At 38.7% G+C, this 70,691-nt stretch overlaps 5 protein-coding genes and 1 non-coding gene across 11 annotated transcripts in view; 2 read left to right on the forward strand and 4 right to left on the reverse strand.

Annotated features, from left to right (window-relative positions):
- Positions 1-11,144: 11,144 nt before the first annotated feature.
- adgrf3b (adhesion G protein-coupled receptor F3b) lies at positions 11,145-40,275 on the forward strand. Of its 4 annotated transcripts, XM_044168313.1 has the most exons (19): positions 11,145-11,295; positions 11,726-11,785; positions 16,489-16,549; positions 16,881-16,893; positions 19,431-19,583; positions 23,235-23,387; positions 23,627-23,688; positions 23,799-23,857; positions 24,743-24,867; positions 28,301-28,531; positions 30,069-30,311; positions 30,438-30,578; positions 30,757-30,959; positions 33,712-33,897; positions 35,926-37,230; positions 38,738-38,779; positions 39,115-39,144; positions 39,230-39,306; positions 39,864-40,275. In XM_044168313.1, the coding sequence occupies exons 3-18, from the start codon at positions 16,496-16,498 to the stop codon at positions 39,296-39,298; spliced, it is 3,069 nt and encodes a 1,022-aa protein (XP_044024248.1). In that variant the 5' UTR covers positions 11,145-11,295; positions 11,726-11,785; positions 16,489-16,495; the 3' UTR covers positions 39,299-39,306; positions 39,864-40,275. The 4 variants fall into 4 exon arrangements, 3 of the variants coding, with proteins under 3 accessions (XP_044024248.1, XP_044024245.1, XP_044024247.1); XR_006374836.1 differs by lacking the exon at positions 39,864-40,275 and having other exon boundaries at positions 38,738-39,144; positions 39,230-39,295; XM_044168310.1 differs by lacking the exon at positions 39,864-40,275 and having other exon boundaries at positions 38,738-39,257.
- Positions 40,276-40,430: 155 nt separating this feature from the next.
- Positions 40,431-50,283, reverse strand: mep1a.2 (meprin A, alpha (PABA peptide hydrolase), tandem duplicate 2). Of its 2 annotated transcripts, none has more exons than XM_044168315.1 (14): positions 50,149-50,283; positions 50,014-50,038; positions 49,883-49,936; positions 49,749-49,786; positions 49,591-49,666; positions 49,388-49,505; positions 49,010-49,185; positions 47,496-47,717; positions 46,665-46,811; positions 45,343-45,558; positions 44,715-45,161; positions 43,194-43,367; positions 42,785-42,952; positions 40,431-40,971 (listed from the first exon to the last, which is right to left on the reverse strand). In XM_044168315.1, the coding sequence occupies exons 1-14, from the start codon at positions 50,263-50,265 to the stop codon at positions 40,919-40,921; spliced, it is 2,031 nt and encodes a 676-aa protein (XP_044024250.1). In that variant the 5' UTR covers positions 50,266-50,283; the 3' UTR covers positions 40,431-40,918. The 2 variants fall into 2 exon arrangements, with proteins under 2 accessions (XP_044024250.1, XP_044024249.1); XM_044168314.1 differs by having other exon boundaries at positions 42,748-42,952.
- Positions 50,284-51,646: 1,363 nt separating this feature from the next.
- Positions 51,647-57,936, reverse strand: mep1a.1 (meprin A, alpha (PABA peptide hydrolase), tandem duplicate 1). Its single transcript, XM_044168316.1, has 14 exons — positions 57,815-57,936; positions 57,701-57,725; positions 57,567-57,611; positions 57,374-57,414; positions 57,068-57,143; positions 56,682-56,799; positions 55,358-55,533; positions 54,931-55,152; positions 54,627-54,773; positions 54,292-54,507; positions 53,165-53,629; positions 52,154-52,327; positions 51,989-52,073; positions 51,647-51,900 (listed from the first exon to the last, which is right to left on the reverse strand). Exons 1-13 carry the CDS (start codon positions 57,872-57,874, stop codon positions 52,024-52,026), a joined length of 1,815 nt encoding a protein of 604 aa, XP_044024251.1. The 5' UTR covers positions 57,875-57,936; the 3' UTR covers positions 51,647-51,900; positions 51,989-52,023.
- A 1,584-nt stretch (positions 57,937-59,520) lies between these two features.
- Positions 59,521-59,602, forward strand: trnas-gcu. The gene has a single exon. It is a non-coding gene; the product is annotated as a tRNA-Ser (tRNA).
- Positions 59,603-59,751: 149 nt separating this feature from the next.
- On the reverse strand, positions 59,752-61,427 carry LOC122862724 (protein FAM177A1). 2 transcript variants are annotated; one of them, XM_044168320.1, is made up of 5 exons: positions 61,185-61,427; positions 60,761-60,922; positions 60,620-60,674; positions 60,413-60,507; positions 59,752-60,221 (listed from the first exon to the last, which is right to left on the reverse strand). In XM_044168320.1, exons 1-5 carry the CDS (start codon positions 61,203-61,205, stop codon positions 60,009-60,011), a joined length of 546 nt encoding a protein of 181 aa, XP_044024255.1. In that variant the 5' UTR covers positions 61,206-61,427; the 3' UTR covers positions 59,752-60,008. The 2 variants fall into 2 exon arrangements, with proteins under 2 accessions (XP_044024255.1, XP_044024254.1); XM_044168319.1 differs by having other exon boundaries at positions 60,761-60,940; positions 61,185-61,425.
- A 760-nt stretch (positions 61,428-62,187) lies between these two features.
- brox (BRO1 domain and CAAX motif containing) overlaps positions 62,188-70,691 on the reverse strand; it is an 11,754-nt gene continuing 3,250 nt past the window's right edge. Inside the window, exons 7-13 of the mRNA XM_044168318.1 lie at positions 69,982-70,087; positions 69,437-69,526; positions 67,429-67,514; positions 67,187-67,268; positions 65,455-65,605; positions 64,299-64,458; positions 62,188-64,148 (exon numbers count right to left, since the gene is read on the reverse strand). Of these exons, the coding sequence (XP_044024253.1) occupies positions 64,065-64,148; positions 64,299-64,458; positions 65,455-65,605; positions 67,187-67,268; positions 67,429-67,514; positions 69,437-69,526; positions 69,982-70,087 (759 nt within the window). The 3' untranslated portion in view covers positions 62,188-64,064. The remainder of the gene's footprint in view (positions 64,149-64,298; positions 64,459-65,454; positions 65,606-67,186; positions 67,269-67,428; positions 67,515-69,436; positions 69,527-69,981; positions 70,088-70,691) is intronic.

The following is a 70,691-nucleotide window of genomic DNA, read 5'->3' on the forward strand; positions in this document are numbered from 1 at the left end:
GTCACTTAATTTGACCAAAAGCCGTGTACTGGATTAGAATCGCATACCTCACCTTTAACTTTTTGATCCACCATCTCTATGGTAAAAGACTGGATAAGTTTAGGAAACTAAAACTGCTTGGTGAAGGATTGCCTTCATGGTTCAAAGAAAGCAACATTAGTCAAGTTTCCATCCAAATGTAGTGCACATTTTAACTAATTTTAAAATTTCCAGAAAATTGTGCATCAAGATTATCAGATGGTGACCCTAATTCTCCAGTCAGATGCCATTTGACTATTGCAGAAGAAGAGGGCGCAACAAGATGACGTAATTGAAAGAGCGCCAGTCAATCCTCAAACAAAAGAAAAAGATGTGGAATACGTAATGGAAATATGGCATTTCTTTTTTATGTACAGTATGTACTATTGTGAAGAATGTTACAGCCTCCCCATCGCTCCACACATTTTTGCTTTGTTTGTTTTTTTTCTTATCTCTTCTGTGGAGCGGAAGCTTTGCTGAATGTTGGCCATTTTTAAATAATTTTCATATTTTTTGCAATTTATAGGGGTCATACTTTAACAAACTCGTCCTAGACCAGGGCTATTCAATTGGGCCTTTCAGCAGCCTATTTAAAACCTTCTTTTTAGGCTTTGGTAATGTTAAGTCACATGCCTCGTGTCATGATTTATTTGCTTCATCCAAGCATAAAAACTGTGAATATTGGAGTACATGGAGTTAGGTCCCCTACCTCAACATTAAATTAGTCAACATAAACAAACTGTAGAGTTCAATATGATAAAGATTTAATGTAACTTCAAACAAAGTACATCTAAACAGAGTTGGGTTCCGAGAGCAACTGAATGGGCTCCAATGTGCAATTTCCTTATATTCCTTGCTCCTCCTTTTGTGGGCCTTAAAGAAGACCCACCTCTTCTATGCTTAACCTGTCTACTTTTGACACCATTTTTTTTCTTTACCCACAGCAGCTGTTTGTTTGTTTTTTAAATAGCTGCAATTTGCTGCAATTCCCTCTAGATGGAATCCTATCCACATTAATACTCATTTGATTTCTTGTAGCAGTAGATACTTCATAAAATAGCTGTATCAACATTCAACATTGTGTGATTCAATCAGAAAACACATTTCTTGCAGTCAGAAAGTTAATTTATTCAGTCAGAAAGTAACTTATTTATGTAATAAGATTATAAAGAAGTGGGAGCCATCTTGCCATTGTAAGCATCCAAGTGCATCAGTAACTCAGTTACGAATGCAAGGCATCGTGGTGCCCAGTACCAGCAGTGCTCTTTTGAAATCGCTCAGCTTTTTATTTAGGGATTAAGCACCGACAACCAGCGAAGGCCCTATTGGCATGCAAGGAATTCTTATTCTTTATGATTCCATCTTTTTACGAATTAATCACATTTTTGAGGGCCTAAAGTTGCTTGAAAAGTTGTAGAACTTTGCACACTCATCGGGACTGGTGAAAATTTTGATATTTTATGGGATTCAGTAATGGGAGGAGAATTGGGAGGAAATTTTCAGAATTGCCTGTGTTTCACCTACGTGTAACAGTGTAACCTTTTTGTCAAACAGTGTGGCCGTTATCAGGTGACAAATTTTGATGTTTCGCCATGAAACAGGAAATGGTTTGTAACATGACTGTCCAATCTCAACAAAAATTCATATGCAAGATAAGAGTCCCACCCTGAACACGTCTATATGACAATATTCAGTTATTGTCATAGCACCACCTACTGGCAACAGGAAATGGCAGGTTTTACACATTGATTTACTCCAGCCAACAGGTTGAGTATATCCACTTCAAATGTCGTCAGAAATGGACTTAAGACCTTGGTGATGCTTCATTGTAAAGATTGTGAGTTTTCGCCAAACGGCCTTGGCGTGGGGGGCGCAGCTAATTCCGATGCTTCGCCATGACACAGAAAGCTGTTGTAACTTCACTTTAAATTGTCCCAGCAGCCCCAAAGTCCAGGCTTGAACACATCTACATCCCCAAACTGAGTCATAGTCATAGCAGGAAGTCAGCATTCAAAAATTACTAAGCGTGGTCGAAACTCACATGAGAAAACGTTGATTTGTGAATCTTGAATTTGTGTACATCCTGTTCGATCAGTACTGCACATGTGGAACTCTCAACAGAGATGAGAAGGAAGCGAGATGGCTCACTCAATAGCTACTTCCATACACTATATATGTAGTTTATTCTTTTGTCATATATCAGATGTATGCTGGGCCACTCGGAGGTTGCTTCTGGGCCGGATGTGGCTCGCCAATTGCATAGGCCTGTCCTAGACCGTTAATCTGATCAACTTCAAACTTAGTCAACATATATAAAACAGGTTGCAGATGAAAAGTTATCAAAAACGTGAGTTTTTGTCGAACAATGTGGCTGTTAAGGTGCGGTGACTTTCGATGGTTCGCCATGAAAGAGGAACTGGTTGTAACTTTACTGTACATGGTTCCATCTGATCCAAACTTCACATGTATGTTAAGAGTCCCACCCTGAACACATCTATATGACAATATTTAGTTATTGTCATAGCACCACCTACTGGCAACAGTAAGTCAGCCTTCTGTGACAAACATCATCTGATTTACATCGAATTTAAATGGTGTGGTCTTCACATGATATCCAGCAAGCATTATTAGGGTTAGTCTGCCAATTATCTAAAAAGCCCACATCGTTTGCTGGACACCACCTCGACAGCCAGCAGCGGAATGAAGACATGCGGCTAAACATGTCATCACTAGTCACTTTAGTGACCTCCGATTGGCGTAATCGGGAGTCGTTACCACCGACGTGAATAACAATCTTACTGTATTTACCTTAGCCAGCAGTTTTGAATAAGATTCAACATTGCCCACTCTGGCCCCAGGAATACATTTGACTATGGTCGCTGGTGTCGCTAACTTCACGTTTCTCAAAATGGAGCTGCCAATAATCAGAGTTCTCTCCACTCAGCGACACACCCGCTGAGTGGGGAGAACTTGTTAGAAACGTGAACAGGTTGGTGGTGAACCGTGTTCTTCTGCTTAGGGCTATGCTTCCTTCGGACAGTCACCCAGCCTCCCTAGTTTACAGGAGCTACCTCTGGTCGGGCCGCAACGGCAACTAGGGGCTGACTACCTACAGCAGCTAATGATTGAGTTCCCATAGTACGGAACCGCGTTTCCAATTCACTAAACCTTGCCTCCAATGCTACAAATAAACTACATTTATTACATGTACCATTATCACTAAAGGAGGCATAGGAATAGCAAAACATTTGACACACTGAGAGAGAGCAGGAGAGTGAGAGCGAGAAGCCATTGCTAGCTGTTAAATTAAAGAACAGTAGCTAGCAAAAATGAATAGCGTGTAAACTGTGGGATTAGCGAGAAAGTCATTAAAAGAAGGAGAGAGCTATGAGTGCTTGAGCAGAACTAGTGTACGTATAAATGTATAGCAGATAGTTAGTCACTATAATGAAGAATCAAACAAAATTAACTGTGATGAGCTAGAGCAGCAAAAATACGCTACTAGTGAAACACAAACACCGGTGACTGGAAATGAGACAATACGCTTACCGCAGCATCTAAGGCCAATACTGACGTAAAGTCATAACAACCTAGTGGCAAGGCAGGAAGTGACATTTAACTCCTATGTGCAGTGACCAAAACACATCACAATTCAGAGACACGTCGAACTACAATGCACCATGACATGTGTGGAGGTGCGAGGTCCTGATAATCGCTGCTTGCAGCTTTATTTTATTTTGGTTGGTAAAAGTGGTACTGCAGCCTACACTGTAAGAATTATGCAAGTGAAATTCACAAGGGAGGGATAGACTGATGCACACACCTCAAACACCAAAAATGACACATGTCCACGAGCAGGTGGCGCTATAATCAAGGTAAATGCGTTTTGGCCAGTAACTCCCACAGAGTACGTCGCACATTCGAAAACCTTACTTGCACACGTGTAGTTGAGAATCATCCGCCTATAATTTTTTTGCGCTTCATATGAAAAATATGCTAAACCTACTTTTTCAAACTCCTCCTAGGCCATGTGCCCAATCTGCATGAAATTTTGCACTTGGAATCTATGGACCCTCATGATGAAAGTTATTAAAATAATTTTGTGCTGATCTCCACCTGCGACTTGCATCTGTCATAGTCCAGTCACATCTCTCCCCCTATCCTTGTGTGCTCTGTTGTGTTTCTCCTCTCCCTGTGTTTCTTGTCGGTCCCCTGTCTGTCTCTCTGCGTGTGTGTGGGTATGTGTTTATGTGTGTGTGTACTGGCCTGGGCTTGGCGCTCTGGTCTCCCTCTTGCTGCTGATTACCAGCAGACCTGATGCTCATCATCCAATCAAGCCTCACAGTATATCTACCCTGCTACCCTTCAATCATCACCAGATTGTCTCAATGCACCATTGTGGTACTTTCACTACGGCCAAATCCTGACCCAGTCTAGTTTTCTAGTTTGCTCATTTTTCCTGTCTGACCTTGTCTGTCTCTGCCTCAGATCTATTTCCTGCCAGTGATCGCAGCCAGTATGATCAGCCAGAGTCTCTTCGGTCTCCAGTCAAGCTGCCTCCACCTCTCTGTCTGCCGCGGTACTCGAGCCACCTCCAGCACCCTCTACCCACCGCCTTCGCCCTCATTGGAAATCCTGTCATCAGCTCCTCCACCTGCCTCGCCCGCTCTGGAGCTCTCACCTACAAGTGATCTACTGTATCATTTGCAGTAAAGACTGACTGAACTAACATCCAGTTCTCTCTCTCTCTGCGTCCTGCTTTTGAGTCCTTTAGATCGTTAACCCTAACAGCATCACGCTCATGGGACTGCAAGTCCGACTTGCACTGCCTCCGTAGGCCGCACGTTGTGACTTGCACCGGAAGGTTGAAACCCACTAATACCTGCTTACAGGTCTAGTTAGGGGTCCAAGCCCGAATTTTTTTTTTTCCCCGTTGGTAAAAGTGGTACTGCAGCCTACACTGTAAGAGTTATGCAAGGGAAATTAGCAGAGAACACCTCTGCTAAGAAGGACCCCATAAACCCCACCCCCTCCATGTTCGTGGATGGGACATGAGCCAAACTAAAAACTCAAAGTACACGTCAAATAAATTTTTCCCAAAGATGGTGTCTGTCATTTTAGGTAGTTATTATCACGCTGATGTATGTTCATGTTGTAAGTGTTTTTTCAAAGACAAGTTTGGTTTTAATTAGTTATTTGATGCTATAAACGAGGTCATGATTGACAACTGAGACCGGCTCGCAATTGAGTCGGCCAGGTGTATGGGCGGGACCACGATCCAACTCCGATCACTACTGGGCAGACTCTGGCTCCAAATGATGTCTTCATTTTTGTATAGTGGGAGGAAGTGGAGACACGTCGTCCATCTTTATATACAGTCTGTGGTCTGGGTAGAGTCAGCTAACCGCTAATGACCGCTAAGTTAGGTAAGTAGCTAATGGCAGCTAGTAGAGATATCAGCAGTGCGCCCATAAGTGACTTCCTGTGTTAGGCTTAGGGTTAGAGAAACGGTCGGTGTTGCAACAATCCCCTGATAGTAACGTCCAGGTGACAAGGCACAGCTCCTGAATGGAGTTTGAGGGTTGTTTTTTTTTTCTGCCTGCGACTACCCGACTAATGAAAACGTGGTCGACTACGACTTTTAGTATAAATCTTGTAATCCTGCTTGTGGTGATATACGAAATGTTGAGGAAAAGGGCAGATGGGGAGATGAGCAGATAAGCAGCTGAGAGACATGTGGTTATTGCTAGGAGTTTGGCTGTCTTCACACCATTTTTTGGATTATGTTGGGGTCTGGGAGTCGGAACCATGACCAACCCACACAATAGAGGAATCCATATTTCATTAGCATTCTTCTTTTCGCTGCAGGTACTAATACAGTAATTAATAATACTGATCTAAATATTACTGTATACTGTGGTACCTTAAATTATTCTACGGATTCTGAATTTGCCTTTTGTCATTTAAGACCTCTTAGCTGATGCAACTCTGTTTGTCTTTCTTTAAAGGGTATATATTTATATTGGTGTTTGGAATGCTGTTGGACAAAAAGGTGTGTATGTCTCAATATTCAAAATTTTAATCAACTGCTCTGTTAATTAAAGGGAAAATCCACTCAAGTAGGATTCACTTTGTTATTTCTCTAATATTGTATTGCAAATATGTAATATATGGATTTGCTGCTGAACAGCAGACATGATGAATCTCCAGAGAGAATAATGAAACAAATTCTAGGACATTGTTACAGCCACCATTGTGATTTTACTGAGCTATAGAGACATTATCTAAATTCAATATCTCAAACTAATTTTTTTAGTTAACTGGCGTTGAAAAGGACACTGCATTTTAAAAATGTATTATGATGAATTGTATATGATTCAGAAAGTCCAGTTTGAATAATCCATCCAGTTTTTGACGGTTTATCAGACACAAAAGGTTTTATCCTGTCTTGACAATTAGAAGTAAATAGTAGAATTACAGTGTTCATGTTACAAAGTAATCAACCAGAAATGTGTGCTTACACATATACTTCTAACTGCTCACTAAATGCATTAACACGGCATTTAGTACATCCGTTACTAACCTCTACTGACAAAACAGCATGAATTGCAACAATACTGCTACACAAGTCCATCTACTCAAGACAAACAACACCTTTTAGTTGCTTGTCTTAAACATGAGTAATTAATGAAAATAAAAAGGTATTACTGTTTTGTCAGCTAGCATATTAGCTCTTGTCGCTAGCCATCTTTAGCCATCCACCAGTGAGCTACTGTAATGAAAGTAAATTGGTGGTAGTCATGACTTTGAACACTCTCCACCTCTTTGAACTACATAAAATCATACTTGTTGACCCTTTAAAAATAAGTTGAAACAAAATTGTTTTGAGTTTTATAGCAGTGTGCTACTTTTTGAGAATTAATTTTTCAAGCGCGGTCAGAAATAGCAATGGTCTAATAATGAGACCTTGTCCTGTTCTTCCCATTCTGCCGACATTGCGTGAATGTAGTATAAACATCAGCGTGTTAACATCATCATTGTGAGCATGGCACTGGTATGCTAAAGTACAGCTTCACAGAACAGCTAGTATGGCTGTAGACTCGTAGTCTTGTTTTAGTATCCGTTGACATATTGTTTTACCACAGACTGAATCACTTTTTGTTGCTGTTTTTTCAGATGGTTACAGTATGTCATCTAATGCCTCCAGTGCATCTCACTCCTTCACCAGCACTTGATGATCTTTGCAGACAGCTCTAGTCAGTCAGAATGACAACCAACCAAGCAAACCAGCTGTTTCACAAATTTTTTCATCGCAGTTATATCAAGTTAAATGTATCAAGGTTAGATTTGAAGTATAATGTAACATCCAAGAACAGTCAGACTTGTTATTTGGAAAGCCGAACAAAGCATTAATACAGTCATATTTTTAAAGTTGTATTTCGTCAAAGCACTGCTCACAATAACAATAAGTAATACACACCAGAAAAAATATTTATTAGTATCACATAATGTATGTTGGATGTTCAGTATTAATTAAATTGTAGTAATAACTGCTTTTAACTATTTTTCATCAGATCACAGTTGTTTTTATCAAAAGAGTTGTATGTACTTCCTACATAGAGCACAATGAGAGGATACATTTTACATTTTATATCTGATGTCCTGTAAAAGTTAATGCACTTTGCTACATTTGTGTGTGTGTGTGTGTATGTGTGTTGATATTTAAGAGTATTCATCACATCCTTTTCAAACAACAAAATGTCCACAATGTAGATGCAAAATTACTGTAGTTTTGGTTTACTTTGCTAATCAAATCAGTTAGACAAGGCAAGGCTGCCTTACACAGATCAGTGAACTTGTTTACTCAGGGGATGGCATCACAATGACAAATTGACGTGGACAGGACTATCAGTCAAATATATTTCCACAGCCTTTTTCTATTCTTAACCTCCCAAATCTTAACATAGTCCTGTAACACTGTATATAAAGTAATTACTACAGCATATGACCCTGAGACCCAGTCCCTCAACCCAGTTTAACATCAGCAGCTGCTTGTGGCAGTGTGGCAATAATAAATAATAATATTTTGTAAAAAACATAATAAACTAAAAATCCATTAATGTTTGTATTAGAAACATGTTACTTTATATGACAATATTTGCGTGTGTGTGTTTGTGTGTACAACAAATGCTACATGATATTGTGTGTGTATTTTTTGCAGTATCACTGTGTAGCAATAAAACTAAACAGAAGTCAAGGTGCAAAGTTTCTATATCTGCAGTGTGTGCTGTGTAGGGGTGTAGCACAACATTCTGGGCCCTATACATAAGCAGTCTCTGTGTGCCCCCTTCCTCTCCTGATCCATGTCTCTCAAGCACTTTAGTAACATTTTTACAAATAATTAAGCCAACAACTGTACACATGAATCTGTAGTTGTTATTAGGGTAGTCACTAATGAACTGTTCATACCACATTTAAACAAGTAATAACAATCTGTGATATGTGCTTAAGTCTGCACAGTTTCAACCATATTTTCTCATCATACTGTTGCCTACAATTACTGTGATACTGTTAATATGGTTAAATGAGGTTTTCTTGGAGTATTGTGCTTAAGAGAAAGATCAAATCTTGTTTTTTGAGAAATTAAACCAGAATGCACCAGTAACAGTAACACATTGAAAAAAACAACACAAGATGATATATACATTTTAAATTTAATTGTCTTGTTTGAATAGGCCAGACATTAAACTGCAGCCTACTGGTAGGCCTATTTCTAACATAACATATGTTTAACACCATGTAAAACATATCGCCCAGCCCTGATGTGCATTTATTCATTTGGGATAGGGTATTACATTTGCTTTGTTGAGGGCTTCAGAAGGTATTAAAAACATTAAATTTGATTTCAAAAAGTGTGCAGATGCCCTGTTAATGTGCTGTATCTTTTGTTGATCAAAGTTATTTAGCATGTCATTTTCATAGCTTGGGAGTGAAAAACAGAGCAGCACAGTGCAAGTAGCAAAGAAGATCACTGGCATTCAGTACACATGTAAAACAAGTCTTCCACAAAGCTGCAGGCAACATCGACATTTTAGTCACGTCATAGTCACGCCTTCTAGGTTTACCACAGGCTCTGCTAGAATTTTGTGCCTAATTCAAGTTGCATTATGGTATAAAAAAATGTCTTGAATTTGTAATACAGCATATGTATCAGTTCTATAGATTGTGTGTTTGTGATTAATGAAAAATTATTAGTGATTCAAATTAAACCCTTTCAAAAACTAATCTTGTATGTCAGTTCCTGCATTACACAACCTAATACTTGCACTATCCTAAACAAGGTTTGTCGACCTGTAACAGTTGCACTATGCCTTTAAATCTTAGAAAGAGTTTTACGATATGATCAATATACAGGTGTGGTTGAAATATTTCTGAGGCCGCATGAATAGTAGTAAATACTGAAGATGTATTGGCATTTTAATGTTCAAAACTGACATCACATAACAGTAGATAGTGGCAAGTAATATCACATTACACATAATAAGACGGTGTAGTCCCTTATTCGTCCAGGAATGTTCCATCGTAGAAAAGGTTTCAGTCGTAGTCATCTGGACACTGTTTTCAGAATCAAGATGTTTCGGCTCCCGACCTTCTGATTGGTGGATGACCCGCTCTACCACTAAGCTACAGCTGTCCCTAACTATGTGTTAGTTTGCTAACCTAAAGTAAAGAAGGGATCGTAAAAAATAGACAAGATACAGTTGATGATTGCTCTTCTTGCTCTTGACATAGAAGATGAGGAGCCTATTCCAGACTTAAATATACTATCTACAGTCAATTTTACTGCCCTCCAGACACTTTCCTCTGTCTGACCTTGACCTAATGTGTGGCGTGACTTAAGTTGAGACTTTTAAGGATTAGTCTGTTTGACCCTAGGTCACTAAACTGGTCATTGAGCATTACATCTCCGCCATAATTAATAATAATTGTGCAATATTCTGTTTACTCCTCAAGTGCAATATTAGTTTTCCCTTGTTAGTTTTTCTTATTTATTGTTACGGATATACCTCAATTACTCTCGACAGTACATGCACCTCCGCTTTTACTATTATTTATTACATAATTAGTGACATTGTATTTATACTGTACTTCACCATCTACCAGTAAACCCACTTGGTACTCGACACTTAGTTTATCTTATACTTATACCAACATGTTACTTAATTTATTTATTTCTGACCTGTTTATAGTGTATAATATCGTTTTCTCCTGTGTGCACTGACGTAAAGGCGAGCTACTGTAACAAAGAGTTTCCCTACGGGGATCAATAAAGTATTTCTGATTCTGATTCTGATTTTAAATGACCAGGGAAGCCTTGAGAAAATGCAAAGAGCAGAGTTTTCAGGAGATGTTTTAATTTTCCCTCTGGTTTGTTCCCCTAAAGCAGAAAGTTGTTAAAAGCCTAAATGCCTAAATAATACTTAAACATTGCTTCAAAGGTTTTTTGAAGTTAGTTACATGTATGGTTATAGTCTATAGGCTATTATAGTGTAATCATTGTACTTATGCGTAGTTTCTAAAGCTGTATTTCATATTCTAGTTGTGTGCTCAGTCTAATTTCCTTCTCGCATTATTGTAGTTTTGCTGCTGCAACAACCCCACATTGGGCAATACTTTCTTTATGTCCTATCATTCAGATCTTTTACTTAAATAAAAGTAGCAACACCACAATTTAAAAATACACTGTACAAGTTCAATTCCTGCATTCAAAATAATATTGAACTACTTCTTCATAACATCTTATTTTTAGTTAAAAGAGCCAGGAAATAAACAGCTTTGTGATTATCAAGAATCTTCAGCATGAGATTTAATGAGGCCAGCTGACTCAAAGAAAGCAACAACTGAATTGGTTTCATGAAACAGGCTGATATTCTCTGACCTCCTGAAGGAGACTTGATTTGGTAGACAAATGTCCATGGAAATCTGGAAGGCTCTGTGCGTATGCTGACCAGTCCAGCATGGCATGGACGCATGCCATCCATGCAAATGGTCTTTCAACACAAATTCAGGACTTCAGTGTGTCCCGTAACAACCCCCAAACACACACACTACCCTTAACACACACACCCTGTCCAGCCTAACCCACTCTTTCTGACAGATGTGCTCACTTACTTTGACTCAGATAGATGGAGTACAGATGGATTTCTGTTTGCTAATTGCCGCAAAGTTGACAGGTTAATCATCTGCTTTCTGTACAATGCTAAGTGTAAAGCCAAGGTAAGAGCTTTTTATGAATGCTTTTTTATCATTGTGAGAGAGATGAGATCTTTACAGAGGCTAGATCTTACCACGTAGCACTTAACTGTACTATACACAGTATTGTTATTAGTTTATTAGTATTATTAATACTATTAGTGTAAATAGCATCATATATATGAAAACATTTCTTTGGCTTGATATGTTAAATGGTCTAACAACCACCCCCTAACTTCCTCCACAAAGTCATATATCCTCTTAAGGATAAATGACATGTTTACATTTGAGAACTCTGCTTACTATTGCACTAGAAGCCATCAGCCTTTTAAAGTCAAAATGAAATGCTTTACCTGTGTAAAAATGTACGTTATTCCTGCAAAAAGGAGCCGTCTATACTCTTCCATGGGCCAAACAACAGAGAGCTAATACACTATTTTGCGATATCATCAAGGTGAACTGCATGGAGATTTCTCCACTTACATGAATAAGTGACTGGCTGCGAAGAATCACAGTAAGTAAATGGGCAATTTACTCTTACCTTAATGGGGGAAATGGTTCTACACAAATTGTACATAGGGTGTGAAAAGACTTTTCTCTTTCCTAGAAAAACCATACTGAATTGAAGCAGATTTACTGTATATATCTTCAAACATTGAGGTAATGTGTCAAATGATGAATGCTCTTTAGCTTTAAACACCATAAATATATCAATTCTGAGCCTGGTCCTTTACTTTTGTGAAGTTAGTGAAGCTGATAATATTTAGTTTTGGTTGGATGCTGTGTTTACAGTCAATGTACAATTCAAAATAAGAAAACCACACTACATGTTAAAAAAACACCATATCAACACCTTTGACGATCTCAACAAAAATGGACATTGTAAACTTCAAAAATAATTATTATAATTATTATTGGGGTATTTTATAATAATTATTATGGATATGGCTATTGAGTAGGTGTTGCTGTTATTGTGTCCAACCCTTTTAGATTAGTTAACGTGTGCATTTGTGTGTATGTAGGCATTGTAACTGTATGTATGCACACGTCAACGTGCAACTGTATATTCGTGACGCATATATGCACGTCCGTTTATGAATATCTGCATATTTGTGCAAGAAAATGCATGCCTTTTATGTGCTAGCTGTCTGTACTGTTGTTCCACTGTTATATGACCACAGTGTAACAATGGCTAAAAGGAAACCATGTTCTAACTCAACAAGAAAATGAGGTGGGCATGAACTGTACCATCAACAAGCCTTTGACCATACTGGGTATATAACACCAATGATGTGGGCAGGAATGAACAATGCACTGTTACGAGAAGCAGGGAAAACCACCAACTCATTGTTTGTATTCATAGTCCAAATTCAAAGTGATGCAAACAAGTTTAACAAGTTAAAATTTGAGCTCCCCATACTTTGGAAGGCAAAACAGATAGCTGCTGATGAGAGTGTCATGAAAGCATTAGGATAAACATGTTATAATAGTGTATATGCACCACTGTAAAACTCATAGTCAAATATAGACTTGCTCATGTTGAGACAGTTAACACATAAGTCAAATGACAAAGAGATTATTTTAAATAATAATAATAATAAAACTTTATTTATAGAGCACTTATCAAAACAAAGTACAAAGTGCTTCACAACTAAAGAAATACAATACCACAGTGAATGATGAAATAAAAATAAATAAAATACATAAAATACACAAAAGCAATAAAATAAACAGTAAAATTAACAGCCAGTTCAGGTAAAATCAGGATATGCTTTCAGATAAAAATGTGTTTTGAGAAGAGACTTAAACGAAGACACTGACTCAGACAACCTAATTTCTTTGGGTAAGTTGTTCTAGAGCCTCGGGGCCCTGATAGCAAAAGCTCTGTCCCGGACTCAGGAACAGACAGGAGACCCTTGCCCGAAGATCTCAAACTACGTGAAGGTTCATAAGGGGATTACAAGGTCTAAAATATAATCTGGGGCCAGGCCATGAAGAGCCTTAAAAGTAATCAACAAGATCTTAAAATCAATCCTAAAACCAACAGGGAGCCAGTGTAAAGAGGCTAAAACAGGTGTTATGTGGTCGTACTTCTTGGTCCTGGTTGCAGTCGTGTCAAAGTTTTTTGATTAAGACAAGTGAACAGGCTGCTACAATAATAAAAGGCGTGAGGAGATAAAAGCATGTACAACAGTTTCTGCATCACTAAGATTTAAAATAGATCATATTTTTGCAATATTTCTGAGGTTATAAAAACATGATTGGACAAGCTTAGTGATATGTAGCTCAAAACATAAATTGCAAAAGGATGACATGAAGTTATTAATGCTGACACAGAATTTCATATTGGACAGATAAGATGAGAACCAGTCCAAGAAGGAAGAAGCTGCTTAGATACAAGTTTTTCAAGAATCTTCGAAATAAAAGTAAAAATAATTTGTAAAAGGGGCACAATACATAACTTCCAATAAAAACCTAGTTGGGATTTTGTCCAGAGGGCTGGAGGACACTCTCAAAAGAGACATGATGTCTGCGAGTTCAGGCAGAGTAACAGCAGAAAAATTTCTCAAAGAATCCCTGAGCGGGTGATCCACATCTAAAAAGGCAGGATTGGGGGTGATATCAGATCATATTAACTCCACCTTTCCAGCAAAGTGCGAAAGAAACTTCACAATCAACATCACACTCAGCAGGGGCACAAGGAGAGGCAGGGTTAACTAACTGATCCACAGTCTTAAACAGGAATCTGGGGTTGTGCTGATGGGCAGAAATAAGTGCAGAGAAATTACATGTTCTTGCATCCTTCACCATCCTATTATAAAGGCGTAATAACTCTTTCATGGCCACAAAGTGGACCTGGAGACCTGATTTCTTCCATCTGCGTTCTGCTCTTCTGCATTTCTTTTTACAACTTCGGATACTGTCATTTAACCATGGCTGTTTCCTAGTCTTTGAGTTTGGTCTATTTTTCAGAGGAGCTATGAGATCTAAGGTTGAAGAACACAGGTAGTTAAAATAATCAACCAAATCGTTAGTGTTGGAGGGATTGGGAAACACACTGCCAGGAGAATTGAACAGTGTACAGAATTTTGAGGCACTATGCTCATTAAGGACGCGTGTGTACTTAGAGCGGGATAAGACAGTACTAGCAGCCTCTAATTCACAGTTAAAAACAATGCATAGGTGATCAGATACAAACATGTCCCTGATTTCCACAGATGGGGTTTTCAGGTCCAGACTAAAGACTAGGTCTAAGGTGTGGCCACGGGAATGAGTTTGGCCAGACACATGTTGTTGAAAGTTAAAAGAGTTAGTGACATTTAAAAAATCAGCAGCAAGGGCATTAGAGGAGTCATCAACATGAATATTAAAATCACCATAAAGAAGAATTCTATCATAATTTAACACAAGTCTGGATAAAAACTCAGGGAGTTCCAACAAGAAGGACCCAGCTGGTTTAGGGGGGCGATAATTAATAGCAAATATGACCGGGAGGGGGCCAAGTTTAAACATGAGCACTTCAAAGGAGGAAAAATCATTGCAAACTAGGTCACACTTAAAATGCTTCCTATAGACAATAACAAGGACCCCACCTCGACCACAAACCCTAGGGCATCTAAAGCTGTCATAATCCGGAGGGCACAATTCAGCCAGCTGACTGTGATCAACAGGACGTAACCAGGATTCAGTTAAAAACATAAAATCTAAATCAGTAGAAGAGATAAAATCATTTAAAATAAACGTTTTGTTAGAGAGTGATCTTACATTGAGAAGAGCCATCTTAAAAGTCTGTGCTGCTTCAGATTTGAGGTTGAGACTGAAGGTAGGGTTCTGGACCGGATCTTTATTAAGTTATTATTATTGCTGTGTCGGCTGTGTCTGTTTCACACTAAGGACCTATCCGAAATTACCACAGAAATGTTAAAAGTGGCACTAGAGGGATCTGAGCTCCTGATAGCAGCACTATGATCAGTCCACAAGGGGGAGGTAGTGACAGCACAGGGTGCGTGGCTGTTTTTGGTGGGCAGAGAAGAGGAAGAGCGAGGGGAAACAGGTGATGTAAATAGTCAACTTCGTGAGGAGGACAGCACAGCGTGCTGCAGGTTAACCGCCAGCATGCGACTACCTGACTTGTTTGGGTGAAGAACATCTTGTGCAAACAGGGAAGAACGATCCCAGAATAAGTTAAAGTTGTGAATAAAACCAACATCAGAACCAGATATATTCCTCAGGAGTTGGCAAAGATCAAAACAGAGCTAGAAGGAGACTGAATGTTGAACTTAAATTTGTTTGGTGACTAGAAACACGACTTCAAATCAATGCTAATGTTGCTCCGTGTCTGCTGGATGTGTAAAAGGCAACTGTTTGCTAACACGTTCACCATAACAACTTTATAAGGTGATAAGTCAATGTTGTGTTTACACCTTGTTGCAAATTGAAACATTATTAGTACAACTGGAAAATTTGGTCTGATGAAGGCATTAGAAGAAAGGTTAGGGGGTCACCAAAAATATTAGGAATCATCTTCATCTTCAATTTTTGATGGGTCTAGTGATGTGTTAATGTTTCACCTGTCATTGTCTTTTCTGTATTAAACCTCTGCCCTGTCTGTCAAAAGCTTGGAATCAGCAGCATTCAATGCTTTTGTTGACTTTAGTGCAGAGGACAGTTCAATTGTTTTTACATTTGCTTAGTAGGTGCTAGCTTAATGGCTGCTCTTTGCTTCCATGAATATAAAGTGCATGAACACCATTTCATTTTTTAGCGGTGTATTAAAGCATTTTTACATGCATTTACCCTCCACTACACCCCTGTTTGTGATGCACCACAGTGTTGGTCAAATCATCTTCTGAGGACCCTGAATATCTTAAATATCAAATTCCACGATAATCTGGAAAGTAGTTGTAGAGATATCTCCCTCAAGGCCAAAACCAAAAAATAGTTGATTTAATTAGTCCATTGATGACATACATGTGAATCTGATATAGCTTTGCTTCAGTTATTCAAATTTAAAACCGATCAGTTAACTGATAATTAGACTGCAGACTTTTAAACACTGGAATAGTGTAAATTCAAATGCTGCCAATTTTGGGTGCTGTCATCTGCATATGTGAGAACATTTTGTAACATGACAAGTAAGTGTATGTATATACAGTATATATATGAGCATGTATGTATGTCTCCTTGTTCCTTAATTGGTGTGTGTTTTCCCACCAGAATAACAATGTGTTCCAGGGTGTTTATGTTTCTGATTGGAGCTATGTACATCAACTATCAGGTAAAGATGCTTCTCAGTCTAATGTGTTATATATCTTTAGATCTTAGGATTGTAGCCAAGTGAATCTTGTTTAAATTTCTACTATTTCTAATTTCTAATTTTATTTTTATATTCTAATATTCTATTTTAATGCACACAATTTAGAGTGTTACATGTATATAAACTGTTTTATTCACTGACAAAAATTAAAATGACAAAACTAAATTTTGTATGTACATCCATGTTTATTTGGCATGCTAAAAAGATTTATATATTTTAATTTGACATAAGACTGAATTACACCCATGATAGAAAGACTAATTCTGTTGTTTACCTGTTCTTGCCATTGCAGGTCCTTGCATCAGGTGAGTCGCTTAGCACAAAAACAATCACTATCGACAGTGATATAACCTACGTAACACTCATATCACATTCTAGTTTTCCACTTTTTAATACAATTGAAAGTAATGAAATAGAGAGACAGTATTGCTTCTGCTGGGTACGGCAACATGACTTGGACAAACCAAATGCAGAACTGCAGTACACGTAATACTAGAACCAGTAGGCTAGTAATAATAATGGCAATTTGTTTAGTTATGATTATGATTACATGTGCTAATGACTGAGATGCGCATGCATTGGCGGCTGTGTCTACCTACAAGAGGCTGTCATAAATTGACTTTTTATTCGATTTTAATGATACTACTTTTAGATCTTGGTCGTTTTTAACAATATCTTTTAACAGAATCACGTGTTTCTGAGTTTAAGCTGTTATGTTCACCTCCCCATCCGAAGCACAACCCAGCTTGTTTTTAGCATTGGGAGCTAGCTTGTCCAGGAGGACTGCTGATACTGTCAAGTCACTACTACTGGAGGCAGAAGCAAAATCTCTACAGTAGACCACTTGTAGGACGAACAGCTACTCGACTCACTTGTAGTCCTGGGTCCCACTACCAATGCTACAGTAGGCTAAGAACTACACTCCACTGTGCCATGTGTTGAGCCTCCTCCTCCAGCCAAAGCTGCATGGATTTGGTTGGGAGCAAAACCAAAGATTGCTCCAGTTAATTTCACTCCATGGTCCTTGGAACACTATCCGCAAGGGCAAACACTGTGCGGCGGGCTCCTCTTGTGCTACTCTGCCCTACCATACCCAGGTGTTCAACAGGTTTAGCATTCTGGATGAGCAAGAATTTCCATCTCTGGACACACGCTCCTCTCGCATCCTCCCTGCCTCTGACTAGCTGCCTGTCACATCTCTTCTGGTCTGTCTTGGTCTTGTGCAACATGTAAAGAGGGCCACCCACAACCATGGGAATACATTAGATTTGGTTATCATAAGGGGTATCGAAATAGGATGTTCCCATCTCTGACCATTTCTGTTTCTTGTTTTTTTTATGCTACTATGTCTGCATCACAACAGTGTCATGAGTCTGTTGTTGTTACTCCATTGAATGCTTGCTTAGTTGATGATTCAGTGCATGATTTTAATAAGTTGAGGTCTTCTTTTTAAACAGCAGTTCCTCCAAGATTTAAAAAAACACAAGTAGCCCACAAATCACCTTGGAAATCTGCTATTTGCCAGCTAAAAATAAATTGTCACCTCAGTTCTCAAATGTCAGGAATTTTCTTTATGCTCTTTTTACCTGTCTCACTGACATTAACATTTGAATGAGTAAAAAGTTTCTAAAAATAAATATGGAGAAAACAGAAATTCTACTCACTGGTCCAAAAGCAGAAAGGCAGAGACTTGAGTCAGTGCTTGCTAGCCTGTTCAAGCAAATCAAAACACATGTTACTTATCTGGGAGGGGTTTTAGACTCTGATCTTAACTTTATTAGCCATTTTAACAAGGTCACAAAAACACAATTTTTCCATCTGAGGAACATTGCCAAAATTTTATCATTTTTAACTCAGAATGATTTTAAGAAAATTACAGATAATGCTGCAGCCAGGATTTTGACCAATACAAAAAAAAAGAGATCACATTACCTCTCTGCTTGCATCACTACCTGTATCTTTTAGAATTGATTTTAAAGTCCTTTTACTTACTGGAGGAACATTTTGAGCATATTTGAACCCCCCCCCCAAATATATATTATAATTACGGCCCTGGGAAAACTTCCATAAAATACCTCAGAAAACCTCAACAAATTGTGCCAGGATTCAAGCCCTGGGGAGAGAATGCAAAATTGTGAGGTAACGCAAAACATATTCTGAGGGAATGCAAAAGAAGCCCTCGCTGTGACCTTTAGGGGGCTCCGTACTTTACGGTGAATCGTGGCAACAACCGAGAGGAAGACAAAGAATATATACATATATGTATTTCCCCAAGAAATGGAATGGAATCCTACACAACAGACTGCACTGCACTCCTCTGTAATACACACACCCCACATCATAACAACTATTTCAGTTCAAATTCAACCCTAACCTTTTTTGTTATTGCCATTGTATGTACTTAATGCATGTTTTCCCCCATTGCGTCAACCTTGTGAAGTCACCCAATGTATTACGTTATCTCTTGTCTCACCCGTTATGTGTAGTTTCACTAAATACAATTGGGGGGGGGTTCTTTTACTTATTTTTCATTCTTATTTGTTAGTAGCCTGTAAGGGGCTCTTTGACCATATGAATAACTTGCCTATGTTTTCAGCAATGCTCCAACTTTTTGTTTTCTTACGTTTTCATTTCTAGAAAGTGTTTCTTCTCTATATTTGTTTACGTTGTTGAGCATTAATCCTCATTTTCTGTATTTTCTACAGCATAAATCCGTCCCTTACAAGTTTATATTTTATCAACTTCAGTCAAGGTGCTATTGTATGCATTAAATCCCTTTTCAGCTCAACAGACTTGCTAAAAATACAAAAAGATAACATAAAAATATCTCATGTTGTTGTAGAAGATGTCTACATTGCTGAGCTGATGGTGGAGAGTAATGTCACACTGGAAGCCCAGACCATACTGTCAGTTTTGAATACAACTGACCTCCAAGTGACCAGTACCAGTGGAGTTTCCCACACAGTGGCCCTCTTACACAGTGAACTGATAGCAGGTAACGTGCTGGAGCACTTTCTTCTTTCTTTGGTTATTATACCAAACAGCTCTTCTTTAATACAATGAGGGGGAAATGGATGGAGGTAGAGTGCATGCAACACAACTCATTATGCACTGCACAGTTATTGTAATGTGAACCAAATCCATATTTAAGCAATAAAAAGACACAGTGCATATTCCATATCTTAGAGTTTTGAAAAGCCAGGAATCTTGGATAATAAATTATTGCTATTGATCAGCATGCCTATCAAGCCTATGTTGTAAAATTAAGGTTGAAATGAAATACGCTTCCACAAACTTTCATCTTCGAGTAGGACGCAGATTTAGGAATTCTAGGTAACCAGCCCAGTCTCATGCCCAGGGCGTCAAATACTGATGTTTTGTCACACCCCTCAGGGTTCTATACAAATGCACAAGGTACCCTTTAGCGTTTATATGAGATGCACAGGGTGGCCACAAAGCCTTAAGGAAGTCAGGTGACGTAGTATAGTGCCCTCAGACTCCTCTGAGTCCACTGCTACCCCCTCCTCCATCTTCCTTGTAGAGTCCTACTCCCCCCTCATCTGACTCTCAGGCTAACGGCCCTCTCCAAACTGACGACTCCCCCCGTCCCCCGCCTGTAACCACCTGTGTGCCTGACTGCTGACCAGGTGAGAGGACAGCTGATAAAACTCCACTCAAACAAGGCTGCAGGCCCCGATGGCGTTTGCCCCGGGGTGCTAAAAGCCTGTGCCCCCCAGCTATGTGGAGTCCTTCACCATGTCTTCAACCTAAGCCTGAGTCTTCAAAGAGTCCCTGTTCTGTGGAAGACATCTTGCCTTGTTCCTGTGCTGAAGATGCCGCGTCCCAGTGGCTCCAAGGACTACAGACCAGTGGCACTGACCTCCCACATAATGAAGACCCTGGAGAAACTGGTGCTGGAACAGCTGCGGCCCATGGTCAGACCCCTTCTGGACCCCCTTCAGTTCGCCTACCAGCCCCGACTGGGAGTTGAGGATGCCATCATCTTCCTGCTGAACCGCATCCACACCCATTTGGACAAGCCGGTGAGCACAGTGAGGATCATGTTTTTTGACTTCTCCAGTGATTTCAACACCATCCGGCCAGCCCCGCTGGGTGAGAAGCTGGCAGCAATGCAGGTGGATGCCCCCCTCGTGTCCTGGATTGTTGACTACCTGACTGGCAGACCACAACATGTGCGTCTGCAGCACTGTGTGTCGGACAGCGTAGTCAGCAACACTGGGGCCCCTTAGGGGACTGTCCTCTCTCCCTTCCTCTTCACTATCTACACCACAGACTTCAGCTACCACACAGAGTCCTGCCATCTTCAGAAGTCTTCTGATGACTCTGCTGTGGTGGGATGTATCAGCTGTGGTGATGAGACTGAGTACAGGGCTGTGGTGGATAACTTTGTCTCATGGTGTGAGCAGAACCATCTGCAGCTCAATATAGATATCAAGCTGCATGACAGGCCTCTAGGGAATTGTAGTTTTTAGGAATTTTTTATTTTTTTGGATTGGATTGGAAGTTGTAAATACTGAATTGAGAGTAACCTGGGGAGTTTAAAGGGAAGGTAAAAACATTTATGTCATCAGATTTTAAATATCTAATTCTAAAGGAGTGAACATCAGTTTTAACCATATTTATTTATTATCCTGTGCAATTAATTATATCTATATTTAATAATATAGTAATGAAATTAAAGTAAATTAAATTGACATTTTAAAATCTATTTACATAATCTATAAACGTAATAGTTTTGAAATGGGATATAAACTTGAAATGAAACATTGACTGTACAAAGGAAATTTGGACTGTGCTATGGACGAAGAAAAAATTAAATATCCTCAGTCACATATTCTTGGTAAAATATAATGAAATGAGCAACTTCACATTTTACAATCACAGGCTATAAAACTCCTTTTCTTAACAGAGATAGTGGCATTTTGATACAGGTTACGGCCAACCAGCAGCAATTTGAAATGGAATGAAGCCCACTGACGGCAGACAGCCCAAAACACAAGTTTAACATACCAAGTCCGCCCACAATGCCCTACGTACACGTAGCAACGATCTGATACCTGAGAGAATCTGCGTAATACCTAATAAAACTAAGGATCATATACATTCACTGAACGAAGATTATGTAAATAAAATGTTCCTTTTTTCGCTAGAAATGTTATCAAAATGCATTTTAATGCAGAAACTATTTTAAAACACTGCATGTGCATAAAAGGAATGTCCGCCATTTTGATTTTGACAAAAGAAACTTGGCAGTCACGCAACATGGATGCAGGCCAATAGAAATTAATTGGACAAAATTTTTTTTTTCAGAACTGAAGAAGAAATAATCTAAATTGATAGCCGTAACATTAACCTACCTTAGTGTTGAATTATCAAGGACGCATTTTTTTGTTGAGAAATGATGATATCATTGAAAGAAAACCTTAACATGGGAATTAACAGTGAGGAAAATACTTCTGGGCGGCGGGTCCTTGGGTCTCCAGTGGGACTGATGCTCACAGCGTCTTATAGCACCGTGGTCAGGATAATATTGGAGTGAATGGACGGCCGGAGTAGTTCTGAGCATCTAATATTGGCATGGATGGTTTTACATTGGAGTTAATTGAAAGCCTGGTGCATCTCATGCAGATGATAAAGGGTACCTTGTGCATCTGTATGAGATGCCAAGGAGCGTGAAAAAACGTTGGTATTTGATGACCTGGGAATGAGAACGGGTTGGCCAAACACATGCTGGGGGAAGGATAGCCAGTAGGTTTTTGGCTAACACCTAACACCGAAGTAAAACAAAGATCAAAGAGTGAAAGTACACATATAGTTGTTTACTTTCCCTTTTTTTATTAGATGTAGATTAGACTCTTTTTGAGGTATGTAAAACCAACACTGGTGATACAGGATAACTGGTCACACTAAGCTAGTTACCACCTGGCTCTGTTAACTAGAGGTTTACCAATCTAACTATGAGTTCATGCATAGAACTCAAGACCCCAAAGCCAAAGGTAACCCCAAAGTTGCTGGCTAACCCAATAATCCTGCTTTGTAAAACAGGCCCAGGTTTCTGTTGCCAGGTTTAGTTGTTCTTTGCTGTAGTTTCTGGTTTGGTAACACTTTCCTGTTAGACACTCAGCACTTTGCATTTATTTATTTTTGAGAAATTAGCAATAGCTGTTTGTATGAGGATACAGTGCTGAAATACAACATTTTCTCTCCAATTCATGGTCTTTCAGATAGTTTTCTTCTTTTACTATTATCAAAGTTCATGATGATAGTTTGTGTAAAACTATTAAGGGTTTAGTGAGCGAACCAAACGATAGTTCTCCATGAAAGATGTCGACTTTGAGATTTCTGAATTTGTGTTTTTTCTGTGCTCTTCATACTGGTTGGAAGTGGGTGGGGCTCAGTTAGAAAAATGTGGTGTCATATATTTCAATGCTCCAATCGGAGTTTGGCAAACAATTTATTCAAAATGTGCAGTAAGTTGTGGGGTTATTTGTTTATTTTGCCACGTAACTGTCTATCAAATGTGCTCAAACCACACCCACCCATTGATTGTTGAATATTTAGTCATTATATTTAATGTTATAGAGAAAGGCAAGTTTTCAGGGATTTGATGTGCTTCTCTTACTAGAGTGCCTGATTGTTGGAGATAAATCCACTTGCAACTGCTCTGAAGGGTACATTTGGAGCAACGAAGTGTGCTACAATTACAGCTGTTGCCGTGAAACTACTTGCACACAAAATGTGTCCAACATCACACCACTCTGCGTTGCCATAGTTAAAGGTAACAGTCCTGATGCGTGACCAATTTTCCTCCTTTTTTTGTAGCATTTGTAATAGTATTTCCTGTTGATGATTCAATGTATTTTGTAATTTAGTGCATAGAGTCATCCTTATCTGAAAGTGTTCCTGCATACTACTGTGTTGTTAGATTTTATTCCCGTTCTTGACTTTTTCCATATGGATAAATATGCTTGTTGATATCAGAACTGAAACTAATGACAATGTTTGCAATCAACACAGTTCACATCAATGGAACAGTTATACTGAGTGCATCCACTTGGGATTCCATCAAAACTACCCAGGTACATCTCTCTCTCATCACAAATTTATACTTATATATTCCTAAAGATGTTTGCCACTGTATACATAAGTCAAATAAATCAAAAAAATTTCATGCTCTTTCTTTTCACAGCTTGTAACTGCCTTTGAAGGACTGAATGGCTTTACGTACTTGAATGTAACCGGTCAGAGGTATTGTACTTTGCAAAGATATGAATTTATTAATTTGACACGTTAATTCTTTTTTATCAAAGAAGAGCACTGACTGAAATGAATGGTGTGATTCCCTTATGCAGGGATGCTCTGCTTGAGAGGCTCAGTTCAGGGCAAAGAGAGTGCATTTGTCTTTGCTTGATAAGTGTATTTACCTTCTACTCTTATTTAGCAGTGACCAAAAGTTTACTGAATTCACATTTCTAGGCCTCTTGTCAAATCCTGTAAAAACAAGACCTTGGAAATGGACAATGCACAAATATGGTCACATCTTTGTGTGTTCAGACAGAATGCCAAGTGAATTTTAATGGTGACGTACTTGCATATTCATATCCAGTTTTTCCAGCCCAGAAAATGTTACATTCTTGTGCCACTCTGAAGTTGTAGGGAGGTGATTGGGTGGACAGTGGGTGCATCCTACATGTTGTCAGCCTTTAAACACTTTGGTTAATTTCCCTGAAAACCAATTTCTTAACCTGTTCCTTCCTATGAGCAATGGGTTCTTATATGAACTATATTTACTCGTACCCATGCCTAATTAGTAGTATATAAGATATAAGAGACCCAGTGATCCAGCAACACTTGGCATGTACCATCATTTGACATCAGATAAAGGGACTGGTGAAACCAGTGCTTGCAAATAATGTTCACTATATTCACTATAATAAAAACACTTCTTTCTCAAATAAGCAAATTAAAAAATATATACATTCAAAAACTGATCAGGAAACTAAGATTTGACAGTTGTCACACCTTGGTTGTAAGCATTTCAATTGCAAATCTCATATTACTTTTATCACAAATACAGATAATTTCTGTCTCACTAATCAATGATCTTTCATTGATCCTTTCCAAATCTTAAAGGCAAGGCAACAGCATTGCTGACTTTGAGGCAGCAGTCAGCGTCAAATTTGCCACTTCTAAACTTCAAGGCATAGTGACCTACCTGGAAAAAGATCTTCTAGCTGTGCTTTTGGTCGACACTGTAGGTCAGTAAAAAAGTGTTAATGTTTATTGTCATTTATTTTACAGCTATTTCTTAGCTGTTGTACTGCATGCTCAATAGACTACTATCTGCTGTATTTTTGTTCTGCACTCTGAGTATATAATATGGCCATGATGCATCAAAATTAGGACCCATTATTTTTGGTTTTTAATGTTTTAAAATCCAGGAATCTATCTGTTTCTTTTGAATATTAGAAACAGCAATGAATCACAAATATTTGTGTAATATCATTAAAAACACCACTGCCAACATAGTTAGAGGGACAAGTGCATCTGGTGCATAATCAGCAGTTAATTTGTATTTTCTCCCCATTTGTGTCTTCACTTACTATTTCTCGATCTGTCCTCAGTGCAAGAAAGTCTGGTTTCACTGTAAGCTGCAGTGAACAGCATCTTCTTGCAAGTGGCTACAAGTGGATGTGTGGGGATATAACATTTCAAACTGATCAGCTCCTTATAATAAATTGGGGTATTTTTTCAGGCAACAACCAAAAATGATGAGCCTCTAACACATTTTTATGCGCTCAAGAAACCAGGTTACTTCAGTGACCAGTTTACGCATATAATCGGAAGAAACATTTACACACAGTGCACTGCAGATTTATGTAATTATCTCTCTTTTCATCCAGCTGCTCTGCTATCACAGTGCAACTTTCCCTATCTGCAGTCTTTGTCCTGCACATTCATATGTGTAAAAGGTCGATTAGAAACCTGGTTACATGTATACATGAACAAGAAATCGCCATGCTCCAGTAGAAATCTTCCTGGGGGAAATCAGCTTTCTCTAATTTCCTTCCCCAATTATGGAAAAGGAATCAGCTTGCAGGATAAAGCACTCAGGTTACAACTGTAACCCAGTTACTTAAGTGCATTAAAACGAACTGATTGTCTTTGGAACAGAAATTTGTAATCCTGGATGTTTAGAGTAACTAAGTAGCTTCATCCCAAGCCTTATTCAGTCAGAAAAGTATGAGGGATTGCCATGTTGGATAATGACATTTATCTGGTAACACTCATTGACTTCTTGCTTATTCACATGATATTGTGTTTGCACGCCCCCTGGCATGTCGGAAAATATTGCAACAGACGTGTTGAGCTCCCGTCTCCAAAGCGTGAAATTCACTTTCATACTTTTCATTCAAATAGATCACTGTATTTATTGGCAATTGACTGAAAATGTATTTTATTGATGCATTTAATTTGTTTCTGACGGCATAACTAGTTTTTCATGTTTGTAGTTAGTGAGAGGGAGAGATAGAAGGAGAAAAGCAAGGGAGGGAGACAGCCTGTTAAACCTCTGTTCAGCCTCCTCCGGCTCTCTGTGATTACTGTCACTCTGTTTTAATGCAGCCAAATTCACAGTACTGCCGATATAATCATTATTTTATGATCATCATCAGACAAAATAAACAAAAATGCAGGTTAATAACAGAAACTGTGCTGTTAGAGCAGCTATATTGAGATGCAAAATGTGTGATGAGAGGTTAACATCAAAAGATTGTTATATTCAAGTACAGCAAAAAGGATCTATAGCACATCTAAATGACCTGCAAATGTGTATTTATGCTGTAAAACACTATAACACACTACATATGTCTCTGGCACCATGGCCTTGGACCTCATGCGCCGGGTCAGCTGTAAAATCACCTCTACACACTCCTCTGACAGACTTGTAGTCATGGCATGGGAGTCCAAGAGCAGCCCAAGGCATGGCATCTGCTGGCTCAGCTGAAGAGCGCTTTTGCTGGGGTTGATGGCGAAGCCCAGCTGCAAATATGTTGGATGACCAATGCTGTGTGGGCTTCCCCCTCCTGCCTGGACTGCGAGAATCAGCCAATTGTCAATGTAGTTCAGGATTCTCACGTCTTTCTCCCTGAGCGGTGCCAGCGCTGTTTCCACACATTTGGGGAATGTGTGTGGGGCCAGTATCCAAAAGAGAGGCGGCAGCACTGATGGCTCTTTGTCCCCACCGCAAGGCGCAGGTACTTCCTGTGGTGCAGCAGAATGGGGACGTGGAAGTACGTATCAGTCAGGTCTATGGATGTCATCCATTCACCTGGCTGGATACACTCCATAAGCTGTCAGCATGCAAAAAAGCCTCTATACAATGTAGCCGATTAGGATGCACATGACCCCCGATTTCTTGGGCACCTGGAATACGGGGGAGAAGAAGCCCATCCACACCTCAGAGTGGGGGACTGCCAATATGGCACCTATTTCCTCCTCCAAGGCTGCCCTCTCAGCGGGGATGGAGAGAGAGGCCTGAAATATGGGGGGGATTCAGGGGATTCCCACCCGACAAGAAAGTGCTCACTCTAGCAGGCTTTGGGCTAGTTCAACTGGAACACAGCCCGGCTGCAGTAATGTTCAGGTCGCCATTTTGTGTCTGGGCTGGTATTGCCTACTCACCTCTGACATAACAAGCTTACAAATTGAGGTGGCAGAACCGAAATGGTGGCAGCTAGCAGAGCTGGATGCACTAACAGTGTGAGCAGTGCTAACAGTGCCAAAAGAGCTAGCAGTGCTAACAGGGGTTGGCGGCTCAACTCTGGGCCACTTACTCACCGGGACAAAAGTAAAAACCTGGGAGTTATAGATACCTTGACTGCTGTGGAGCGAGCAATCTAGGGAACTAGTGTTGCTAGCTAGTGCTTAAACAGATAGCAGGTCATGATGTAGCTAGAGCCTGTTAACTAGTGACGCAGTCTGAGCGGTACTAACCTACAGTTAGCATAAGTGTGCTATGCCCTCAGGGGACCGCAACACAAGGCCTCTGCTACGGATGTTCTTCGCCGTCGTAAGAAGACGTTACCATGGCTAGTAGCCACTGCCGCGTGCCCCTTATCAGCATCAGGAAGACCGGAGGGAGCAGGCAGGCCGAAACAGGTAACGAGAAACTTGATAGGACTCCTAGTGGATCTCAGCGAGAGCGGATGGAGACAATGTTTTGCTGAGTGCTCTGACTGTATAGCTCAGTAGAAAAGGGAGACGAGCAATGCATGCACTGGGGCTTTATAGGTTTAGGGTGCTACCCCCTGATTAGGCGGTGAGTGCAAAGATTTTTTCTCAGGTGCCAAGTCGTAGCCTCGTATGGGTAAACCAATAGTGAAGCCTGTTAGAGGGCAGGGCGCATATGAAATAGAACCATGAGTTAAATTGTTATTGGTCAAAGTAGTCAGGAAACACCTAAATCATTACCAATCTTCCACCGAGATGCGTGAGTAAGCATCATAGCAATCTAACCAGAAGGCATTGAGGTATCTTGCTCTGAACCAAAGCCTTAGATAGACAGATGTCTGTACTGTCACTGTAGTGACTCACAAACCACTGGAGTGACACTGAAAGGCTATACCTCCTACTCCTAGCCTAGTCATAATTACTGTATTGCTGTGTATTTATATTGCTTTCTTCAAACAGGAATGGTCACCATAGAGCCCCTGGATAATACAGTGTACTACCTGTCCTCTCCACAAATTAAATGCACATTCGAGGAGGCGATGGACAGCTCTGGTTGGAACATGAGTAGGAAGTATGAACGCTTTGAGCTCAACAAAGGCAGTGTAGTGGAACTAGACCAAAACTGTTCCACAAAGGAATATAAGTCTTGTGTTGCAATTACACTACAGAACGTGACAGGCATCTGGGAAGGCAAGTACAAATGTTTCACAATGATTCTTGCTTAAATCATTGTTCATCATCATCATTCTTAAAAAAGTCTAACTAAAATTAAAATTAATTTTATTTGATAGCGCCCACTACATTAGTGTTCTCCAGGGAGCGTGAATTTTAGGTTCTGAATGACAATTACGGTATTGGGTATGTGATTGGTGCAATAACTCTGCTGCCAGGCACAAAAAATAGTTGTTAGCCATTGCTTAGTCCCATCTGTGAAGTGAATACTTCCTACGGTACTCCACAACTCATTACTGTGTATTGCAATTTAAATCACAGAGTAACTACTATTAACTACTCATTGCTGTGTGTTTTGACAGACATCACCACTATTGGACCCATGAGAGACACAGCTAACGCTAGTTAGACCCCCTCCTATCTATAACACTAACAAACCCAAAACTGAGTGTGCAGGAGGTGCAGATGACTCATTAGTTGTTGAAATAATATGAATGAAAAGTAACATCAGTGAAACTCAGTGCTAACATTAGCAAGCTAGGCTAACTAGCTTTCACTTTCTGAGTGGAATACAAACTTAACAGCACAATGAGTCCTCCCAAATGTTGAATGTTATACGGACGGCTTAAATCCCTAAGGGTACATAACCGTCTTGTATCAACATTTATAGGATACTGTATATACGATTAAGATGTTTTCCAGTCAGCAGTGGTGAAAAGTTACTTACTAGTAAGTTACTAGTCTCATCCATATGTTTATGTAGTATTAGCATGCTAGTCTGTCAGCTGTGACTTTATATCGGCGCTGTGACATCTTTCAGAGCACACAAACATCGTAAACACACCTCTCACCTGCCCAGCACGGTGCTGTTAACTAGAAACACCGCAGCTACACCTTATTTTTATACATGTGTATATGGGCTACACACAGCAAACACATTACGAACGTGACACATCAGAAAAAAACAAAAAAAGCAAACTTGTCTACTGGCAATGTGGGTTTACCCGCGTTTAAAAAAACCTGCATATATGCGCTAATTTTGATGTAAAAAGGGTATTACAAGTACTACAATTACTGCACTTCAATTAAAGATACTTGTACTTTACTTGTGTATTTCCATTTGATGCTACTTTCTACTCTGCTACATTTCAAAGGGAAATATTGCACTTTTTACTCCACTACATTTATTTGACAGTTATAGTTACTTTTCACATTAAGATTTTACATAAGACAATTAGTGATAAGCTTATAAAACACAATTCATTGTTCAAAATTTTTAAAAAGTTTTTTTAAATGAATAAAGATTTGTTCAGCAGACCTTCTCTTATTACTTCTTCTGCCCCATTAGTCATGTCACAACCCCTCAGATTTATCTTGTGACCCTTTAGGTTGGGAACCACTGAACTAAAATAGCGAACTGTATATTAAGTAATTATAACTAGTTATAGTTAATATAGTTGAGCAGCTACAACAGTAAAATGTCTGCATACATATTGATGCACAAGTAGTCAAAATCGAGTAATATCATTTTTATTTATCTACATGTTCCCTGCAGGCACATACGAATGTGGATTCACTAGTGGGTCAGTCAGGCACACAGCCAAGACACAATTGAATGTGGCACTCCTGCCTGATGTGATCGACTTGAAGATCAACCCTCTTACTGCGGACTGTTCGATAATGCCGATCCCTAAAAGTGTTGACATTAGCATCACTGCCACCATCTTAGCCAGCACAGAGAGCTTTGAAGTTACATGGAGCTACATGGGTGAACTAAAAAGTAAACTAGATAACACATGTAAGAGAAACCTACAGTATCTCACAAATCTAGCTGTCCAATTTAAATTCACACTATTCCTGCAAAATGCATGTAAAATCCACAAACCTTCCCCTAAAACTAATATTCATTTTTTTTTCTTTACAGCTGTTGGAGATTACCTGGTCTATTCTTTCAGAGCTTCTATCAGTTGCCAGAAAACCATCAATAGACAATATGTTAATGTCACTTTTAAAAACACGAAGGAACAAGTAAAAAGTGCACAAGTGGATATCCCAGTACTTTATGGTAATTGAGTCTCAGAAAAAAATAATTATTTTGGTTTAACCTGTCTTATTTTCAACTTAGTCTATGGTACAGTATGATATTCTAACTTTCTCAGAAAACTGTATTACATTGTTTCTAATTACATTTATTTGCATTGTCTCTTCCATCAACTAATATTTTTCTTATATTTTTCTTCAAGAGGGTGCAAAATTTTGCAGTGAGGAGTCACAAAATGGCGAGTTTTGGCCAAAAACCCCAGCTGGAGACACAGTGATTAATCGAACATGTACAGAGGGCAGGACTGGCTATAAGTCACGTACTTGTGAAGTCAATACCGCCTGGCAGCTGGTGTACTCCTACTGCATCAACGAAGAGTTGAACAAAGTTTTAAATGCTGCAGATGTGAGTGTGGCATTACAGCTCATGACCAGAGATGGGCACAAATACATCAAAAAATATCTTGTTACAAATTACAAATACTTGGTCGTCAAATGTATCAAAATAAAATACAAAATACTGGTATGAGAAAATGTATTTAATTAAAATACAAGTCATTTGTAATTTGAAAATATAAAAACACATTCTATACAATCTGATGTTATCACATTTTAGGGATTTAGTAGCCTCAATATGGGTCTGACCTTTAAACCCCCTACACTGAAAAGATGAGCTCTGCTACAGTAATTTCTCACATCATAGATTAGGGATGCGCGATAATATTGGCACGTCATCGTTATTGAGGCTTTAAAATGAAATATCGCATCGGCCCAAAATGAACATTTCTGCATATGACAGGCCGATAAAATGCCACTTTAATTATGCACACGTGACGCAAGTATGTCTGCGGTGTGGAGGTTTTTTAAAGTGTCCGAAACGGATAACAAATTTGCTATTTGCAATGATTGCTCAGCGTCGTTTATGTGAGGAGGAGCCAAAATGCATTCCTTTAACACTACAAATTTAATTGCCCATCTCAAGAGCCGTCATCCCGATCATTACGACAAATTTGTATAGAACAAAGAGAAACAAGCACCAGTGGAAAAAAACCTGTCAGCAGTAGTTTTCTTATTTTGCCCAGTGAATGTGTATATTTTAAAAAGCATTGAATTTTATGTCTGCATTTGTCAGTAGCCCATCACGATAAGAGTAGGCATAATAATATGTTAATTCCGCTTCTGTTAAATATGTGCATATATCGGCATCTGCAATCAGCCAAAATTAGTTGGAAAATATGGGCATATTGGATATCGGCAAAAATCCAATATTGTGCATCCCTATCATAGATTTGAAGGGGCCAATATCGTGGCGGTGGGAGGCTACGAATTCAGGGGTGCATGCTGAGGTGGTTTCTAGCTAGTATTTGCCCATTCTAGAACACGTTTTTGCTAATTGCTCTTTTCTTTTGTTGTATTTTAGTGTCATTCAGTAAGCTTACCTTAGCATGCAATATCTGATCATATTTTGATTACATACCTTTATCTTAGGGGAAATTTGCAACAAATACCAAAGCAGCTTCTTTCCTTAAGCTACTGGTCACAAGGAACACAAATGAAATACGGTAGTTCACAATGAGCGCGTTGAGGGACCCGGCAGGACATGCCACGTGATTCACTTGCATTTTGCCAAAGACTGTGATTAAGCTTAGTGTTGCACAGTCTTTTTTGAGAATAAAATGACATGAATTAATGTATTTCAAATACAAAAATACAAGCTCTTAAAGTATTTTGTTACATTGAAATACTGCCCATCTCTGCTCATGACCTAAGAATTATAAGGTTCTATCTGTTCTAAGTTTTTAACAGTTTAACAGTTTATTTTGACTTGTATGCATTAATGCATTAATGGCCCTAACATTTGACAAGAGAATAGGTCAGTCAGTTCTCTATAACGTTCTACTAACTGCAGATGGCCTATCAGTGCTTGAAGTTTTGTCTCTTTACTGTGTCACCTCACTGCTCTGAGACTGGTGTTAAATTAGCTTACAAGATCATTAAGATGTTACTCAAAATTGATGGTTTTATGAAAACATTATGAATGATGCTAATGTTGAGAGTATTTTTGTATCTTATTTGAACTTGGTGAATAGTGGATTTTTACCATTAAGTACCATGCTCATGTTTGTTAGCAAGATTTAATATTAGTAACTCATGTTACTATGACTACTTCAGAGATTACTGCAATGGAGGCCAACATTTTAATATGTAGGAATCTGAGAAAAAATCCGGTTTTCTGGCTAGGTAATTGCTGAATATTTTAGTGATCTGATGCTAACTACCATGCCCCTTACTGGGTTTGTGCATGTTTATAACTTGTGTACTGCAGCAGACACAGTGATGACAATTACTGTATTCAGAGCTCAGACTCAGGCAGTGATGACATGATCTTGTCCAGGCAAAAAGTAGAAGTACATTTGGGGGCAGAAAAGACATGAGTTAGCAAATTAGCAGAGAAACATTTTTAAATGTTTTTTCATTGTTTTCATTTGCATTGATAGTAACACTTTATGAACTGTATTATTAGTTCAAATCTGCCAGTGGAAGTCTTTGATGTGACCAAATTTAAAACATGTAGCTAAATTGTTCATAGTATATCCAGAAGGGTTGACTAAGTCAACTTGCAACTAAGTCCCTTGACTAAGCCCTTCTGGATGTAGCAAAGTCTGTGCCCAAATACAGTATCTTATTGTAACTCCCTTCAGTACTTAATACATTGACTTTGTGTATTGAAACAAAGTGAGATCAAACTGTCTACTTTTTCCAACAAAATCACTGATTTGTGTAAAGCCTTAGCAGATAGAATCTTATAATTCCAAGAGAAAAATTAGTTCTCAGAATTACAAGGTTCTGTTTGTCCACATGAGCTTGAAACTCCCATTAAAATTCTAATACGACTTTAGAATTATATATATTTAGAGTGTCTTTAGGATACCAGTTATTTTGAACAACAAATTAGAACTTTATTGTATGCCAGTTTTGCTGCTGGGATGTGAAAACTTGATCTCCAGTATCTCAAAACCACTCAGATCACAGATGGAACCTTATAATTCCAAGGTCACAACTGTTTGGACCCCATCAACATTTTGTGTGGGGATGTAATATGTCATGTTTGTGCTTTTGTACACTGTTACATGGAGATACTGTTTTTTTGTTTCTAGAACTTCCTGAAGGGACTAGGGGCTACTCAGGCTGTGGCCATGGATATATTTGAAGGACTTAAAAACAGCTCTACACTCGATTCTGATTCCAGCGATACTATGGCTGACATTATCGCTTCTATCAACATTCTTGGTGTGATGGCCATTGCATCGAATACTATTGTCTTGCAAGAGGATGTCTTTCCTGTAAGGCCCTGTTGATTATTATTACCTTTACTGTAATACTTTACTGTAATACATGTGGAGTTTTGAGCTTGAAGGTTCATTCTTGACCGTTCGTTTTAAAACAAAAGGTCCCATGTAGGCTACTTGTTTTTTCAGAAGCTTTTAACAAAATCTTGTGGCCTTCCTCAGCGGATGGTGTTGCTCAGTTGTCACTGAGAGGGTTTAGTTGTTATCATGTGACCTCAGTATGTGATAACAGGTGGTTGTATGTTGTTCATACATTCATGTTCACATGTGAACAGGAAGAGGATGGTAAGCTGCCGTTCCTAGACACCTGTGTTCATGTTAAGGCTGACAGGAGCATAAAGACCACAGTGTTTTTTCTCAAGGTAGCTCTTGAGCTTTACTTGGCACCTTTACTTGATAGCTTTTCCCTGCAGATAAGGCATACAGATGTGGGACACCTAGCTTCCCTGAAAAGTCATAAGCCAAGTAGCTTTTGCTGTACAGTGTGATTTTAGTTATTTTGGTCGGCTCAGGTTCAATCATCTCAAACTGTGTTGAGGGCTGAGATGTATCAGCATTTCATCAAAGTCTCTTGAAACATTATTAAAAATGTATAGTAACAAAAATGGAAGTAAATCTTGTGGCACCCTTGGCCTGTGTTTAAGCCAACCCAGGATGCCACAGTACCACTTTGGGTACTACTCACACAGCCCTATATCTTATTTTAGACTCTAACCACCGCTTACAGCAGAAAATATCAGTTCTGACGACCCTTCTACCCTGAGCACAACATCATGGCTGGGGTCAGCATAAGCTGTCTGTAAACACCAGATCAAAACTAGTCATTGCACACACCATATGACCACCTGTTTCCCAAATATCCATACTTAGGTCACTTCATAACAACTAAATTATCTCCATGACAAGGCCCCAAAATTGGGAAAAGCATCAAAAACAATAAGTCATTTTTTGGTTGAAATGTGCAGTTTTACTTCCATAGATTGCGTTTTAAATGTGTGCTTACAAATTAATACAGGTGGAGTTCTTACAAAGGTCTATGTCCTCTAAAGCTATACATAGTTTTCACATATAGCTCTTCTATGGGCTGAGAAAATTCAGCATATAAGGCTTCAAGATTTGTCTTGATTTTGGATGATTTTTTTTACCAGATGTGAATTTGCTCCGACTAGTATCTCTCAGCTACCTTCAGTCCCATTGAGCTAGCTTTTCCAAAATCTACCACCTGGAGGTGATTCTGAGTTCTGGCAACTAAATGTACTGGAGGGCTTTAAGCAAGGCCTTAACCCAATGATAAAATTAAGGATTTCCAAATCTTTTTTTTTTTTTTTTTACCCAGATCCCAATCCACGTCCTTTAACATTGACACATTTGACACACTGAGCAGCTGTAGCGTACCAATCTGACACACCTTATTTTTCACAAGCTACTAGATACAAATACTGATGGTCCTGATTTAAAACTAAGTTTACATTTTGCATATGACATGAAGGAAAGCTTAATTGGGAAGTTCCAACTCCTAAAATTGACGTGACACATACCGTTAGAGAGAATCACAGAGTATCACTCTGTTGGATTTGTTAGAACTACAGAAACATTCAGTCCACTCCCGGTTGTGAGAGTTCTTCCCTCTCAAGCAATCTTTCACTGAGTACAGTACATAAATAGTCGGAGCTTAGCAAATCTGTACATTTTGGCAACCTCAGAGTCACTCGCACTGATGCGCCCAAATACTTTTTCACATTCACACACTAATGTTTTCATTTGCATATGCAGTGAAATGATGGAACTGTAGGCTGTGGTATAGGAGAGCAGCACTGTAACACTAGCAGGCTGATGTGGACAAAACACAGCAAAGTAAAGAAAGGACTTGATTATGATCTGCTTTATTTTAGCTGACACCAATCCATTAAATTATGACTGGATTTGCACGGATATGAATGCTTAGGATCGGCTTGGAATATCCCTAGATAAAATTTTTTTGATTACCTGTTGATTTATTTATTTTTTATTCTTCTGTTTCAGAATTTTATTACCGCAGCAAGCAGTATGTTGAACAAGACCTGGGATGGGGTCAACCAGTCTACTGTTCACAACATGTCATCAAATTACCTTCACTCTGTGGAGGGTCTGGTGAAGAATATCAAGGTCAACAACTGCAATGGAATGAACAGTCAAAACTTAGAGTTCAAATTTTGCTCAAGTAATGACTGCAATGTGTCGGTGTTTGACATTGGCGTGAATCTGAACAAAACCACTGGAATAATGAAAACTATTGCTGTGAAAAATCTAATGAATAAATTAAGAAACAGCTTCGGCAAAACAGTGCCTACCAGCCTCTTAGTATCGGCCACACTAGAGGACAACAGTGATTCATCTTTAAAAATTATGCTTGACTTCCCCACGGAGCAACTGAAGCCCACTAAACCTTTCTGCGTCTTTTGGAACATCACAAAGATGGATTGGTCAGATGCAGGATGCATTGTCAAAACTAGTGATAGCAACCATACACTCTGTGAGTGCAACCACCTGACTTCATTCTCTGTCCTCATGGCCAAGCATGATATATCTACTGAAGTCCTAGATATAATTACCAATGTGGGCCTGGGTGTGTCCATCTGCTCCTTGCTGATCTTCCTCATCATTGAGTCTCTAGTGTGGTCAGCAGTGGTCAAGAGCAACCTTTCACATTTCCGTCACACAGCTCTGGTGAACATTGCCATGTTCCTCTTGCTTGCTGATTGCAGTTTCTTCGCTTCCACCTCTCGTGAGACTCTTAGTGATACCTGGTGCCTAGTTCTGACCATATGCAAACACCTGTTTTTCTTAGCCATGTTCAGCTGGATGCTGTGCATGAGTGTCATGCTCGTCCACCAGCTCATCTTTGTCTTCAGCCCGCTGAGGAAAAGAGTCTTCATGTTCCTCTCCAGCATCGTAGGCTATGTTTGCCCAATCCTAATAGTGGGATCCAGCTATGTATATTGCAAATACACCAACAAGCCCTACCATGATCCAAAAATATGCTGGTTAGTTTATGAAAAACTCTTGGAGGGGTCCATGCATGCTTTCCTCCTTCCTGTGGGAACTGTTATTTTGACAAATCTCTTTTCCATGGTGGTCGTCATCATTACTCTGTTGAAGTCCTCGGTCCCTGACAGCAGCAAGGCAGATGACAAGGAGACAGCAAAAAGCATCCTTAAAGTGGTGGTTTTTCTAACGCCTGTCTTTGGAGTAACATGGGTTTTTGGCTTTGCTTTGCTCTTATTGAAAAAGGATGATCCCATGTTTACTTTTGCTAACTACACTTTCACCATCCTCAATTCCTTTCAGGTAATTTGAAAATGAAAAAAATCTGGGGGTGTGGAGTTACAGTAGAAAGAAGTGAGCTTACCAGACCTCTGTAGCCCGCTCCTCTGCTTGAGGCTAGCGGCTCGAGCCTACATTAGCCGCTACTAGCGTTTAAGCATCCAACCGAAGTGTCTGTGTTCGAGTTACATTGTGGATCGTTTTGACAAGGAAAAAGAATGCATGGAATAAAAAAGACGATATCTCTGATTATGCTGCATCGATTTTTATCTTTTCTAAAACTGTCAATTGTGAGTCTGCCATTGTTATAGAGTGCAATGCTAAATTACTGGAGTACATTTTTAATGAATGTTATGAAAAGCAGAAACAGAATGCACATTGATTTTGACAAAGAAATTATATTTAATATGGATCGGTCAAATCATAGCCGATACCTCAACAGCTTATTATAGTCAATATTGGCAGATTGGATCGGTGCATCCCTAGTTGATATTGTACGTTTCAGCAAAGACCAAATTATATTCAGTGACAAAAGCTAACTGCTTACAATTTTTAATAGCTCACTGCCAAACTACTAGAATTTGTAATGGGTGATCCAACAATACCGATGTACATATAATTGCCATGCATGGATAAGGGAAAGGTATGGTTAGGCAACTAACACTTAAAGTAAGGGAACAATATGGTTAAATATATATTTGGTAGTGATGTTAGGTTCTGGAATGATCCCATTCTTTTCAACCCATCTTTGGTATGAATGAGAGGAACCGAGACGTACTTGGTGAGAGCCGTTCTTTTTATCGTTGTGCCCAAATTTCCCTGCCTGCCCTAAATCCACTCCCCTTTACATGAGAAGTGTACGAGTAACGTTACCACTCTAGTCACAAACTGTCTGCGAAACACAGCGCGATAGTGGGTCCACTTGATTACTATACCGGCGTACGCTGGTGTCGCATCAGCAGTAAATTCAAAGTAGTAAATTCACTGACAAAGCAGAGGGATATGGCATCAACTTGTGTAATGTTTACAATGCAGATCGTTGACATTAGGTCTGGCAACATGAGTAATTTAGTGCTGCTAAACCTAGTCCACACATGCAAAATTAAATTATATTGGTGGGATGTCTAAGTTTGAATCTGATCCAAATCTTAACCTATCATTATCTTAGTGATTATTTCACAGATAAATCTAGTAACCCCCACCCTCTAAAAAAAGGGGGAAAAAGAAGGATAAGCTGCTCTCGGAAAGGAATGGAACCATAAGATCCCTTCAAAGACCTGTAATTCCCATCACTAAAATGTGGGCCACCATTGTTGAAGGCACATATTTAGATACCAATCCCGACCCCAATCTCCACACCCTTACTGTAGTCTTTATTGCCCTGTATGAACATCAGATTACTTTGTGGTGCAAAATGTTGTCATTGGATACAAACAGCTAATACAGATTGAATATGAATGAAATTCAGACGAGAAATATTTGCATAAAAACACAGTTTGAAACCTGTTACACATCATCTCTTCTCTTGCAGGGCCTTCTCCTTTTGCTAACAGGGTTTTTTGCAGAGCAAAAGGTAGGTTTATCATTTTATCAATGGGCAGATATCCATCATGCTCTGTCAGTGTCAATGTGTTCACTGATTTACTGCAACTCTCTCAAATGTCCAGTTGTCATAAGCAGGAAAATACTTTGAAACAGCTAAAATGACTAAATCAAGCAGAATAATACACCAAGACTGCAACACTGCGTTAATGCCTTAGGAGGCATGGGTTTGATGCCTGGGGGGCCAACAAAAAAATTACACTAGGGCCCAAAAATGTCACCAATAATTATGTTGTTTAGTATTTACAGCACCAATTGTCCAATTTATGCAATATTTAAGCAATGTCTTTGTGTTATTATTTTCAGGTTCGGGAGGAACTGTTAAAGCTCATAATGGTAAGTTTACCAATAAGGTCTATCCAGAATTACACCATAAAATGATGAAAACATGCATCATAGCTCTGTTTGATTCTACCCTCAGGCAAAATCAAAAGGAAAAAGTAAGAGCATGAAGAATATGACTTCAGTCACATACACAAAAGACAAATGAAGACTGAGGTTAGTCTGATATTATTTCATTAATAGTCTCCTTTTTACTTGTTTCCATACATTTGCTGCATCTTCAATTTCCATTTCAATAAGCATTACATTTCAGCCTGTAAAGCTACTGGTTGTGCTTGGGTTGCTGCACCAGCATCTCTACAGAACACTGCTGACCTGCTGTCTTGAAACCTGATTACCCTCTGCGTTGATCAAAACAGAGCTTTAAGTATTTAGGTTAACCAAAGTAGGTACTCTCCTTTTAAATGTTAGATTGATGAATCTATCTAATCTAAACAATAAAACAACCAAACAAAATAAATCTCCAAACTGTACACTGCTGCCAGTATGATGCATGTCATACAGTTTGTCACACAAGGGTCAGTGGCAAATGCTGCCGCAGTAACCATATCAACCAGCGTCTTAACAGGTTATGCCAAGTTACATGAAATGGGTCTGTCAGTTTAAATTGCATCTAATCAGTTTTGCGCCCCATGTAAGCAGAAAATATATTTTGTGAGTTTATGAATCCACTCTATAAATGTTCTAAAAACTTGCTCATCTCTACATTTCAGATTGTGAAGATGGAAAAAGCAACTCACATGTATGCAACTCCACTTGCAGCCAACAAGAGAACACGTCTTAGATTTTGATTTGTGTTAGATTAGAGTTACATAGACAGTTACAAATGTATCTACACCTTTGTAACTGTCTAGGAACTATAAGGTTGTCCTAAAACCAGGTTAATTGTTAACTAAATCTTATTAAATAGAACACTGATGTTTTGATAATATGTATTGATTTAATAGAATTAACCATTATTAGTAGAAGTGCTAGCAATGACTGTCACCATCCTCAGCTGAGGCTGACAAAGATTTCACATTGAATCAAATCCTGTTCCAGGAAGTAATATGTTAATCTAGTTAATACTTACATTTGGACACTAATGTTTTTCTTAAGAGTAAAGCAGATACAGATTTTGTTTGATTTGCATTGTAAGTGCCAACACAATACTGAACTGTCACTGTATAGCTTTAAGGAGAGGCTTTAGATCCATACTGACCACTATATTTGATGTTGTGCATTCTCTACACCCAGATTGTAAGTGCTGACTGTATATAGAACAAAATAGAAATTTTGCCTTGGTTTGATAATTTTATTTAAAAGGAAAGTCTGTAAATGTACACTATTTGACATGAACCATAGCCTGTATACTATGTGTGCCTAACCACTATGTATCTAAATTATATATATATATATGAAATATGGAATAAATAAAAACAAGGAATATATTTTTTTGTTCATTACACTGTCCATGATTGAGAAATTTCAATCCAAACTATACATTTTTCATCACAGAATTAATTTACCAGACTACACGTTTTTTTATATGCAAGACAAGCTAAGGACACACAAAACTACTGATAATACCCTCCTGAAAAATGTTGTTAGTTTGAGGGACAGGAATAATTTTTGCTGTGATTTCACTGCTGAATGAATGCAGAGGACATATTATTCCTCTGAAATGTGTTTCACTGAGCTCTCCTGATGACAGTGAAAATGGCCAGCGTCAGAACTACCGTCCCCGCGGCACCACCAACCAGCGCTCCCAGAATGCTTCTGTCTATGTTCAGTTCCTCGCACCTCTTACCAGTGTAGTAGGTAGTCTGGCTTGATGCACACCTGAAAAAAAGACATTTTTTATTATTATAATACATTATTTCCTGAAGCATTAGTAATTGCTTTAAACTGTACTGTCCAAACAAATACACATGCTAAACTTTTGGTTCTTTTTGGCCACTGAATTAGCCCTGTGTCACCTGGCTAGCAAGACTAACTTGAGCAGTGGGCAGCGATTTGTATATACCAAACACCGTATTCAATTTAGATAAATAGGGTGTATACATTAGAAAATATAGTAAACCCTACTCTGTAACAGAGACACAGATGGGATTTTTGTTGGGAATAAAATAGGTTGGTTCACATGAAATCTTGCTTTGTGAGACTTTAGAGGAATAGTTTGACAATTTGGGAAATGCGATTGTTTGCTTTCTTTTCGAAGACTGGATTAGAAGATCGACACCACTCTCATGTCTGTGCATTAAGTATAATACTAAGATGGTAAGCAATTGGCTTAGCTTAGCATAGCATAGCATAAAGACTTACTGTAAAGCAGGGGGAAACAGCTAGCCAGGCTCAAAAGTTTAAAAATCCACCTACCAGCACCCCTAAAGCTCACAGATTAACATGTTGCATCTCTTGAGTTACATGCTGTAACTAATCTTGATACACAAGTTTATCTTCCACCCAACACTCCCATGCATCAACCTCATGATGATGACAAGACTCCAAGAGTCACTGCTTCTAGCTTTTGTTACTAAGAAATAGCTGATGCATGTAACTACCCATAAAACCAATGCCACTAATTGCCAAAGTCATGCTGAGGAATTGTATTAATTACTGAGCTTTAAATGTGCTGGTAGGCATATTTTTTAACTTTGGAGAGAACCAAGCTAACAGTTTTCCTTTGCTTCCAGTCTTGCTAAACTAAGCTAATTGACTCCTGGCTCAAGCTCCATACTTACACAGAGTGATATTGATCTTCACACTTAACTCTTTAAACACTTGTGGGTGCAAGCCTGATGTAGGTGCTTAGCATTAGTCTAGCATTAGTCTGTAGGGCCGGGTCAGTACTCAATACCTTTAAGATATCGAATGAAATAACTCCAAGTGCCAAGTAGTAACAAAATGTCTCCAGTCAAACGATACCTGCATTTGATCCTTTTTGAAGCCAGATCTAAAAAAAAAAAAGACTCTTTGTAAGGCAGGCTGGACCCGGACCCAGCTCCAGACCAGTGTGTAGAGTGCTGGTGGAGTGTGCCAGTGCGTGGCAGCCCGCCATGCAGATACCCGACCCGACACTCTGGCAGCAAAGTGAGGTCTGGAGGAGAAGTGACTGAGAGAGGAGCAGCAAACAGACTGGGCAGGAAGGACTGCTATAGCCGAGAGATCGGTGTGTTTAACTTCAGCTCACAATCCGCTGCATCAGCATCACCGCTGGCTTTGTTTGTTTGGTTTTTTGCTGTTGGTTTGTATAACAGACTCATCCAGAGCTACACATGGCCTAATACAACCTCTCTGCTCGACTCAAACTGTCAAGTCCGTCAGAATTAAAATTTCCAAATACTCAACACTCTGATAAACAAGGCTAGTCTGTTGTGCTGGCTCTCTAACACTTATCTTGTGTACACATATTAAAGAATACTTTCAAAATGTATTAATGTAAAAACAATTTGCATGGGAAGGATCTAAATTTATATCTTTTGGAATGAGGAGTGGCCAAAATATCCCCAATTCTCAAAAAATTCCAAATTCACACAATTCAAAAAATGTAATGTGTATTTGGTAATGCAAATACACATGTCCTGTATATCCACCTCTGCAAACACAAACACACACCTGCATGAGGCTTTCCCTTCACTCTCCACACACACACCTCCATTAAAACAAGGGTTGGGATGACAGGGGTTGGCTGCACGTGCTTCTCTGTGTTTTGGAGCCTCCAGTCTCATTTCCACCTTGCTGACTGGCTTCTCATCTGTGATGTCATTACTTGGTGCAGCCGGTTTGACAGGCACCTCAGTCTTGATCAGGTGGGTCAAATCTAATGAAACAATAGGGTAATAAAAATGTTAAATAAATAAAAATGTTAGTTAACGCTAACATGGCAAGATTTTAATATGTAAGAGAAAAGGGAGACAGGGAATCTGAAGTGAACTATAACTAACTATATGAACTATATGAAGTGGTGGTAGAATTTGTGCAGAAAATTAGCTATTGTTTGGCAGACTATGTGTATCAGCACAGTACAGCCAGGTAGAAGAGCTGATATTTCTGATTCTTACCATTGAAGTCAGCAGTAATGATAAGGTCATTGTTCTTGAGGAAGCTCCTCCTGTGCAGATGCTTGTGAGAAATGAATGTGCTCCAGCCAAAGTCTTGACCGCGGTAGCACTGGCAGCTGGCATCCCACACTGTTCCTGAAGTAGCTGTTGGTTTGTTCCAGCGGGCACTAGTGTCTGGGGGGGTATAGTAAAGATAAAAACATGTTATTTCTGAATTCCACATATTTATGGTTGGTTTGGTTAGAACAAGCAAAAAATGAGGGTCTTCAAAAATTATGGATTTTCTATATTAATAAATTACATGGACCAGGACACAAGCAAGAGATTTCAAAGGTGAACCACACAAAATGTAGTACCATATGCATGGCACATGATAGGAGGAGAAGAGGGGATACAATTGGAGATACAATGTGATGGTTTTGTTGGTTAGGAAATTGCTGTACAAGATGTTTAAACCTGTTATAATTAATATTTTTATATTAACAATGGATCAAATGACTAAGTGTATGTAAAAGGGGTGGCTCATAATGAAGAACACATATTCTACTGAGCTTCATTGTATAGCGTCTTTCAGCTCAGTGTTTTGGTTTCATGGGCAGCAATTTTACCATTTTTTTTTTACATTCATCAGGTGACACTCCAACTCCAAATGAATGCTAATGTTGCTCCATGTCTGCTTTATGTATTTATAGTCAACTATTTAACTTAACTTTATAAAGTGACAATATGACAGTGTTACTTTTACAGCTTGTTTCTGCTGCCCCCAAGTGGCTGCAAAATCAGTCAATGCAGATTTAACTAATAATGTTTTGATATAAGAAGAAAAGCACATAAAACAAACTACACTATGGTTAGCAATAACATGTTAGCAAGCAGTTGTTAGCTTACAGTTGACTATTTGCACAGCAATAAGCAATATTTGCAATGAAACAGGGTTCTCTGCGAGCAATATACAGCTGAATCAGGTGCTTCTCAGTTTGAGGACAGAAAGCTAACTAAAATAATAAAGTTCTGGGGAATAGAAAAACGTTCACCCTCTCCTTGAGTTGGAAACATTATCAACTCACTGCTGTGCAGAGAGGCATATTGGATTCACACTCTTAACACAGTGGAGCCCTTTGGCTTAAATGAAGAACTGAATTTGTCATGTTTCCTCTATTTTGTTATACTAGATGGATGCAGCACCAGTACTTTCTGTAATTTTGATCTCTGACAACATGAAATGAGGACTGTAAAAATCCAAGATTTCAGTCCTGGTGATTTGGCGATGGTAATGATGGTAATGGTAAGCGCATTTTAAAACATATCCCCAGTGTTTTGCTTGAAATCACAAGTGTTTTGACACCGGAAAGAAATGTTGCTGAATTTTTTAAACTGTAGTTTATGCAGAATTTTTTGCAGAAATCTCTAAACCTGGGTAAATAAAACCCAAACTATCTGAATGACTATACTGTATACTACTAGCTGTAATTTAGCTAAACCATCCCGCAAGTGTCCTAAATGGCAGTAACGTGGGCCTACCTGTGGTGAAGCTTCTTGTTGAAGACATCCTCAGTTTTACATCGGGGTCCTGGTCCATGGCAGCGATGGTTGCCTGCCTGTTTTTGGCTGGCCACTCCATCACTGCATCATTTTCCCCACTGCAGAGGTGCAAGCTCATGCCAACATAGTCTGGGTAGGCACTCTCTTTTCCATTTGGGTAAACACTGATACCAAATGAGTAGCCCTCTGAGTTGTAGAAGCACTTGCTTTTAACTGGACTACCAAGAGGAATGGTGGCGAGAGCGTTGGTGAAGTTGTGGATTTGCCAGACAGCACTGGGGCAAACGGTCTCAGTTAGAGTGATGTCATCGATCAGGATGGCGCCCGAGGACCTGGATGATCCTATGATGCCTTGGAAGAAATAGCGGAACTTCTCTGTCACCTTAAGAGTCACATGGACTATTTTCCAGGCAGCATCTCCATCCCCTGAAAGACAAAAAGTATTATAGCCTGCTCAATACTACAGGGAGTGTTTTATATTAGTCTCACAATCATGCAATAAACTCACCCACTACATGGATAGAAAAACAGTTGCAGTGACAACATTTTAATATGCATTGATTAATAGACAGTGTATTCTATACTGACATATGAATAAAAAAAATACCTGTAATGGTGTGTATCTTCTTCACATTGCGTACAGTCCCTGTCCCATCATCAGTCCTGATCCATATCACCAGTTTGTCCCCAGCTGCTCCGGTCATCTTGTAGAAGAACTGCAGGCACTGCTCGTCTCTCTTGGGGTAGAGGATACGTGACTCCAGTAAGGCACTGCTACCAGCTGCGCCGGAAGATGTGTCAAACTTCATGAAGTAGCCAGAATCTAAAAAGAGAAGCGGCCATTGGTACATATGTTCTTAACTGAGTTATAGTAATGAATTCAGTATTTATCCAAATGGCTAAAAAGCTAAGAAGCATTTTACATGATAGTGTGGTAAGAAAAGAAACTGATCGAGATTTTAGCCAATATTAAACAAGATATTCATTTATGTAAGTCACTCAGATTTAATCTAATTACCTGCTATTCTGTTACATTATATCTGAATAAATTCAACAACAGGGCATTGAGGCTATATGCTGTTATAAGTAAAAATGAATAATTTAGTGTGCATTTTGTTGCTTTTTTAGAGGGAACACTTTGTCACCTCATGGATTAAATATACACTTTAAAATATTTTCTGTACCGTTGGGCATTCAGATTAAGTTATTAATGATGTTTATTTTAAAATGATCAGCTTTTTTTATGTTTGTCTATTAACCTATTCCTGAGACATTATTTTGACAATTACTGTACTGATATGTATTATCATTTTTGGGGACTGTGTAAAATTATTGGGGTGGGGAACCTTATGTTTGAATTTTCAAAATAGCAAGACTCTCCCCAGGCATATTAATTTGATTTGGACCCTCCCCTTGACTTCAACACCCTTTCAACCCGACTTCAAGCTTAAAATGTTAATGAAACAATAATTTTTAATTTGCCCCAATTGTACATAATATATATAGTATATAGTATATAATATAATTTTAGCATTTGCCAAACCTATGGTAAATATAACAAATTGTGCTGAATATGCATTATATTAGACTCCATATGATACATTTAATTTTACTGTAGTTCTTACAATGCAGAATAAAGACTAGGTGACTGTTGGCTATGCAAAAGGCATGTTTTTGTCATAACTATCTTGATGTAAATATTTTTTTTTTTTTTTACAAAAAACTGAGATTACCCTTCCTTCAGCATCACCCTCCCCTTTTTCATCATCAAATAAATACAAATCTAACAGTCTCCATGTGGAGTTGGAGTGTGTGACACTTTTTTGTCACAATTTATTTGATTACAAGGTGTTTTCTTTGAAGATGTAATTGAGATTTATGTTTAGTACAGTATACCTTTGCATATGATGTATGGAATTTGCTCAGTACCTCTGCAGCGTCCTGCCAGGGTGTGATCTGTATCAGCTGGACTGTTTAGTGTCTGGACCCAGTCTGCGTTGTCCTCCTCGTTCTGAATCATTCCACAGATGTTGATCAGCTCAAAGGAGCACTGGTCCAGGAGAGTGTGTGTGTTGGCTGGAACAGGACAGTTATCAACAGTCAACCTACAAAGCTTAAAGCTCTACAGAGAGAGGAGCACGTGCTTGAATTTGATTGAGGAAAAATGGAGGACCTACAAAGTAGTAGTGGGATTTTTATATAAAAATATCTCTAGTGTGACTCTAAAGCACATGTATTGCCTTATAAAGTGGATATGTCTAATGTGCTAGCAAACAATTTTTTTTTTCATTTTGCACATTCAGTAGACACAGAGCAACATTAGCATGAATTTGGGGTTGTCATTATCATATAATTCAGCTGCTAAATTCACGTTCACCAGCTAGTTGCTAACTTTGTCTGTCTGCCATTTGGTGCTGGGCATGGAGTAGCTAGTAGGTTTATTAGAGTTTGTTTGCTAGCTGGAAATGAGGTTGAGTTGCAGGCCTGAAAACCAAAATAATAATCCAGAATAGACAAAAAAAAAATCAGTAAAGCTGAGGGTACACAGCTAGGTGATAATTCTCTGTGGGTTTGTCACTATAAGCGACACCTTTCACATTATATATATATATATATATATATATATATATATATATATATATATATATATATATATATATATATATCCATTATTGGTCTAAAAGTGCAGCTTCAAGATGAGAAAATCTATGTATTTCAGGTCTAGTGTGCCAGCAGGCAGGCGCGAAAGGAGACACTCACCACAGTCATACATGCGATTAAGCCTGGTGATATCTACAGCACTGAAGTCCAGCCGCTGGCCAATGACCTCATTAAAATACGGTATGGTGGTGGTGATTGTGGGGATGCTGTCGTTCTTGTTGAAGGACAGAGGTCGGTAGTGCATGATGGACTCATAATCATATGGTGTGTTCAGATCAGTGATAAAGTCATCCTCATACTTGTTGAAATTGTGCTCCATCCCTGTGAGGAGAGAGTAACATTGTCATGTTTATCAACTCCTTCAAAACAGATCAACCACACAACATATGTATATGTAGAAATTATAAACCCTATAGCTATAAAAACTATATTGTAGTTTTTGGAAACTAACTTAGCAATGCATGACAGATTAAAAGACACAGTCTGAACCCAAAGCAGACAGCCTGCAACCAACTATGATCACATTGCAAATAAAACCAGGGTTGTAGCTACCATTGAGGGCATCAAGGTCATGGCCTGTGTAATATAAAACTGTGGGAAGTTTAATGACATATAGAGGAGTTTACATTCTATGATTTCACCCAGAGTAAGCAATTTTTATGCGAACACACTAAACTAAGATGGCGAATATGGTCAACATTATACCTGTTAAATATCAGCATATTAGCATTGTCATTTTAAGCATGGTAGCATGCTGACATTAGCATTTAGCTCAAAGCACCATTGGGCCTAAGTACAGCCTCACAGAGCTGCTAGCATGCTCTCATGGTTTTGGGTTTGTGTTTAGATATTTCTGTCTTGTAATTTCTGGTTTGTAATTTTGTAATACTCACCTCTCCTCATGTGTTTTGTACTTTACTTCCTGTCTTTGTGTAATTTCCCGCCTGTTTTCTGTGTCACCTGTGTTTCATTAGTTAATGTGTATTTAGTCTGTTTCAGTCAGGTCGTCTGCATTTGATCCCCAGTCCTGTGTCTGTTCCTCATGTTCCTGCCTTCTCTTTATACCTTGAATACTTTGTGGATTATTCTTTATTGGATTTCTTTAGTGGGATTTATGTCTTTATTTTTTTCCCTGGACTCTTCAGCTGCCCTTAAGGTTAGTTCTTAGTTGTTTGGTGTTGTCTCCTCAAGTTATAGAGCCATCTTTTATTTGTCTTACCAGCCCCCGTGTTCTCCCTGTTATTTTGGTATTATACAGTGTTTCTTGGATTTTGCCTGCTTCATAGACTTTTTGGATTTTTGCTTGCTCTATCTATCAGATTTGTCTGCAATTCTTGGACTGCCTTCACTGGTTTTGTTCTCTGCCTGCTTCATCACTACACTGTAAGCCTTTGTTGATTCAAGTTCATTAAATATTCATTGGAATTTAATCTGCTCAGCCTGTCTGCATTTGGGTCTTTTCCCTGTTGCCCGACATTCCAACTGTAACACATGCTTATGGACCTTTTAGTCTTGTTTAAAATAAATGCCTTAAAATTAAGCTCTTCAACATATACAGAAACTATAATTGAATATTTAAGGCAACTGGGCAGATCAAAATAACGGTGACCCACCTTCTTCAATCTGGTCCCACCAGATTTTGACATAGTCGTCTCTATCTGAGCGAGACTGTTCATGGTAAAAGCCCAGTGCGTGGAGGAGCTCATGCTGCACAATAGCTTTAGTGTCACACCTGGCCCCAATGGACACATTCTGGCCCTTTCTATCATCTCCAACATATGACCAGCATCTAAATTGATAAGATGGAAAATGCAAATGACGATACAATCAACCTACGATGCTGTTACTGAGCTTATAAATTGCATTTCATCATATCAGCATTTCCTAATCTTTTGTTCTAAATGCCTTGAGTATGATGACTGGACAGCATGGCCCATAAAGTTGTGCAACAGCCGATCATTCCTGAGTCAGCGTGCCATACTGCAGCTCACCCAGAAAGCTTAGTGAAGGAGATGTAGCTGGTCTCGCTCTCATAAGGCTTGAAGTCCACACAGGATCTCAAACGGTATTCCTCAAATGCCTGGAGGATCACACCTTTAGCGTTCAGTTCTAGAACAATGGAAGTTAATTAATTGTTTTACCTATTAATCAAATTATTTGCTGGTAGAAATGTATTATTTTGTGCACAGTGTACCTAAAGAATCAGTTAAGATATAGGGGATGGGAAACTTCCATCTTCTTGTTTGATCAAGGATTGCATTTCTGCTGGGCTGCAAGACACATTGAAAGTGCTGAGAAAATGCTTTTAAGTTCTTGACAAACAAAATCTCTACAGACTGTCTGTATACTTACATTACCAGCAATGTCTCCCTCAAACAGGTGGTTTAACCCTAAAAATATGAAATACATGTTCAGTATACACAAATATGACAAAGCATACAATCACAGTGCATGTATCAACAGTAGACAGAGCTTAAAAAGTATACCTCTATTGATCTCAAGTATGTCGTCTGTCAGTTCCCCAGCATCTGCATTATCACCTGGAAGATACATTTATTGTTAGAGCAAACAAGCTTGTTTTATGTACATATGATCAGTGAAGTTAATAGGAACTGACCGGTACGTGTCGGAACAGCTTGCACCTAGCACACAGAAAGAGACGTCTCAATTTAGAGAATTGTTTTATTTTTTATTACTATCTATTTCTGTTTCTCTGTGCAATTCAATTTCAAATACTTTAAAAAATCCCTACCGTCAAAACCACAAAGACTCCAATCAGCGCAGCAATCCTCCTAAAACTGTTTCCAGCACCCATGTCGTTATCCGGACAGGAACGTTTTTTCTCTGATGCCAGTGTAAACATGCCCATAAAGACAGCAGCTGGAGGGGAACTTTGATCAGGATTATAGTGTTTAATGAGTAACAGGCATTTCACACATGTCCTCACTGCCTCTTATACGACTGACATGTTGTCAGGTGTTCTGGCATGTACAGGTGATGATAGCATTGAACTGACGACCCTGTACAGAGGCAACGGAATCAACAGATTGATATGAACTGATATTAAGTCCAATAAAACAGGCAATTATGATGTTTATGGGCTTGACCTCTCTGTGGCTGGGGACAGTTGTCTTTTAGCAAGTCATGCAGGCTAGTCCATCAGAAAGCAATCTTGCAATGCAGAACAGGAGGGGCTGCCTATTTGTGTCAAAACCATATTCTTTGGGTTAAGGGAAGAAACTGCTTGTGCAGTTCATTCAATCCTCCTGTAGTGATGTGAGATTTATTAGCGATGATGCCTTCAAGGTGTGCATTAAGTACTTGGCTAGAGAGTAAAGATATAAATGAGGAGCAGAACACAGGACAGTAAATAAAGTGCTGATACTTAAATCTGTCGTGCGATAACGTGTCTAGTACCTGATATCCTTATCTTATAATTACTTCATGTATAAAATGTCAACGCACTGATTTAGTTGATATTAAAGGAACACTTGAGCAATTCATTATTGTACTTCCATAAAGTTAAGGGACTTACAAGAGACAGATCTAAAAAATACAATGGTCAAAACTGAAGCAGCAGAGGTCAAGCTAGCCTGATAATCTGACTTTTCCATTTCCATTTTGTTACGCTTCATTCATTTAGCCTGATATTAGGTTCCTGTTAGCTGATTTCTTGTTGGGAGGGGGGTTATTTTGTTTTGCCCTGATTGATCAATTGCTTTCTACAATATTCTACATTCTACAATACTCACTACACCATGACTTATTTGAATCTTTGTACGAGTGGGCTGTGAGTCAGAGGTTTGGAACCAGGCTAGGGTCAAGCTTCAAAACAGATGGTGTCTATATATTTTCCGTAATACAACCAATAGCCTCTTTTTGTTAGACCCTGACAACATCATAAGGGTAATTTTCTTAGAGTGGACAAAGCTCCTCCAAAGTCACAGAAGACATTATACAACTGTTTTTACAGGCTGGCTGACGAGTAAACTGATTTCAATATGTTAAATTGGTGGTGTTCCCCTTTAAGAGTAATAATCAATCAGGGATAAAACATCTTATCTAAAACATGTTGAATATTGTTGTATTATATTCACTTATGGCATCCTTTTATAACAAATACCAAATGTAAATACTAGTTTTTCGATTTGAAACTTAAAGTATACATTCCTCTAATTACATGGTCTCTTATGGTCACTCACATGGCAGCGATTTTTTCATCACAAAACGAAAGAAACATACTACAGGTGTGTTCTTTAATAGTTTCATTTAATAGATTTTATTAAGACAATAGTTCAGTGAGCAAGAACTTTGTTGTTCAAAATGATGACGCTCTTCAAAAGCTTGTTATGCATATACAGTATTTCGACTTCTATATGTAGATTGTATAACAAATATAACGTTTTGTAAATTATGTGTATAATTCGGATGTCACAGCAGTAATCTTCCATCCTTCCTTCATCTTCACAGGTTGATCTTCTCATTCCAGCTGCATATGTTGCATCTGATTATTTCAAATGAAAAAAACACATCATTTCACATGATCATGCGCATGTACAAGTGTAATGTAATCTTTAAAATAGATGTCTTACCTCCACTTAATCATGATATATAATCATGTGTGACATTACTCCTTTGGCTTAATGGGAACTTCTGTTTTGATCAGTGATGTTATATCTGTGGACAAAGAAATAATTACTTGTCATGTGTGCATCCTGGCATGCAACCCACACAAATATTGAACATAGACCACTAACCCTCAAAGTCGATTAAGATGATAAGGTCGTCGTTCTTAAGATAATTACGCCGCCTGAGGTCAAAGTGCTTGATGAAGTTCATCCAGCCCCATGATTCACTTCTGTAGCAACCACAGGAATTGTCATACTTCCCCACCTTAGAGGGATTGTCCCAAAAGAACTTTCCATCTGATGCTAGAGGACACAAAAAGACAGAGCCATGTGAGGCGTGATCCCACTATTTTAATGATACTGCAGTCATCGAAGAACAACCTGTGACTTCATATTGGTGAAAGCTGGAATGTGTGATGGTTGAGTGTTTTAGGATGGGAATGTTGGTCGGTCAGTCCATCACTTTGAAATGAAATATCAGATGGATTGTCATAAAATTTTGTAGGGAATTTCATGTTCGACAGAGGATGAATCCTAATGACTTTGGTGATCCCCTGAATTTTCCATTAACCTCATCATGCGGTTGACATATATGGTTTTGGATAAAATGCTTAAACTACTTCAGAAATTCATGCCCCCTTCGGGATAAATTGTAATAACTTTGGTGATCCATTTTAATGTAGCGTCATCATTAGGTCAAAAGTTTGTCCAATACTGTAGTCCATGACCAAATACCTGAAAACTGACTTACCCATCAGCCTCAGCTATCCTTTGTCTTTTAACACTATCCCAGCCACGACTTGTGTGTCAGGTAACGTTAAATGACTTGCCCATGGACATTCAGCTTACTCTCTAGTTTGCCAAGTTATGCTGTTATTGTGATGTTAGATATAGTAGCAGGAGAGTTGTGAGGATCGCTGTCTGGAGCTGGTTTGCTGGCTCTGGGAAACCGCCTCTTCCTCTTTGCATGTTAGCTTCGCAGCAGCAACTGTAGCAACAGTTTGCTAACCAACAACCTAGCTAACGTTAGTTACATTACTTGCTGTGTCGTTGTTCGCGCTATATCATGGTATTTGATTTCTCCAGAATTGCACACCCCACCTTTAATCCCTCTGTGGACAACAGATAAGGAGCACTTACTCTTCATCATATCAGTCGTGAGGCTGCGAGCGGTGGACATCCTCAGCTTAATGTCAGGGTCTTGGTCCATCACCACCAAGGTGGCCTGTCTGTTTACCGCTGGCCACTGCATCACCATATCATTGTCCCCGCTGGCCAGGTGGAAGTACAGCCCAGTGTAGTTCCCTGTGTAATCAGTGTAACGCGACAAAGGCATGATGCGAACACCGTAACCGTAGCCTTCAGGGCTGTAGAAACGAGGGCTGTCAATAACTGTGTTGATGTCAGATGTTTCCATGATCTTGGAGAAGTTCATGATCCTCCACACGGCATTGGGGCAACGTGTCTCAGACAGGCTGATGTCGTCGATGTAGATGCTACCGGCGGATGCAGAGGAATCACCATGCACGGCTTGGAAAGCATAGCGGAATTTCACCCCTACCTCCATTGGGACATGGGCGATCTTCCATGTGTGGTCAGAATCCGCTGTGTAACAGGGAAAGAAACAAGATGTCAGGTCTCACTATGTGTGGCAGTATTATTTGTATGTTAAGCAGTGGGATAGTAAAGTAGTGAGGTTTTGCTTAACATTAGCCTTTAGCCTTCAGGTTACAGTATTTACTGTAAAGGAATAGTTAGACATTTTGGGAAAGAGTTAGATGAAATGATACCATTCTCATATCTAGCCATTAAGTATGAATCTAGAGCCAGCAAGGTGATTAGCTTAGCTTAGCATAGCCAGGCTAGTTTTCCCCCCCTGCTTCCAGTCTTTATGCAAAGATAAGCTAATCACCTGCTGGCTGTAGCTTCATATTTAGCATACAGACATAAGAGTGGTATCAATCTTCTCATCTAATTCTTGACAAGAAAGCAAATGAGCATATTTCCCAAAATGTCGAACTATTTACAAACATTTTACTACTGACTGTGTGTGAATTAAGTTATTAACTGTCTAGACAGTTAGTCACTGTCTAACTTGTATGTTTTATGATGTCTTAAAATAACTTGATTTGAATATCATTTTTAAACTAGCGCAGCTAAACAAATGTTCAAATGAATATTTGCATTGATGCAAAGCTGTGTATTTAGGCTCCAGGTAGCTGCTGTGAAATATGTATCCTCCATAAACATGTCCACTTCATAAATACCATGAAAAGTGTGTATTTTCTTCATTCTACGAACGGTGCCTGTGCCATCATCCATCTTGACCCAGATCACCAGCCTGTCCTTGGAGCTTCCGGTCATCTTGTAGAAAAACTGCAGACACTGAAACTTCCTCTTGGGATAGAGGGTTCTAGATTCCAGCAGAGCAGACTCCTGAGGCTTCCCAGTTATGGTACTGAACTGCATGAAGTACCCAGCATCTAGAGAGTCAGACAAAATAAGACAAGCTATAACAGCATACAACTTATTATTTGCTAATTTTTCATGCTGTCTGAACTGAGAATAATCAGTAGTTAGGATTTTAATATTCAACTCTAACCTCTGCATTTTCCCAGGAGTGTGTGATCCTCTGCACCCACACTGCTCTTGGTATGGACCCAGTCAGCATCATCAGAGGAGGCCTGGATCATCCCGCAGATGCTGGCGTACTCAAAGGCACACTGGTCCAGCAGGGTGAGAGGACCAGCTGGGGAAGGAGGGGTGTTACGATTTGGAGAGTCATTTAAAGGTTTTGGCCCATTTTGTGCTTAGCAGACTTCCTAAAGACTCAAATAATAATAATATTGCAGAAAAACAGATAAAAATATCAACATAGGAAATTGTCTCTTGCAACATATACATACAGCAGTTGTACATCCGGTTCAGCCTGAGGATGTCCATCTTGCTGAAGTCGAGGTACTGGCCAATGATGTTGTAGAACTCTGGGATTTTAGTGGTGATAGTGGGGACGGATTCGTTCTTATTGAAGGAGAAGGGCCTGTAATGCATGATGGACTCATAGTCGTACGCCGTGTTTTGATCGGTGATATAGTCGTCGTTATATTTGTTGAAGTTGTGTTCAAGTCCTGTGGGAAATTTCATGTTCGTTTAGTCACTCCTACCACACAAATTGCCAAAATAAGGGTTAAAGACATGATGTAGGTTATCGTTTCTGGGTTTAAAATATCTAACTAGGTAACATTACATTTTATGGCATTACTCCCAATAGTAAAATATAGTTTTTACAGAATATGAATGACAAAAGAAAGAAAATAATGGACCTCGACATACCAGGTGTAACCTCATTCAGCCAGATGTCAACATAGTCATCTCTGTCTGTGCGGGACTGTTCATGGTAAAATCCCAGAGCGTGGAGTAGCTCATGTTCAATCACCGCCTTGTGGTCACAGCCTGACCCCAAAGACAGAATCTGACCATTCTGCTGGTCACCAACGCTGGAGAAACACCTATGACAGTAGAAGCAGTCGATTATAGTTGTGATCCAAAATATATAAATATAGAATTTGAAGGGACACTCCAGTGATTTAGCATTGCACTTCTGTTTAAGTGTGAATGGTTAAAATCAAAGCAGAAGATGCCGAGTTATTCTGACTTTTCGTCCCAATTATTGGTCAAGCTCAATAAAGGCCTGGATCGTATATTTCCCATAATGCAACCCATAGCATTGTTTCATTAGATACTCCTTGCCAGGTAAACGCCCACGTCTCTCTATGTCCCAAGTCTTCTTCTTCTTCAAGCCCAAACTAGATAATAGTTATCAGAGATAACCCTGATGACATAACCAGGGGTTATTTTCTCAGACTTGTCAAAGCTCCTCCAGAGCCACAGAGGATGTTACCCAACTGTTTTCAAGTAGTACTGAATAGTACTTCTCATAAGGAGTAAACTGATCTTAATGTGTAAAACTAGTAGATTGCCCCTTTAAGGGTGCATAAGGTCTAAAGGAAAAGAAAAGAAAAAAAGGCCCAACTCTCAGAGTTGATATAGTGTAAGTGTTAATCCCAACTAAGTTTTATTTTAGAGTTGTGTTGTTGGTTATATTGAAACCATTTACTGTCAGTGAGACTATGTAACTTTTGAGTGAACAAATATCATATTCTTCCTCTTATTAATAAGCCATAAAACACATTGTTTAATTCAGTATACTCAGGTGTTTTGCTGCTACAGCTTTACTTGGTCTTGTATGACCAGTAGCTTATTGTGGCCAATGTTAGCTAATGTTAGCAAACATTAGGTAAATATTGCTGTATCACAGATATTAGAGTCAGTCTGCTGACGTTATAACTTTTCTCCATTTGTAATACTGTTACAGTAGCTTAGCATTTTAGCTAAATGCTACATTATCCCATAACTGTCAGCTGTAGCTACAGTGACCACTGTACAGCAGAAGTTACATAGTCTCACTTTTTTGGATATTTTTGCTCTGAGGACTGTAGCCACTATTTTCAGTTCTGGCTTTGGCAAATTTATGCACACTGGGAACTTGAATCCATGATTAAAGCTGATTTCAATGGACAGAGACCTATTCTGCAGCAGCTATCAACAGTAGATTTTGCAAACACAGTAAACACAAGTAAGACAGCTAGAGCAATACCCTCCTCTCTTTTCGAACTTGATGAATGTCTTCTCTCCTTCATAAGGCTTGAAGTCAATACAAGACTTCAGCCGATACATTTCAAAAGCCTGGTGGACGCAGCCCTTGGCATTCAGATCTGAGGAGTGAAAGAAACAGTCACAAAAGAGGAGAGAATATTTTTTCATCCAGATGATTTGAAGAGTCTTTAGGGATTCTGGAAATACCCTCAGAACATCGCCAGGTATTTATTTTACTGAAAATCAGGTGCTTACCTCTGTGACTCGAATGGAATTATAATACATGTGAGACACAAACTGGGGCTAACTCTGGGTCATACATATCACAGTGAGTATTTACTGTCAATACGGTGTTCAGAGTGTACTGAATATTAAAAAGAATCTCACCCAAATCATCACTCAGAATGTAAGGGATTGGAAATTTCCATCTGTATCCTTTGTCAATCAGGGCATTCCTTCCTTCCTGTAGCATAAAAGAGGAGTTTAAAGTACTTAAATAAACTGTGACCATAAACCTAATGAAGATTAATAAAACACACAATAAAATGCAACTCTTAAATAAATATTGCACTGTAGTTACTCAAGAGGACCAACAGTCCCAACAGCCAGACTTGATTGCATACGGCAACAGAACAAAGCTGCCAAAAACGATACAATTTTCTCAAAAGTAAGAAAATATCCCTTACAACTTACGGGAATTAAAATGTCCCCTTCAAACAGGTTGGCATCTGAACCTGCAGGACAGGCACAAACAACAAATTATATTTCAATCAGCAATAAACGCACAGTTTTTCTCAACGTTTTACATATTATTCCAGTAAATACAGGAACGCCGCATTGATGTGTAGGTTATGAAGCAATGAACAACTGAAATGTTGTAGCTTACCCAGGTTTAGGATGGGGTTCTCATCCTCACCATTCTCATACACCTCTGTAACACAAATACAGACATGGCTCAGAGTCTTTTCACAGTCTTTCAACTGTTATTCATTTTAAGAAAGAAATCATTTTTTGACATACCATGTACCCCAAGGGAAACAGGTATCTGAATAAAACAAAACAAGTGTAAGTCATTACGCAGTTAATGGCCATATCACATCATGCGTACTAAATAATTAATTAATAAATACTTACAGTATATGAAGCAGCTAGAGCCACGAGTCCAAACAATAACAGCACTCTCTCCATCACCATGCTGAGTGTCACCAAGTAAATGCTGCTGCTTTGGTTTAAATGTGCACATTGACAAGATATGACCTTTAGCCCTTGATGAAGTTTATGTCAGGTATAATGAGTAACTGAAGGACTTTGACTCAATGGTGTTACTGTTTGGTGAGCATGTGCATAAGGCTGCAGTGGCATGCACTTTTTTTTTACACTACCTGTGTACCTGTTATCTGGCTTATTATCTGGTTTTGTTCAAACATCACATAGCACTCCCGAATTCATAAATTTCCTCCTAGCTTATTGATTGTGTGTTATGTAGGCTGAAGGTTCACTTGTGTCAAATTCTGAAACAGGAATGTGAAACAGAATATGACACAAGACCTGGCTCTGGCCTTTTTTATATGGAGTTTGCAAGCCCTCCCCTGTTGGCTTCAGTTTTCTCCAGAAGTTTTAATTTCCCAAATATTTGAAAGAGATGCAGATATTGGAGACTCTCACACATTTAAAAGTGATTGCTGGACAATAAAACTGCTGATTCTAATATGTCTTTTGTTATGATTCCAGTGAAGGTGAAGGAGTTAGTCACTTGTGTTTTTTCAATTATCTCATTCAACCACTAGATGGCCACAAATACCCAGGCCACTACTATTCACATAGCAGTAACTTGAGACTTGATGTTAAGGTACTATGACTGAACACAGATTCATACACATGCAGAAGGGTAAGACTGACCCCAAGAGTAGACCAGCAGTTGGTTTTATGGTTGCGGATTAATATTTTTACAGGAAGGAATATTTTACTCTACAGTTCCAGCAGTTTTGTCGCTATGACTATGTTTGCACAACACAAATATCCTAATATGGCATACAGGATATGTACAGTATGTGTCAAATCACGAGTACCTTTTCTAAAGCGGTTTTTAGTATTAGGATACAAAACTGAAAAAAGCAAATCTCCCAATCTCACTCAAGCGGAATATATTATGGTTATTTAAATTATGATGTTTTAGATTCTCCAAAAATAACCCTGTCAAGAGCTTTGGTTAACATTAAGTAACGTTATCGTAGAAAAGGTTTCAGTCGTAGTCATCTGGACACTGTTTTCAGAATCAAGACGTTTCGGCTCCCATCCGGAAGTCATTCTCAATTGTGAAAAATGGACCGGGAATTAAGTAACGTTAACGTACAAATTACCGTGACTGCTGCTATAAGAATGACCGTTTTAAAAGTGTTTAGCTTGTAAACAAAATGTGGCTTAAGTTAGTTCAACAAGAAATTAATTATAGCTAAGTTAACCTAACGTTACCTATTCACAAACCTAACGTTACTCAAATGTCACCGGACAAATGTCTTGTGCTTGATTAGGGATGAAAGATTGGGTATTGGTAAATGGACTGTACTTGTATAGCGCCTTTCTAGTCTTCCGACTACTCAAAGCGCTTAAATGCAGACGACACAGACGTGCTATCCACAACTTCTAAAATTTTAGTCGTAGCTAACGTTAGCTTTTCTTATTAGCACATTAACATGGCTTACTAGCACGTTAGCTAACGTTAGAAAGCTACACCAAGTTTAGCTGAATATGTGAAGGTCACAAAATAATAATGATTGTCAGGAGAAACCTTTCTGATGGAGATATTTATATCAACATCATGTCTTATTCGCTGCGTTGTAGACGAGGTGGCCGAGTGGTTAAGGCGATGGACTGCTAATCCATTGTGCTCTGCACGCGTGGGTTCGAATCCCATCCTCGTCGGAGTTTTTTAACGCTTCTGTTTTTCAGCAATCAACCATTTCCTATAAAAACAGTGCAATAGGCTGATTGTTTTCGTGGTTGTGTATATTTTATCGTCCCCTTTCGCTGTATGCAAACAGCAGCATAGCGTTTCTCTGGCAGACCAGATGTTTATGCGTTCACGACAGGGTACTCGATTTATTTGGTTATCACATAAACAAAATTGCAATCTTGCACCATCCTTTACAGCATTAGCCACAGACTGAAATCTTTAAGTTTGTTGGTGTGATTTTTTTCTTCACATAGTTTTGTTGTAACATTACCATACTACAAACAGCACCACCATACTTTAAGCAAGCATTATTGCAATATTTTTTACAAAGTGCACTTTCATTTTCATTGCCCTCATTGCTTTCTTCTTTTAGTTTTATTCCAAGTAATCCTCATCTACTTGATAGCCTCTGTTGTGATATCCTTCAGAATTTCTGTCCTTATGTTTCTCATCACAGCTCTTCCGGGAATCAGTAGGGCATCTTACACCTCCTGTAGCTCCATAATGACTCCCATTTCTTTCGGGAGAGAGGTGGATGGTCTCTGCCTGTCCTTTCATGAGGTCGTTTGTGGTTTGGCTGTTTGTTTTCTGTGAGTGAGATAGAGGAAATGCAGAGAGTGAAATACAAGAAAATAAACATGCAGCCAGTGTACTATTAACAGACTGGGCAATGTCATCCCATTTCCTGTCGTGACAAATCCCACTATTATTGAAGTCCCTAAGATGAAACAGTATAGTTTACTGTATGCTTGTTTAGTTGCTCTTGAATTTTACATTACCTTGTGGTCACGATGATGTTGATCTATGGCATACTGGTATTTGGCTGCATTCAGTCCTAGTGCACCAGCTAGTCTCTCTCCAAGGAAATCGCAAGCTAAATTTGGAAACAATGACATAGTAACTCAGTGAGACTTTCTTCAAAGCTAAAATTAGGCTACTGTTTTTTTTAGCATGCTTTGGATGTATTTAATTGTCACATTACATACTCAGCAGTGAAATCCTTCCAACTAGAATGGCCACATTCTTGAATGAGAACCTAGTCTGAGAAGGAAGAAACAGAAAACAGATCATATGACTGCTACGTGATGACATCTAACATGAAATGTCTCCCTTAAACAGTGTCCCACCTTCTCTGCAGGTTCTCTGAAGGGAGGTCTGTTTGATGACGGTTCCTCGTCCTCCTCACTGTCTTCTTCTTCCAGAGTTTCACCACTGGAGAAGTGGATTATTCTCCTCTGTTTGGACACGGCAGGATTCCCAAACTCTGTTTCATGGATGTCTAGTGATGTCTGACAGATTGGACAGTTCTATACATAAAGTTTTTGTTTGTATTCTCTTTGACACATTGTCTTTATGGCACATTATCTGTGTCCAGCATGTTGTCATTTATTCGGCTTTTTTATATACAGACTGCATCCAGCTCCAGAGTGAAGATTTACCAATGGCTAGTTACAAACAGCTGTTGAAAGTTAACTTACACCTTTGCTAGAGTGTTACTGAACACAACCTAAGCTAACATGTCGGTTTGTCTTGCTTCATTATTACACTTACTTCCTCTTCACTGTTGTTCATTCTTCAAGTCTTTCTTTATGGCTCCAATACAACACCGTTGATTCTTTCTCATGCCACAGCTCTACTGTATGTCCATCCACACTGACTCTATGCTATGCTATGTGGAGAAAAACAACTACAGGATACAGGATCAGACTTGAAACCTGAGACGCCAAATACAGCAGAGCAAACCTTATCACAGGCAAGTAGTTAAAGAGCTGTCACTATAATGCAATCAGTTTCATTCTTGGGCTTGAGGGGCTGGGCTTGGGGCTGGGCGTGTGTAAAATGTCAAGGTTTATTGCCAACTTTAGCCACCTAAACCTTATATTTGTAGGTGGCCCAAAAGTCAGGTAAAACATTGTTTGATATCACATCTACATATTGTACATCTGTTTGTTGCAGCACTTCACTTCATACTAAAGTGAAATATTCTAATCCAGGAGACCACTGGGTTCTGTTGAGACAGGCCTAGAAAGATCTTGGGGGGGATGTATAAAATCCTCTGAAAAACATTTTGCTTTGTGAAGTTTAATTGGCCGCAACATTCAAAAGTAGCAGTTTGATTGACATAGAACATATACACATGAATACATGTATCATTTCCTTTATAATAAAAGTGTAGTGATTTTTGTATACTAACTGCTAAATGTGTATTATGAGGAGCAGTATGTAGTACATACTGTATAGATTTATTATGTAGTATGGGACATGCAGCATGTCTTTGAAACGCAGGCTTTTTGTCTCCAAGATCAAGCCGAGATAACCCTGATTACATCACCAGGGTTATTTTCTTAGGCTTGACAAAGCTCCTCCAGAGCCACAGAAGACATTATACAACTGTTATTGTCACAGGCTAAGTAGTACTAACCATGACCAGTAAATCTGAACTTTGTGTAAAATTGGTGGAGTTAACATATTAATAGGTAGGGTGATGTTTATTGTATCTTAAAAATATTTAATAATCGTGTTGACATATATAAGTACAAGTCATGGAAGAAAGGAGTTTTATGGATGATTTAATAGCATTTGAAATACATTTTACATGAACACCATTAGAGGAGGAATAATGAGCTACAGGAGAGTACACTGTAATGCTGATCTGGCACGCCCTTTTAACAGTTGCCTTAAAAAGGATTGAGGACTAGCATTGGTCTGATTTCTGCAATGTAGAATTCGCTGTTCCAGATATAATGAACAATGATTAAACGCCTTGACCATTATAATTCCATTAGATCCCCACTGAAATCCCTGCACAACTAAATATAAAATGCAAAGGTGTTACAATGTGCTATAATGAAATTATGTGATAAAGTTAGCTTGTCTCCTTTTCACTGCTGTTGTAGTCTAGTTCAGGTAAGCTAATATACATGTAGGGGCATAAATTAGTACATGTGAGAAGTATATTACAGTTTATACAAGTTTCCAGCAATTGCTAGTTATGCTTTAACCGACATGACTTTATTTTCAAAGTGGGAGAGCGGCAAATTCTGTGAAAAAGCTGGAGCAGCTCTTCAGCAGCACATCAAAGAATTTTAGGCCAGATGTTCACGTTCCCTCCTACCCCGGGAATCTGATAATGCTCATGCCCTGATCTTTGTCTTTAAGGAAGGGGATACCACTCAATAAATGTACAGTACATACATTGTGTCAACTATTGACAACAGCACTCTTTCAGCAACAGAACAGTTTACAAGAGTAAGCTTTTTACTGTATGTATCAGTGTATCTGGTGTATCCACTGAAACATGAAGATCAACATCACCAAAAACATATGATTGGAGTTACATAGAATTGTATGCTGCCATACAGTGTTTTAGAGTGTTTTAAGTTCCCAACTAAAATATCATGACACAACAACATAACAATAGAAATAAATTAAGACCTACTATTATAAAGGGATATATCACAGAATCCCGAAGCATGTTAAAGAATGATTCAGCCTCGTCTAGTAATAAAATGTTCTTAAATGAATAGTAGAGGTAAAAAAAACAAACTGCTATGTCATGTCATGTACAAAAAGAACTACAATACATACATACATCATGTGATCTAAATCAAATATTGATTGTAAACTGCTACAGCTAAAACAAACCAATTGCACCAGGTATAACACATGCAGTCTTGTTCATTTTGTCTGTCCATTGTTGATTTACATTTAAATTCTGTGAATTATCATAAGTGTGTTTGAACAAATTTCTGAACATCTCAGCTTGTAATGCATTCAAATCTTCTAAAACTATTGTAGAATACAGACTGATTGTGGAAATGCAATTTCCCTGCATTGACTCATTCTGGATGGTTGCATCATATTCCATGTAGTAAATATTCAAAATATTATGTTGTTTTATCATTTCAGTTGCTACTACTTTCTTAGCATGTTTCAGGCCATGTTACAGGCCAGAGAACTACAGTGCCAAGAAGGTTAGACACCAGACACTTCTGTAAGGGGCCACAGTGAACAGGTTTACATTGCAGCCAAAGGCACCATTAACAACTTCTTCACCAACAAGGCTTATTTATAATCGTTCCACTTGAAATTACCTCATGTAAAGACCTAATTAAAAGTAATCCTTTCAGCTGACATGTAATAATAACAACAATAACCTGACAGAACTTTCCATCTTTTAAAATGTTTTCTTTATGAGAAGCTATGAGCTGTTCAGAGGATGTGACTGGCTCTGGTTTAGATGCAAGGATAATGGTTGTCATACCCAAATACAATACACATGTTTCAGCATAAATGTAAAACACCATGGATTAATATTACAAAAAAAATTACATTTTTTCTTATGGAGGTTTACATGAAAAGAAATATGGATGCCATCATCGCAATAGATGGTACTGAAGCACAAGGCTGAAAATGGAATCTGTGGAAAGTTTAGGAGACGACACAGCCTGTGTCCTTCTGAGGCTTCAAATCTGGCTCCTTCACTGGTTTCACCTCCTCCTCCTTGGGTTTGGCCTGGAGTAAAAGCAACAAAAACACAAATATGAAACGACTATAGTATATAATAGTTTACATCTGTTTCTGAAGCTGAGTTTTCTTCGGAATAAAGATTTCATTAGGTCATCCGGCCTTTGTTAAAATAAACTTTGAGGAAAGCCGCAGTACCTTGTCATTTTTGGCTCCCTTGGTCAGGTCAAAGGTGGCATAGACTTCAGCAGTGCACTGCTGAGTGAGGGGCGGCAGCTCGAAGGGGACTGGCTCAGCCAGGCCGTAACTTGCCTTCAACTCCAGCTGGGGTGCCTCAGCTGGGACCTTGTGGAAGTATCTGAGGAAATATGTCCAAAATTACAATTTAAGAGGGGAAGGAAAAATTCATTGTTTAAGAGTAGATGTTTAGGTTTTGATAATGTCGATCTCTGCCACTTAGTGTAATATCACAGAGAGTTTAGTGTTGCACCTAGATCTGTTTAGCAACCAAATACGTTACAATTGGGAAAGATAAAGTATGTATAGGTAACTAAAAAGTGTGCACACGACTGAGAAAATTATTATTAAAGTCATAGAACACTTAATGTGCAGGATGAACAAGGGCTCGGTTTGAAACCTCTGTTCGCACTTTATTTTCTATACAACTCATTGGTGTGCAAACTTTTCAGATGCCTATATGTATCTTTGTTTCTCAATGACAACTTTACTGTACTGTATGTTCTCTTTCCTCCTGCTCTCTCCTTGCCACTGTTGCCAAGTGCTTGCTCATGGTGGGCATTGTTGGGTCTTGTTGGGTATTACAAAGAGTACGGACTAGACCTGCTCTATATGAAAAGTGCATTGAGATAACTTCTGTTATGAATTGGCGCTATATAAATTATTTTTAAAGTAAAACTGAATGGAATGATGAATTACATTTGATGACAACTGAGATGCTGTGTTGTAAGCATCTACTGCAAAGCATGTGGCATTGTTTCTGAGAGGTTAGAGATATTGTTAGTGACTGTTACTACAACCAGTTGTTGTTAATACAAACACACAGCTAGCCGGTATTTACAGCAGCTAACAGTTATATAGTGACATGTTGTTAGCTATGGTGAAAATCAGATGTGTTGGCAACAAGACAGTGATGATTAGCTAACGCTGCTCAGACAATATGATTTGCTGTGAAGCTGATGTACAGTACTGTACTACACATATGTTCATTCACTAAGTATATTTCTTTGTGTTGAGATGGAAAAGCCAAACGTTTAAAACTGCTATCAGCTGTTCTCGGCCATTGTTGCCATCATTGAGTCTCCATGCTTATATGTGTCTGCCCTAACTGACTCACATGAAGCCATTTTCTCTCTGGCACTTCTCCAGTGTGTTTTTAATGACGCCGCCCAGTTTGAGGAAGAACAGCTGCTCTGATGGTTTGGCTGTGGTGCCCGGGCCTTTGGTCTGACGATACTCTTTACACAGCGCCTCGGCACGGGAGTAACCTAAACAGAGAAGTCTTCATGTTAATACAAAAGAAAGCCAGGCAGTAAAGCAAGGGAATCAAGGAATAAACACAACTCTTCATTTCATGATGAGATGTGTCCAAAAATACTGCAGCAACACACAGGAAACTAACACACAGGAAACACCTGTGTCATGACCTATATACAAGTGATTCATTATGCTTCAACTACATGTTACTGAACCCAAGTGAGCATATAATATACTCCAGAAGTACTTACACATTACTGGATACTTTCAACTATAACCTTTATACTTGCTGCTCTTTCCTATAGACTAATTAGGTACATGCTGTCTAAGGCTATTTTGCAGAATGCGCTTAACCAAGACAAACTGAACACTACATGCATTGATAATAACATACTGTACATAATATAACAAAACACTTATGTATGTCACATGAACTTTGTCTGACTGACTTGTGCTTTCAGTGACAAGACACAATGGGCCTCATGCAAGAACCACTCATACTTGCTGCATTCACCAATTTCCTCGTATTTTGAATTTTCTCTTAGGCATGAACACAATTTACGAGTGGTCCAGACCTGTCGTAGGAGTCATGTGCAGTTAGTCTGCTGTTATTAGTTTGAATCAATTTTGAGTTTGAAAATCCTATATAAATTACACTTCATAATTATGTTGACATTATCCTATTTTACTCTGCAATTCGAATTATAATATAATTTAAAATGTATTCATAAAGCCTAACAATATCATCATTCATTTAAATTGGCTATTGTGTAACACTACAATATCAATATGAACATCTCAAATTGCAAAATGACTTAAATTATGCACTAATTGAAGGTTACTTTGTCTCTCTATATAATAAGGTCAACTGGAAGTGTAATCTTTTGGATGCCTTAGCGCATCAGGCCCTTGGAAGAGAGCGTGTCTTTAGACAGCATGCTGATATATTGGGAGAGACAGATGACTGGTTGTTGTCGTGGTTTAGAACGCCACGGGGTGTACTTCTACAAATGTGTAACTTGTTAGAGTCACAACTCTGCAAACTGACACACCGATCCAAACCTATTCCCTTACTTCCACTGCTGACGCTGTTAAAAATGATACTTTCCTTTATGGATTTCTGAAAGCAGGACTTCAATCTCCGAACTTGTAAAGTTTTGCTTTTTACTCTTCAATGTCATTTTCATGGATGAACACTTCCTGACATATGGGGCCATAGCCTTATATGGTATTATTGGAGCGTTGATTATGCTAATTCACAATTCTCATGAATGCATGCTCACAGAAGACATTCATCATGTTTACGCGGGTCATTTACACAGTTATCTGAAGTTAGGACTGTTTGCTGAATCTGACGTGGCACACTCGTACGAAAAAAAGTACGAGAAAGTTAAGATAAGAATACGAAAATGTTGTTGCATGAGGCCCAATGAGTGTATTAAAACCAAGAAGAATAAAGTACTTTTCACTAATGTGTTGACAGTGTGCAGACATAGCCAAATACATGAAAATGAAAAACAAAATAACAATAATTTTTTGGTGCAACAATAGATGAAACAAATATTAAATCCAAGACATAGATATATACATACACTTTTCCGCCTCCTGGAGAGATCTTATAGCCTCACCACACTTGTCACTCGCCAGCAGTGTCTGTCCATGATAGCAGTATGCCTGCAAACAGAATTAATGAGTATAATCGGAAGCCGATTTGTCATTTTTTCTTCCGTCTTTGTAAAGATGAGAAGGTTTCATCCAAAGCATGTATGCTTAGTGAGGTTCCTTTCCATAAATAAAAGTACTGTGAACTGCATTAGGATATGCATTAACTTACATAAGCCATGTAAAAGTGCTGCTTCAGCTGAAGATACTTCCTCCACTTGCTACTGCACTCCGGCTCCAAGGTGTTCAACGTGTGGTCTGCATACAGAAATACTGACCTTTAATAGCCTGTTATAGCTCTCCTGGAGACAGAGAGCGCATTTCATATTATTACCATAGCTGTCACATGGGGTGTGCAAGTGGTGCGGCACCACAAGGCCTTGCGCCTTTTAAGGGTCAGTGAAAATGAAGGTCACATGAAAAAAAAATTGTGATTATTCCTTCCAGAATTAAGGTCCCAAGTTCTAGGTCCCAGAGAAAGCCTACATAACGGACTATTTCAACATCATAGTTGATCAGGCTCTCACTGCTCTCCATGCCCATTTTACACAAATACGGTTTGAAAAAGATGTTTGGATCCATTTTTGATTTGACTAAACCATGTAAAATGAAAAATATTGATATACAAAATAGTGTTGTCAAAAATATCGATATTTTGATAAATATCGATACTGAAATATCTGAACGGTACCAATACTAATTTCCCAAAGTATCGATCTAGACTTTCACTTCTCTCCAGGCCTGTTGACACTTTCACTTCTCTCCAAAAGTGAAGTGAATGGAAAGATGGCGAAGGCCTGTTGATAAGGAACACACCAAATATTTTGCATATGAGGCAAATGAACATGGAAAGCACACAAGCAAGCCAATATGCATGCTCATTAACAAAAGCGCTGCAAAGCACCTTAGCATTATTATATTATTATACATTACTGACACTCTATCCTCCAGTTTGATATTGTTAAGAGCTTTGACACAATCTGTATTGTTAAAAGCACTATATAAATAAAGGTGACTTGACGACTTCATGTCGATCCAGTGAGCACTGTTTTTGCGTGTGATGCACGCACGTTTGCGTTTAAATCTGTTCATCAAATAACGTTAATGTATTAACCAGCTTTTATGACCGATGAGCAATGCATTTGTTACAGTATATTTTAATCTTTGATAACAGTAGGTATTAGGTAATAAAAATATAACGGATCATGTTAGCTCTGGTCCAATGAAAAAATATTAAATAGAACTTTGGATTTTAATTAGTACATGTATTAGTGAATGTTAGTTTAAATCAACTTTTAACTTTGATAACAAATGTTTTGTAAGTATTTTTCATTGCTTATTCATGTTAACAAATATCTATTACCATTAACCTAAATTCTTAGATTAGTTCATTCAGTTCATTTTAAAAGTGTGGTCAAAAACTGCAGCAACAGATTCCATTTAATTATTTTGTTTACAAATTTGATACTTGATGCATAAGATTGCACTGATTTTGTTTTTGCTTGAAGTTTAAGTATCTTTTATTGACATTGTGATTTGATTTTACTTGGAAATACAAAAGATTGCACTTTTTTTTTTACTTGCACTTTATTGGTTTTTGAATGTAATGCAATCTGAGAGGCTTTTGAACAAGTGCACTACCTCAGGACAGTTTTGTTAATGTAAAATATATGTTCTAGACTTGTTATATTTAGCTTTAAATAAAAAAATAACCCCTTAATATTGTGGCAGTTTTTTTCTCCGTGGTATCGAAAATGGTATCGAATATCGATATTTTTCAAGGTATCGTATCGAAGTTAGAAATTCTAGTATCGTGACAACACTAATACAAAAGGCACTGCAACAGACTGAGTGACGTACTGAGCAATCTCAGAACATTAATGCACTGTTCCGAGAGCTGAGGACACTCAGAGATATAACTCCAAAGGAAACAACTACAGCACTTCAAACACAACATGACAGAATTTGTCATAGTGCTGCCAACATGACTGTCAGAAAACTTATTTTAACCCATGTCAAGTTCGCACAGGGCCTCGCACCTGTCCCATGACAGCTCTGATTATTACACAGTATTTTACACGAAACTAACATTAAGTAAAGAAAGAAATTGCCCGATTTAATGAGCACTGTAATCCTTTAACAGACATTTTCAAATGTCTGTATTTTGCCAAAATACTAACCAGCTTTTTGATAGAAGTTTGCCGTCTCAAATGCCAACGCTGCGATGAGTGTGGCATTGTGCTTCAGTTCAATCGCTCTGGCAATTGTCACTTTAAAAAAGAGAAATAGATGGTGAAGAATTAAAATATGGATACAAATGAATACAATTTGGATATAATTAGGAATTATTATTGATGAATGATTAACATTTATTATTCCCATGAGTATGTGCTGTCATTGGACTCTGAGCTTAGTCTGGAAAGACCCCTCTTTTTTTTTTTTTAAAAGCATAAGTCTTGATCTGTAATCCTATATAAAAAAAAAATTAAATAAATTTTAATTCAAATAAAACAAGCCAATCTGAGAGGCACACTGGTTATAGTTCTGGTTATATAACACAACATTATCTTACCCAAGTTAAGAATTATTTTGTTACTTCATACTACAGAATTTCAGATTAAAACTTCAACAGAAAGCCATTATTAAGAGACACAAACATAGTAAAAAAGAAACAAGGTGTTTTAACCTAATAGAAATGTGTCTGACACACAATGAGCTACTTCACCTTCTTGCGCCTCTGCTTGGCACTGAATGATATATGCATCAATCACTCTGGGCTCCAGGTCTCTGCCCTTTTCAGCTGGGGTGATGAGACGAGGGATGTGGACCTCCTGTAGCAAACATGCCAAAGAATTAGCTGTTTCAAAAATCAACTTTTGATTTATTATTATTAATCTATGCAATTCTTTGCTTTTGCTTTGTGTTTGAGAGACTGTATTAATCTGACTGGGGCATGTGTGCTGCAGGGGAGGTAAAGGTTCAAGAAGTGTTGTTTCAGGGTCTTCGGGTGTTTTCAAAGACATTTTCTGACTCTGTGTGGCCCCCCCTCAGACAAAATTGAGACAACTGCGCCCCGCTAACACCCACATTAGCTATTAGCAGTTCCTGTTTGCAGTGTACCCTTGGATGTACAGAGAACTATCACTGGATTAGTTTGATACTGAAGAAAATTTTAAAACGTGATGATTCTCAGGCAAGTTCTGGCACATTATAAGGAGCCTCTTTTTGTATGATTTCTAAGTGGATTTATGGACATTTATTCTCATTCATAGATAATGATATCCTCTGGAAGTGTAGGTCACACTGAATCTGAAAATATATGTATCATGTTTGCATGTTCAGGTTTGACTAAGTTATGACTTTCAGAAGAAAGAGTACGAGTTTTGACGCACCTGTCCCTTTTACCACATGTAGTAGCTTTGCCTCACGTTTGTC

This window comes from Siniperca chuatsi, linkage group LG16 (genome assembly GCF_020085105.1).
Source record: "Siniperca chuatsi isolate FFG_IHB_CAS linkage group LG16, ASM2008510v1, whole genome shotgun sequence".
Classification (NCBI taxonomy): domain Eukaryota; kingdom Metazoa; phylum Chordata; class Actinopteri; order Centrarchiformes; family Sinipercidae; genus Siniperca; species Siniperca chuatsi.

Excerpts from the sequence above, each read along its gene's own strand:
- mep1a.2 (XM_044168314.1), bottom strand. The coding sequence starts at position 50,265 with ATGGGCATGTTTACACTGGCATCAGAGAAAAAACGTTCCTGTCCGGAT. Across the intron at positions 45,162-45,342 it reads GAAGATACACACCATTACAG|GGGATGGAGATGCTGCCTGG; the intron begins GTATTTTTTTTA and ends TTTGTCTTTCAG. Across the intron at positions 42,953-43,193 it reads CATTACTGCTGACTTCAATG|ATTTGACCCACCTGATCAAG; the intron begins GTAAGAATCAGA and ends TTGTTTCATTAG.
- adgrf3b (XM_044168310.1), top strand. The coding sequence starts at position 16,496 with ATGTGTTCCAGGGTGTTTATGTTTCTGATTGGAGCTATGTACATCAAC. Across the intron at positions 19,584-23,234 it reads ACACAGTGAACTGATAGCAG|AGTGCCTGATTGTTGGAGAT; the intron begins GTAACGTGCTGG and ends TTCTCTTACTAG. Across the intron at positions 23,858-24,742 it reads TTGAATGTAACCGGTCAGAG|GCAAGGCAACAGCATTGCTG; the intron begins GTATTGTACTTT and ends CAAATCTTAAAG.
- mep1a.1 (XM_044168316.1), bottom strand. The coding sequence starts at position 57,874 with ATGGTGATGGAGAGAGTGCTGTTATTGTTTGGACTCGTGGCTCTAGCT. Across the intron at positions 57,612-57,700 it reads TGTTTCCCTTGGGGTACATG|AGGTGTATGAGAATGGTGAG; the intron begins GTATGTCAAAAA and ends TTTGTGTTACAG. Across the intron at positions 55,534-56,681 it reads AAGTTCGAAAAGAGAGGAGG|GTGTTTCTCCAGCGTTGGTG; the intron begins GTATTGCTCTAG and ends CTACTGTCATAG.
- LOC122862724 (XM_044168319.1), bottom strand. The coding sequence starts at position 61,205 with ATGAACAACAGTGAAGAGGAA. Across the intron at positions 60,508-60,619 it reads TGGAAGGATTTCACTGCTGA|CTTGCGATTTCCTTGGAGAG; the intron begins GTATGTAATGTG and ends TTCCAAATTTAG. Across the intron at positions 60,222-60,412 it reads AACATCATCGTGACCACAAG|AAAACAAACAGCCAAACCAC; the intron begins GTAATGTAAAAT and ends TCTCACTCACAG.